Raw genomic sequence first — 72,089 nt, 5'->3', positions numbered from 1 at the left:
AGAAAACTGACATAGTATGCTTACAGGAACCAACAGAACACCACTCTCTTATTGATAACTTTGACTAAGGCCAACTGTGGGTAATGATAAAGCTACTTAATAGAAAGAGAAAAACTCAACAAGGGGCAAGTAGCTATGGGCTGTGCATGCTGCTGCTGCTGCTGCTGCTAAGTCGCTTCAGTCGTGTCCGACTCTGTGCAACCCCATAGACGGCAGCCCACCAGGCTCCTCCATCCCTGGGATTCTCCAGGCAAGAACACTGGAGTGGGTTGCCATTTCCTTCTCCAATGCATGAAAGTGAAAGTGAAGTCGCTCAGTCGTGTCCAGCTCTTTGGGACCCCCATGGACTGCAGCCTACCAGGCTCCTCCGTCCATGGGATTGTCCAGGCAAGATTACTGGAGTGGGGTGCCATTGCCTTCTCCTATGAGCTGTGCATAGACCACTGTAATAAACTGAATAATGTCCCCCCCCGAAAGATGTCCACAACCTCATCCCCAGAGCCTGTGACTATGTTGACAGGAGGGTTGGAGTTAGACAAAGGAGATGCGAGGACAGAAACAGAGGTGCAAGTGATGCTCCTAGACCAGGGAGGGACGATGTTCCCCTGATGCCTTCAGAAGGAACACAGTGCCTTGACTTCAGACTTCCGGCCTCCACACTGTAAGAGAATAAACTGGTGTACTTTTAAGCCACTGCATTTATGGTACTTTGCTATGGGCGTGGTAGGAAACTAGTACAAATCCCATGTGAACAGTGTGGCAATTCCACAGGCAACATGCAAAGGCCATGAGCAACCTGAGGGAAGCTGAGAAGAAAAGCTTCTCCACGTTTTAGTTGTGGGGACAGCCTAGAGAAAGCTCAGGTGAGCTGTTGCCTGATGAAAGCCCTTGGGAGAGAGGGAGAAAGCATTGCACATTTCACAGAAAAGGGCTCCTGACTCTCGATTGCTTCATTCTGTGGAAACCAACAGCTAAGTGGCAATTTGTAGAAAGGGAAGGAATCACGTATTGGTTCCTGGGATATGTGAACTCAACTCAAGTCACTTGACAGGGACAAAACAATGACCTTTTTATTCACTCTAAGTAATCTCACCAGATCAGGAATGCAGTCTCAGCTCTGGGAGTTGGTGACGGACAGGGAAACCTGGTGTGCTGCAGTCCACGGGATCACAAAGAGTCAGACAAGACTGAGCAACTGAAAAACAAGCAAATCTCACCAGAATTTTCTTTTAATTTAAATGTGGTGAAATATGCAATGATATGGAAAACTGACATTCTCGAGCTTATGTCCTTGAATAAAAGCATCTTTGGGGGAAAAGAAAACCCTAGGGGGAAGTCTGGCTCCCTGGCTGTCCATGGTACCAATTTATAGGAACCACTTCTTGAACCTAATAGTCTTCAATCAGTGTTTTTGTCTGATTTAGGTTTTGATTTTTAGCCAGTTTCTCTCAAGAAACTCTTAGACCCTTTGCCACTCAAAGCGTTGTGCATGGACCAGCAGCATCAGCATCATGTGGGACCTTGTTAGAAATGCAGAGTCTCAGGCCCACCCCAGATCTGTTAGCTAAGATCCCATATTTAAACAAGATCTCACGTGATTTGCATGCAACCAGAAGATACAGGCGAAAGTTCAGTCATAATTCTTTTCTATAAGGAGAAAGTGCCATTTAATTCTTACAAATTTAAAGATTTATATTAAATATAATATAAATCTTATAAAGATACAAGATTAAAATTTTCTGAATCGTTTTCTCCTAAAAGTAATAAAAGGTCATTACAGAAAAATGGGGGGAAAGAAAGGAAAAAACCACCTGCTCTCCCAATGCCTTAATGTCACTGCTAGTTTTATTTGTGTACATTTCCACACACCTACACTGAATCTCCACATCACACTCTTCATCCTTGGAAATGGTTTTTTCACTGAACATAGTCTGAAAACCACAATTTTACCATCATCATTTCAATGGCTTTATGAGAGTAGAATGATTTATTTCACATCCCCCAATTTGGGGCAATTTTTCACCAATCTAAGGAATACTGTGATAAACATCTGAATGGATTTTCAAAAGAGGAATTATTGGATCCTTGGTAATAAACACTCAAAAAAGCACATTTTAAGGAATCAGTGGTACATTGTTTGAGAGAGAGAGAGAATGTGTATGTGTGTGTGTAAAATGTGAACTTGTTTGGGGAGCACAGAAATCTAATCTTTTTCATCTAGACTCTGTGATAGAGTGATGATGTCTCACCTCTGTTCTTGAATAACTCAGCCTGGCTTCAACCCACGAAAATGATTCTGTCTCAAGGAGATGCTCTTACTGAGTGAGGCACCACTCGCTCCCAACCTGGGACTCTTGTCTTCTAAGACAGCTTCCTCCGCTGACAGCATTATTATTATTAGCCAACAAACTGCGTTATAAGGTGTGCTCACCCCATTGATCATTTATGCCAACAGGACTGGTTCGTGGAAATAAATGGGCACCATTTTAAACTGTTTTGATGGATACTAGAAAATCACAGTGGTTGAGTAGTCATTTGGTTTTTGTCCCTTCATGTTCTTTCGATCGGAGTATAGCTGACAACCACAATGGTGTGACCACTCACCTAGAGCTGGACATCCTGGAGTGTGAAGTCAGGTGCACCTTAGGAAGCATTACTACAAATGAAGCTAGTGGAGGTGACAGGATTCCAGCTGAGCTATTTCAAATCCTAGAAGGTGTTAAGGTGCTACACTCAATATGTCAGCAGTGGCCACAGGACTGAAAAAGGTCAGTTTTCATTCCAATCCCAAATAAGGTCAATGCCAAGGAATGTTCAAGCTAGTGTACATTTGTGCTCATTTCACATGTTACCAAGGTTTTGCTCAAAATCCTTCAAGTAGTATGTGAACCAAGAACTTCCAGATGTACAAGTTGGGTTTTGAAGAGGCACAAAAACCAGAGGTCAAATTGTTAACATTCATTTGATCATGGAGAATGCAAGGGAATTCCAGAAAAATGTCTACTTCTGCTTCATTGATTACACTAAAGCCTTTGACCGTGTGGATCATAACTGTGGAAAATTCTTAAAGAGATGGGAATACCAGACCTCCTTACCTGCCTCCTGAGAAACCTGTATGTGGGTCAAGAAGCAACAGTTAGAATCAGACATGGAACGGACTGGTTCAAAATTGGGAATGGAGTACATCAAGGCTGTATATTGTCACCCTGCTTATTTAACTTACATGAAGATACATCATGAGAAATGCTGGACTGGATGAAGCACAAGCTGGAATAAAGATTGCTGGGAGAAATAACAACCTCAGATATGCAGATGATACGACTCAAATGGCAGAAAGTGAAGAGGAACTAAAGAAAAGAGCCTCTTGGCAAAGGTGAGAGAGGAGTGTGAAATAGCTGGGTTAAAACTCAGCATTCAAAAAACTAAGATCATGGCATATGACCCCATCACTTCATGGAAAATAGAAGAGGAAAAAGTAGCAGCAGTGACAGATTTTATTTTCTTGGGCTCCAAAATCACTGCGGATGGTGACTGCAGCCATGAAATTAAAAGACACTCACTCCTTGGAAGAAAAGCTATGACAAATCTAGGTAGCAGATGAAAAAGCTTTGCCAGTACATAGTGTACATAGTGAAAGTCCCTCATTCATGTCTGACTGTTTGCGACCCCATGGACTATACAGTCCATGGAATTCTCCAGGCCAGAATACTGGAGTGGGCAGCCTTTCCCTTCTCCAGGGGATCTTCCCAACCCAGGAATCAAACCCAGGTCTCCCACATTGCAGGCGTATTCTTTACCAGCTGAGCCACCAGGGAAGCCCAAGAATACTGGAGTGGGTAGCCTATCCCTTCTCTAGCGGATCTTCCCGACCCAGGAATCAAACTGGGGTCTCCTGCATTTCCAGCAGATTCTTTACCAACTGAGCTATCAGGGAAGCCCTCACTTTGCCAACAAAGGTCCATATATTCAAAGCTATGGTTTTTCCAGTAGCATGGATATGAAAGTTGGACCATAATGAAGGCTGAGCACCGAAGATTTGATGCTTTGAACTGTGGTGTTGGAGAAGACTCTTGAGAGTCCCTTGGACTGCAAGGAGATCCAACCAGTCCATCCTAAAGGATATCAACCCTAAATGTTCATTGGAAGGACTGATGCTGAAGCTCCAATACTTCGGTCACCTGATGCGAAGAGCTGACTCACTGGAAAAGACCCTGATGCTTGGAAAGGCTGAAGGCAAGAGGAGAAGGGAATGACAGAGGATGAGGTGGTTGGTGGGCATTTGGGCTGTTTCCAGTTTTTGGCTATTATGAGCAATGCTGCTATGTCTGTGTAGACATACGTTTGCATTTCTCTTGGGTAGATACCTTGGAGTAGAACAGCTGGGTGGTATGGTAACTCTTTGGTTATATTTTTGAGGAACTGCCAGACTGTTTTCCACAGCAACTGCACAATTTTCCATTCCCACTGGAAGTATGAGAGTCCCATTGTCTCCCCAACTTTACCAGCACTTGTTATTATCTATCTTTTATATTATAGCCATCCTAGCAGGTATGAACTGGTATCTGACTGTGGCTTTGATTTGCATTTCTCTCATGGTTAATGGTGCTAATCATCTTGCATTATTTATTAGCCACTTGTCTATCTCCTTTGAAGAAATGTCTATTCACAGCCTTGGCCCATTTTTTTAGTTGGGCTATTTATCTTTCTATTATTGAGTTATAAGAGTTCTATATAGCCTGGATCCAAGTCTCTTATCAGATAAATTATTTGCAAATATTTCCTCCTATTCTGTGGGTTGTCTTCACCGGTACACCTTTTTTAGTCTACACATAAAAGAAGCTATAGCATTTAGACATCTGCTTTTGGTTTTCTTTCAACCATAAATTTCTGGTGTGTGCATCTGTGTGTGTGAGTGTGTGTCTGTGCGTGTGTGTGTTAAATCCAGACATTAAGCAGCATTTTAAAATGGAGTCCCAGACCATTTGTATGCCTGTCTGGTTTGGAGGTTTGAGTCTTATAGTGAGTGAAATGCAGCCAATATCACAAATGGGAGTTTACTTTCTCTCTCTTGTGCCCCCTTAGCCTTCTGACTTAACCACAGCTCTCAGAGATGGAAGAGTGGCAAAGAGAAGTGATAAACCGTCCACATTTTAGCAGGATCACCTTGCAAACAACAATGTAACACCCAAAACGGGAGGAGGAGTCCATCAATGGAGGCTGCTGAAATCCACTGCAGAATACAGTCTTCATGGGAAAAAGAAAGAAATAAAATGTGGCAGGAAATCAGCTGCACATTGACAGGAAAAGGGAATATTCCACGTGTTGGACAAATAATCCTTTCTGAAAAAAAGTGCGGATTCTTTCACTAATGACACATGTGTGCAGGTTGATTTTAAATGATAGCTGAGCACCTGAAGAAAAGTGCAGATGCTGTCCCCCAGAGGCCCCTGCCACATAACAGAGCAGTGTCAGGAGAAAGATGCCTCTAGAAGGCGTTTGCCCTTCTTCCCTGTCTGCACACATCCCTGCTGCCCAACCCTCAAGGCTGATAAAGTCCCACCACTCTCTGGCATTCTCTCCAGACCCCCATCAGCCCACACACATCGCCTGGCTCTAACTCTCCCCCTAACCCTCCCGCCCGCACAGCATCCTGGCCTTCCACACAACTGCACTTAACTCTTTGCTTCCTCCGATTGTTTCTCTGTTAACACTTGTCTCCCCATCTCCCAGAAGGTTCCTAAGGCCTGAGGCTGTTGTTCCTTATATACAAAGAAGGGCGTTTGTGTTTGTTCGAGGGAGTTACATTATGGCCCGGATGATGGGCAATGCTGCTGGGTCAGCTTACAGCATCTCATATGGTTGCACGTTGCCACATTTGGCAGGGCTGCTGGCGAACAAGGGGAACAGCAGGCCCGGGGGCGCTGCTTCTGTCGCCTCACTACTTGGCTCTTCCTTTCTGCCTCTTCCCTTCCTGCGCCTCTGCTTTCCATTTGTGTCTTTTCTTTTCTTTTTTTTTTAAATCTTCTATCCTTCCCACTTAATGATGAGAAGAAAAGTGACACTCACAGAACTCAGACACTAGCAAATGGGAAAAAGACCCGAATTTTTTGTTTGATTCTTTTTCATCTTTACTTTTGTCTTTTCTTTTTCATTTTGTAAAATTTGGCCAAGTGAGGTCTGGAAATTTTGTATCTACTTAGAACTGTAGATGGTGGATTTTTGTGCATATGAGTGCCTAGTTCATAATGAAGAAATATTATTATCACAATTAGCAGTATCTGCAAATTCCTGGTAGCTCAATGGTAAAGAATCTGTTTGCCAATGCAGGAGATGTAGGTTCGATCCCTGGGTCGGGAAGATCCGCTGGAGAAGGAAATGGCAACCCACTCCAGTATTCTTGCCAGGAGAATCACATGGACAGAGGAGCCTGGCGAGCTCCATGGGGTTGCAGAGAGTCGGACACAACTGAAGCGACTTAGCATGCGCACACGCTATTTAATCTAGGCAGATTCAGTAGTCTAAAATGTTGGAATTAAATTCAGTATCAGACAGAAGGAAACCAATGCACTGCTCTGACAGTTTTCCTAAAACTCATCAGGGCAGTTTCCTAAAACTCTACAGCCTCCTAACCTGCAAAAATGCTGGCTTCATTTCTGGCAGACGATGAAAAACAAAATCAACTCAAAAATAGAATTTGGGAGCCATAATGCCAGTACGATATCAAATTCAGAAATGACCATGGATGTCAAGAGCCTCCTCCACTGGCACTCTTGTGGTTCAGTCCTGGCCCACGGACCTCTGAGTCCTGGCTGGCCAATGTTATTAACAGTCATGTTATCTGTGTTATCTGGCAGGGCAATGGCACAACTCAAAATTAGCAAGAAATGATGCTATAGGAAAAGATTCCATCAAATGTATCTACTTCATGGAATTACACAAAATGTATCTGTGTGAGAGTTCCTTGATTTTAGGTAGGGCAAGTTGGGGAAAGGAACATCATGGCCCTGAGAAATTGCTTTGAGAATCTTCCAGTGAAAACAGAAATAGGGCTTCCTTCCAGCAAAAAGCCTTCTGATTAGCTTCTTCCATTTTCAGAGAGTGGAAAGAGCATTCTCATAGAACTTTTTTTCCTTAGCATAAAAATCTCGGTTATGCGATGTCACAACGATACAGGGTGGGGGAAGGAAATGGACCCAAGACACGGAGATAAAAGGCAGGGCAGAATTTTTCTATTTGATATTTTCTGAAAAGTATCATGATGTGACCAGCTTTTTACTTCTTTTCATCCTAATGATGGCTGAGGCCCTGATTGTGGCAATCAAAGTCGAGTGGAGTACCAGTTGAATCCGCTCCCAAGATAATGCAACTCTGGGAAAATTGTCGGGCTCAGACCTTTCAAACAAATATGCATGAGTCAGGTGGTCCCTGCTGGTTGTCAGGGAGATGATCGGTGTGGGGATGCTGGGGGCCAGCAGCTCAAGGTCTTCTGTGACCTCCTGGATCATCAAGATGCCCCAGTAGAACAACATGGCACCAGGGAGGCATCCATATTATTTCAGTCCTGTCCCTGGTGCTTCATAACTTACAGCTCTAAGCAGGCCTGTGGAAGAAACCTCAGGGCTTGTGTGTCTCTAGAGTAACCATTTCTGATGCTGCTAATCAGGCAATCACGGGATTTCAGTGGTCTATTGAAATATCGAGGAGCTGGAGGGCATGTCTTCTGTACTCACTGAGCACCAGCTGGATGACCATCCCTCTGTGAGATGCAGTGAGGGTTGAGAAATAGGAACTCAGCTGTCTGGGAACTTACAGAGGTTGACTTTTGAAGAAGTACCTCAACTGACTCACCCCATGCAAGGACGATCTTATGTAGAGAGTGCTTTTGTCTCACTAATACTGAGACACCTCAGTCCAAGAGTCATGGCTCCTTAGGCTCCTGGGACTTGTAATAAAAAAAGCAGGAACTGCCTGGTTTGGAGCAGCTGAGGATGCTTACTGGCTCTGCAGCATCTGGGCGTCAGATGGTATTGTACCAGGTCCATACCTGATTCTGAGAGTGAAACTGTATGAAGGTTTGGCAAATCCCAGTAAGGGAATGTCTTCTCTAGGTTTCTTCTGTCCCCTCCCATTAATGAGAACACTTGTATAACACAAGCTGAAGTAGGAAAGGGAACCCAGTGGCTTGTGTCCTTCTTTCACAGTCCCTGATTTACCCCACGATGGCCTGGGTTTAAAGATTCCAGGATGCTTCTATGTGAACCATTGGGATCTGAGTTCTTACCAGACGGGCTGCAAAGCAGCAGAGTCACTCCAAAGCAATTGATTGGATACATAGAAGAAAGAGCAAGAGAGCAAGGGAACGAGAGTGAGAGCGTGGGAGAGAGCAAGAGACTCTGTGCAGATGTCCAGGAAGCCCAGTGTGCTCAGCCTTGAGGTTTAATTAGTCAGATCCGTCATCTCAACCCGAGACACTTCAGAGCAGCGGTTCTCAGCCTGGCTGCACATTAGAATCCCCCAGGGAGCTTTTAAAAATGTACAGATGCCCAAGTCCCACCACAGAGGAATGAAATTTGAATCTTTGAGGCTGGTTTTCACAGACAGCAGTATTTATTAGATTTCCCACTGCTACAGAATCACCAGACAACTGAAAACCACTGACTTCGATTTCTGGTAGAGGATTTCGGCAGACCAGATGGAAAAAGCCCCTGCTCTTCTCTGTGTGTGTGTGCATGCACTCACGCATGCATGTGTGTGTGTGTTAGTTGCTCAGTCGAGTCCGATTCTTCGCAACCCTGGACTGTAGCCTGCCAGGCTCCTCTGTCCATGGAATTCTCCAGGCAAGAATACTGGAGTGGGTAACCATGCCCTTCTCCATGGAATCTTCCTGACCCAGGGATTGAACCCAGGTCTTCTGCATTGCAGGTGGATTCTTTACTGTCTGAGCCACCAGGGAAGACTCCCTGCTCTAAAACCTCGGCATGATCAGTATCAGGCTCAACAACCTCAACTTCTTGCTCTTCTCAACATTTTTGTGTTACCAAGAGAATACCGGTCCTATGTATGGATGAATGCATTTAAGTAGATGGTATATAGTCATGTATCTGTGCAGAGAGATCAGTTTATCACTGTGCTTCTGGAGCCAAAGTACACAATGGCTTTATTTCTCTCTTCATTTCTATTCGCTTCCTTTTGTGACATGGGCCCTTGAAAACTCATCCTTTTCACTATTCAAAGATCTTGTGTTGAGCCTGTCCTGGGTGCTTCAGTAGATCCACAGGAGATAAGTTGGCAGGGAAAGCCCAAGAAGCCTGGCCAGGAAGTGCAGGAGAAGGGCATAGTGGCATCCAATGAGACAGTGTTGTAACGAAGTGTCCTGGGTGCAAATGAACAATTGGGATTAGATGATGGCATCAGAGAAAGTACTAGAAAGGATGACCTTCCTGAGACTTGAGGGCTGAGCAATAGCTTGTCTGGCAGCTGAGGGGGAAGAACGAACAGTGAGATGGAGGTGGGGTAAAGTCAGAGGCAGGAAAGAAAGTGCTCCGTGGGCTCCATCTTGCCCTCATCTCTCATGTATTATTAATACCTTTAAGACCGAGCTCAGACAGGGATGTATAATCCTGTTTCCTCCTCACACGGGGTTTGGGGCACTTATTCACAAGAGTGAATGAGACACAATCCTTGCCCTTCAGGAAATTTCAGTTTCATTGGGAGCTCAGAATGATGACCTGAACTACTATACTTCCATTTTGAATGGATTTCCCCCAAAAGGAGATCATCGAATTTGCTATAATGGAATATAAGACAAATCCACCAAGAGGAATTAAAGCATCTCATTATATATGTTTCCAACGCAGAGTGCCTGAGACTTCAACATGGTAATAACACCCTATGGTTGTATGTCACTTTGCCATTTATTAGCATAAAAGCTTTGTGAGGTAGACAAGATAGGCCATAGTATTCCCACTTGAAAGGGTCAAGTGGTAGATCTGGAGTAAGGAAGTACTTCCGACTCCCTATCTCATCTCTACATATTTCTTTCCTTCTGGCTGAATACCAATTTGTCACAAATATCTCCATGTCATACCATTTAGAAAGAAAAGAAGGCTTGTCCTGGAATAACTCAATTTGAGGAGAATGTGTTAAATTTAATTCCTAGTCCCCGGTTTAGTCTCTTAGCAACCACATATATTTAGTGATGACTACTTCTCTGCCTATAAAGCACACCCCACACGCATTTGGTTTCATATGTACTCCTCAAGCTGGATCATAATTTAACTGCGGCTTTGGTCTAAAAACTAATGATTCTTTCATCCTCAGAATCTGATTTTTCACCCTCTCTGCTATGCATATGATGTGTGAAATTCTGACACTTTCTCATTTTAAAACTTATTTTTCTTTAAGAGGTCGAGACTAATGAAGGATTTTCTTCTTAAAGGTTTTTTTATGGCTTTAGTAAACCTATGGGAATTTATATAGGCATAACCCTTTTGAAGAACAGCTTGAAAATGAGTATCTAAAACACATTCTGTTTGACTTGTTAGTTCTGCCTCTTGAATCTGTCTTAGGGAAAGCAAATCTAAAATGCAGATAAAAATTTCTGCATAAAAATCTTCAATGATGCATTATTTACTGGACTGGTTGAGTTCAATTTTAGATGGCCATAAAATAGAATACTATTCTTCCATTAGAATACATAATTCTTCTAGCGGTTAAAATGCTTCTTATATTAGGTTAAGAGATCAGGTGGAATACCAATGCACGCGCATATTATCAACTAACTACATAAAACCACGAAGTTGAGAGGGAAACATCCCGAAATGTCAATAGGAGTTGTACCTAAGAGGTAGCATTGGTAAATTTTCTCTCCCTTATAGATTTTTCTGTTTTTCTCAACTATTCTGCAGTGAGTGTTTGTAATTCTTATATTACATATAAGAATTGAGCTTTTACAGACTTTGTAAAAGAAATGAGCTTTTACAAACTCTGTTTCTGTGCTGAATGTTAGTTCTTCACCAATAGCTAGTTTGAATATCAGCTCTAAGAATGCTTCTGGGAGTGAAATGAGAAGTAACAGAATCATTCTGGCCCTGGCCTTCCTGCTTCTGCTCTTGATTCTCTACAGCCTGTTCTCCACCCAGCAGGCAGAGGGATGCTCTTAAAATTGAAGAGCAAATTTCACTCCTTGACTCTATACCCTCCAGTGGTTTCCCATCTCCTTAAGGCACCGTCTTTAGCAGAGCTCACAAAGCCCTGTGGCAGCTGCCGCCTCCTCTGCACCACCCACGCTCCCTCTCTCTATCTACTCCAGCCACACTGGCCCCCTCTCACTGAACTTTCAATAGGCCAGGAAAACTCATGCCTCAGGGCCTTTGCACTAGCCGTTCTCTTTGCTTGGAAGGCTCTTCTCTCAGACACCAGTTGCCTCCCCATCTTCACATCTTGCCCTAAATGTTACCTTCTCAGTGAGCCTTCCTAACTACCCAATTCAGAACTGTACACTGTATTCTCATCTCAGATATCTACCCCACACTCCTGATTGCTCTTACTAGATATTAGTTTTTCTTTAAAAAAAAAAAATCAGGGACTTCCCTGGTGGTCCAGTGGCCAAGACTCTGTGCTCCCAATGCAGGGGTCTCAGGTTCAATCCCTGGTCAGGGAGCTAGATCCCATATGGCGCAACTAAGATTCCACATGCCACAACTATGATCCAGCACAGCCAAATAAATAAATGAATACTTTTTTTAAACATAAAAGGACACATCATCTTTTAACACACTACACAGCCCACTGATTCAACGCAGGCCTTAATCTGTAATTGGCAGGTCAGGAGATTGGACTCTCTAGCTCACCTGTACTGCAATAATGTGAAAATTGCCTTTTGTGCTTTATTCTTCTTCCAAAACACTTGGGGATAGGGGAAGAGAAATGATTACATTGTGTATCTGACCTAACATTTGTCTATTTGTATATTTTACAACTGGACATGTATGTTCATCCTACAGATCACTGTATATGACTTCAGTCCCTACTAACTGTTTGTCAATGTCAAATACATTACCAAAATGGCCCTAACACAAAGATATATTGTTTCATTAAAATTTACAGTTATTTTTTTGAATAAAATAGTATATTCATGTGGCTCAATAGTCCAAAGACAGAAAGTGGGATACAGAGAAAAATTTCATTTGTATACCTGTCTCCAAATTATTTACTGCCCTCCCTAGTGATAACTACTGCTAGCAGTTTGTTATGTATTCTTATAAAGATATTTTACACTAGCAAAGTAAATTCATACAAAATATATACTTTCCCCTTTACCCAAATGGTGTCATACTATACACATCACTCCATACCTTGCTATTATTCTCAATATATCTAGGTGATCATTCTGAATCAGTACAGAAAAATTCTCCTATTCGTTTCTGAGTAGCATATTATTCCATTGTGTATGTGCATCAAAATGTACTTAGCCAGTCCCACACTAGTAGACAGATGAATGTGTGCACTGTTTCCACTCTTTTGCCATTGGAAACAACGCTTGTACCTAGCCACTTTTGTGTATGCAATTATATCTGTAGAATACATTCCCAGAAGCACATCAATTTGTCACTCTATGCATGTATAATATTGCCACATACATTATTTTTGGATATGAGGATGCAGGTTATAAAGACATTGCTCTCCATGAATTAATGTAATATTTCAAAATGAGCCCAACCAAAATACCTAGAGAATCAATTTTTGGAACTTGAAGGCAGTTCATGATGCCACTTTGCTCTATCTGCCCCGATGGCCCCCCACCTTGCTCAGAGAAACAGCCCAAATCTTTTCATTTGCCCTCAAGGCCCTCCTTGAGCACTCCCTGTTACTCCTCTGGCCTCATCTCCTCTCATTCTCTCATTCATTTTGTTCCAGGCGTACTGGCCTCCAACTTCAGGGCCTTTGTACATGTTACTCCTACTTATCCCGGACCACCTGGTTTTACACTCTCCCCACTTCCTATCTTACTTGGTCGTTTTGCCTTTCTCCATCTCATTTACCAGCCTTTGACCCTGTTTGTAATGACTAATAGAATTGCTCTCTCACACAGCTAGAATGGAAGTACCATGTGGGCAGAGATTTTCCCTGTTCTACCCACTACTGCATCCCTAGTGCTTAGCCCACAACCTGACACATAGTAAACACTCATTCAACATTCATTAGTTTAAATAAACATGTGAGAGTGGCTAGAACTCTGGTGGGGGGGATGATTAATGAGTAAAAGGTTACGAGCTTTACCAAAGATTATATATTATATAATATTTACATATTATAAAGCAACAATAATTAAAACAGTCTGGTTTCTGGATGAAAAATAGATTGAGCAAAATAGAACAGAGTTCAGAAATACACCTAAATTCATATGAAAATTTAAAATATAATTAAAGTCACATATGCAATCAAAACAAGAAAAAAGAGATAGACTACTCAAAAAAATGGTTTTGAAGTACCTGTCTGGTCACTTGGAGAAAATAAGATGAAATCTGTATGTCTCTTATATTATATGGACCAAAGATATACATGTAAAAAATAAATCACAAAAAATCCAACACTAAAATTTGGGGGAATTAATTTTTAATCATGGGGACAGCCTTTCCATGCAGAACACAAAATTAAGAAGATAGGTAATATAATATATTATATGTAATAGATAGTATAATTAATAATGAAATATATTAATAAGGATCAATATATTTCACTAAAAATAACAAAGTCCCTGCAGGAAAAATTGCCATAAACAGAGTAAAAAGACAATACACGCTAGTGAAAAATTTGCACATTATATGACTTATGAGTAATTTCCTAAGTTACAAAAAGCTCTTATAAATCAATGAGAAAAGATAAAGAAGCTAACAGAAAAATGAGACAGGACATGAATCAGCAGTTCTCAGAGCAAGAAATCCCAATGGCCAATAAATACTGACAAAATGATTACTTTCATTTATAACTTTAAAAATGCAAATTCAAATGTCAAGAAAATGTATTTTTACAATATCAGATGGGCAAAGATTCAACAATTTGTTAATAGTTGCTGCTGGCAAGGAAGAGAAACCAGCGCTCTCACCCACTGTTGGGGAGGGTAATTTCAAGTGAAGTTGTCTTTGTAGAGCATTCTGGCAATTTCTGCGAAAATTAAAGCTGAACATACTCTTGGACTCAGCACTTTCACATATAGGAATTTGTACTATAGAGACAAGAAAAAAAAAGATGACTATTCAAGGATATTCATTGTAGCACTGTTGGCATTAAAAAACAAAAATCTGATTGCCCAATAATAAGAAAACACTGATTAAATATTCTTCAGCCATACAATGGAATAGTCCATAGCCATTTAGAGATGGTTGGATGGCATCACCGACCCAATGGACCTGAGTTTAAGCAAGTACCGGGAGACGGTGAAGGACAAGGAAGCCTGGCGTGCTGTAGTCCATGGGCTCACAGAGTTGGACACGACTGAGTAACTGAACAACAACTAGCCTTTTAAGAAATGGCTTGGGACCTTATATGTGATTATGTGATATGAGATATAATAAAAGCAAACACATGTGTAGTGATATGATAGTATAGTGTATCCATCTGTGATAGAATGGATATCCTTATATATTATTATATATGTATAAAAATCTTTCTGGAAAGATCCATAATGTTGCTTCTGGGTAGTGGGAAAACGTTCTCATTTTCTAGCCCCTTTCTGGTCTTCATTTCTTACAGTGTGCATGTGCTGCGTGGAACAGAATACAGGAGTCGTGTGGGTTTATTTCTAGGTTCTCTATTATGTTAAACTTTAACAAAGGAGGCAAGACTATATAATTGGGAAGAGAATCTCTTCAGCAAGTGGTACAGGGAAAGCTGGACAGCCATAGGTAAATCAATGAAGCTAGAAGACACCCTCTCACCATATACAAAACTAAACTCAAACTGGCTTGCACACTTAAATATAAGACATGACCCCATAAAACTCCTAGAAACGAACATAGGCAAAACATTCTCTGAGATAAATTGTAGTAATGTTTTCTTAGATCAGACTCCTAAGGCAAAAGCAAAAATAAACAAATGGGATATAATCAAACTTATAAGTTTTTACACAGCAAAGAAAACCATAAAGAAAACGAAAAGACAACCTATGGATTGGGAGAAAATATTTGCAAATTATGCAACCAACAAGGGCTTAATTTTCAAAATGTACACACATCCCATACAACTCAATATAAAAAACAATTCTTTGAGAAATGGGTAGAAGACCTAATAGACATTTCTTCAAAGAAGACATATAGGTGGTCGGTCAATAGACACATGTAAAGATGCTTCACATCACTGATTATTAGAAAAATGCAAATCGCAACTATAAAGAGGTATCACCTCACACCAGTCAGAATGGTCATCATCAAAAAATCGACAGATAATCAATGTTGGAGAGGGGGTAGATAAACAGGAACCCTTGCACACTGTTGGTAGGAATATAAGCTGGTATAGCCAATATGGTAAACATTATGGAGGTTCCTTAAAAAACTAAAAATACTGCTACCATAGGATCCAGCAATCCCACTCCTGGGCATATATCCGGAAAAGACAAAAACTCCAGTTTGAAAAGATACATACACCCCAATGTTCATAGCAGCACTATTTACAATAGCCAAGACATGGATGCAACCCAAGTGTCCATCAACAGATTAATGGATAAGGAAGCACATATCCATGCTTATATACATACATAATGGAATATTACTCAGCCATAATAAAAAATGAAATACTGACATTTTCAGCAACATGGATGGACCTAGATATTATTAGACTAAGAGAAGTAATTCAGACCAATAAAGACAAACATATGATACCATTTATATGTGGAATCTAAAAAATAATACAAACGAAATTATTTATAGAACAGAAACAGACTCATAGAAAACTAATTTATGGTTACCAAAGGGGAAAGGGTGGGGAGGGATAAATTAGGAGTGTGGGATTAAGAGATACCACTATATCTAATACAGATAAACAAGAATTTATTGTAAAGCACAGGGAAATAGTTCCCTGTTCTCCATCTCTCTCTCTCTCTCTCTCCACACACACACACACACACATACACACACACACACACACACACGTATGTAGGAATCACTTTGCTGTCCACCTGAAATGAACACAATATTGTTAATCACCTATAGTTCAATTTAAAAAACAGAGTATGTTATTGAGTCGGCCAGCTATCACTGTGGATGACTGGGGTTTAATCCCACCAGAAAGTTCTGTGAAGCGGCACAGAACGAGTACCTCAGTTATCTATGTGATGGGCAAGGGAGCAAGGGTAATCAGCTTCTATCAGTCATTCGCCATGGGCTGCTGCTTCCCTGGCTTTGGAGAAATCCCTTAGGTGAGAAGATAGCAATACGGGCAGTGGGAAGTCAGCCTTGAGCGGTGGTAAACCCTGATGGCTAGAGGCGGAGCAGGCGCAGGGCCTGCTGCAGGGTGAGCAAGGACATGTGGACAGGTCCAGCTTCTCTCCATGCCCCCGCCTCACTCATCACCTCTCCCTGCAGGAGGAGGAGCGGCACATCTATGCGGCGCATTTGGAAGAAGAAGAGGAACACGATTGGCTCAGGGTTTCCTGAGTTATTTCTCTTTCAGATTGGCTTGCCCAGAGAAGGTCTAGAGAGTAGGTCTGTTTTCTACTATGAGAGGAGATCATGGGGTGGGTGCTGCCCCAGAAAGAGTGGAGCCCAGAGTTCAAGTCAGTGGGAATGGACTGGGAAGTCCATTTACCCCTGAATTTAAGGCTTCAATCTCATCAGTTGATATTTCCATCTACGTCGGTTGGACTCTCAAATTTATGTCTCAACTGGTTCTGAACGTGGGTGGAAAGAGGGTTGCAATTGATCAGGCACTTAAATACCACAGCTGATTATTATTTCTGTGAACTGACTTACTTCCTTAGGTTCTTAACACAACCTAACAAATCACTGTGAAAGACTCAAACAATGCCCCAATTTGTGGAATGGGTGTCTTGGGTGTCTTTGTGGCTATGTTTGCTCAGCCATTTGTTTTTCCTTATATGAAACAAGATTAAGTACAGAATATAGAATGGTGTATCAGAAATCTGTTTTTCTAATTAGTACACAAAACTGTTGGCTGGAAAGATGACAGAAAGGTCTATATGCTGGAAAACAGTCATGGTGGATTAATATTCTTCTTTTCATCACTTGGGAAACAATGGCCTTTTGTGACCCAAAGAGACATCTCATATTCAAAACCAGAAATAACAGATGTGCATGTTCACCATCAAAAGAGACTTGCACAGGGAGTGCCATTTACCCCAGGGAAAGCAGAAGGAAGCACAGACGAGAGAACAGTAATGCCTTTTCTGGTTTCTTTTTAGAAACCTGATTTTTATACGCCTTTGCTTTCCACTTCATGCATGGTTATAATGAGATTCTCTGCTACTTGTGCTGTTTCTATTTGGTAACTACTTCTATTTCTACTGTACTTAGAAAAAAAGAAAACAGCTTGAGGCATCTCACGAAATGGTCGTAACAGAAAATAGAAAGAAAAGTAACTATGTGTAAGGAAATAGAAAAGTCAGACAAAGTAAGTTATTAGAACCGTTCTTAAGGTGGGCAGAGGATATGAGCAGATGAGGGGAGGAAGTTACCATAGCTGCTCTCCATCTTGAACAGCCCTGATTCTGACTGTCCAGACATGGGGCTTCTCATTGTATGGCTGTGGGGTGCGTGTATCAGAAAGGATTAGGTCTCTCTCACTGTAGATAGCAAAGACTCTAAATCATAAGAACTCAAGGAGATAGAAATGAACTTTTCTTATGTAAAGTCAGGACAGGATGATCCAGAGCTGGTGTGGCTGTTGTGTTTCTCAAAGTCCTCAAGGAGCCAGACTCTTTTCATCTCACTGCTCCCCAACCCCAGGGTGTAACCTTCCACTTGGGGCTTCCCAGGTGGCAATAGTGGTAAAGAACCCGCCTGCCAATGCAGGAGACATAAGAGATATGAGTTCGACCCCTGGGTCGGGAAGGTCCCCTGGAGGAGGGCATGGCAACTCACTCCAGTATTCTTGCCTGGAGAATCCCATGGACAGAGGAGCCTGGTGGGCTATGGTCCATAGAGTTGCAAAGAGTTGGACATGACTGCAGCAACTTAGCACGCATGGTCTAAGATGAAGTTCAGCACACCAACCATCACATCAGAATTCTGGGCAGCAGGAGAGTGAAGGGATGAAGAAGAAAACTGCACAATGGCATGTGCCAGCTATCTTTTAAAGAAGATACATGTCAGCAACCATGGGACTTTATTAGCTAGGACAGAGTCACATGGCCACACCCAACTACAAGGGATGATGGGAAATGTAGTCCTTCCATGCCTACAGCTAAAAATCAGGGTTTCTATTACTATGGAAGAAAGGACATTGGATATTGGGGCACATCTGGCAGTCTCTGCCATAATGGGCCAGGAATTGATCAATGAAACGTGTCCTCCATGTGTTGCTCCCAAATGCTCGTTCTTAGAACCAGTGCCAACCCACAACAAAGTATTCACTAGGCTCTGTTGAAATGTACACACATTTGTTCAATGTAGTGATTTTTTAATAGTTTTTTTAAAAAAGAAGGATTGTCCATGGGAACTTCTGTGGAACTCCCTGAGACGCTTCTGCCCCCTCAGATATATGGGAACAGCCTGTTCCCCAGGTCTATGCCTGGCTGCCTGAGACCCCTGAGACAGAGACCAGGGGGCTGTATTTTCTCTGGGGTCTTGTTCCTGCCACAGGGTCCTACCCTGGAGGCAAGACACACACCTCCTCCAAGATCCCTGCATGGAATCGGTATTGATTAGAAAGCTTTTGGCTGCATGTCAAGGGGCTAAATTATGGATTGAATCGCCTCACATGAAGAGAAGGCTGGAAGTAGACAGGCTAGATTTCTTGGCTTCCCTCTTCTCATCATCAGACATTTGTTGCGGCACTATCACATTCTCCCATGCCTGCATCCAAAGCAGGAAGGAGTAGTCCTCTGCTTTCTCTTGAGGAGGCAAAACCTCTCTAGACTCTGTTGCTGAATAATTCATTGGGCACAGCCGGGTCACAGGGCACCCCTGAAACCACTGACTGGCAAAGAGAAGGATTACCTTGACTGGTTTAGAACCATCCTGATTCATTCTTTGGACCTCAGCACCTTGCCACCTAATATCTGGACAATATTAAAAGATGGCATCTGCCACAGCTTCTATCCGTCCTTTTCTGGCTCCAAGTTCTTCAGGGGGAGGGAGTGTAAAACCCAGAACAGATCTCTGCACATATAATTGCTCCTCTGACAAGTGCCTCCATCCCAGGAATTATCTAGTGGGGTGGAGTGGCTGAGAGGGTGACAAAGCATTGCTTTAATTGCTTTCACATTCTCCAAGATCAGTGGTAGTTGCACATGTGAGTTCCATTTAGCCCTTCTGAGTGTGAGGCTTTTGGAACTCAAAAGTCCAAAGGTGGCTCATTTTTTCTATTTCTGGTCTTCATCCCTTTCCTGAGCTAATGAATTTCTGGGTAGAGAGGGTGACAGGGGAGAATATATTCTCGTCACACTCATGTATGTCCCCAGGATGGCCTGCAGCTCCTTAGGGGCAGAAGCTGGCTTTGTATCCGCAGTACCCAGCAGTCAGTAAGCACTCAAGCAATACAGGCCAAAAGGATAAAGGACCTTTCTCCTGAGGGCAGCAAAGGGAGCTGTCAAATCCGTCAATACATGGGAATACTAACCTGTGCATTCACCAGTTGAGTGAGATGACATTTTTAGGTCTCCCGAAGTTTCTGGTTTTCCTGAAAGAGAACATTTAGGTCAGGAAGATGAAGTGTGCAGCTTAAGCTAAGATAACCAGAGTATTATTTGAGTCACTACAGGATTAATAAATCATGTCTGTTTCACAGGAAGGGCATGGAAAGAAACTGGTCAAAATGGGAAGGACCGTCTCCAGTGCTATGATGCCCAACAGCAAGATGGCAGAACTGGGTTAGAGAACCCCTTGAGTTTGTGCCAGCAGTTAGACTCTTAACAGTTAGACTCTTAACCATTAGAGTTAAGAGCAGCTTGAGAGGTAAAGCTTACTTACTAAGAACATGCTCTTAACACAGAGGATCAGGAAGCTGTTGAATATATTCGGTGGAAACTTATAAAAACATTGAGATGTTCAAAGACTGGAGTTATAAAGATTTAGTGTAACGTTTCCCTCTCACTGTAAATAAGACCTTCTTTATATTTATAAGCATTTTTATAATAGCTTTATAGAGGTATAATTCACATACTATAGGATTCAGTCATTTAAAATATACCATTTAATGGATTTTAGTATATTCAGAGTTGTGTAACCAGTGCCCACAATTTTTGAACTTTTCATCACCCCTCCAAAAAAACCCAAACTCCTAACATTCCCTTTCCCCACAATCTCCTCCATCCCTGGCAAACACCAGCCTACTTTTTGTCTCCATGGACTTGCCTATTCTGGACATTGCATACAGCTGGATTATATAACAGTCAGATACTGTATGTGGTCATCAGTTTCTTCATCCTCTTAAGTAGTTACGCAGACTAGAGAGAGCCACATGTGTCACTAAACGGGCAAGATCACATAATCAGGACATGACCCAGGCATATATGAAAGCAGTGAGGACAGCCATTAATTCCTTTAGTAGAATATTTGAAAATTAATAGTAACACAAGAAGATCATATTTTTAACTTTTTATTTACTTATTTGGCCATGCCATGCAGCTTCTGGGATCTTAGTTCCTCAACCAGGGATTGAACCCAGGCCCTTGGCAGTGGAAGCACAAAGTCTTAACCACTGGACCACCAAGGACGTCCCAAGATCGTATTTTTTACTTGTAGTATTATTAGTGTTGCTTTTTAAAAGTTGCTGTTCTTGGTATTTATTTTATCCTTTGGCCTTCCTGTCCATTTGTATATGCAAGCCCTGCCATTCTACCTGTTCTTATTGCCAAGGAAAGGCTTGAAATGCAGAAAGAAGAGTCATGAAGACCCTCCAGAGTGCCCTGTTCACTGTCCTGTTTAGTGGCACTGCTGAGGTCTGGCATGCCCTGGCATGGGCCTGCACCCACCAGGAAGGAGGGACGCTTTGGTTTTATTAGCACAAAAATGCCATATGGGCTGGCAGCAGTCTTTCGCTTAGCTGAGAATGGAAAGGGTTTAGGTTTAGGCAGTAGACAGGAGAATGCTTGGGTCAGAATCTGGTCTCACTAAAAGACCCCACACATCAACGGCCTCACAGAGGTGAAATCATATCTTCCCCCCTTTGAAAACATGTTTGCTTCTCCATGCATATGTTACAAATCTACACTCATTTCCTCCAACAACTGCCAACCAATACTGTTCAACAGAACCTCGTGTGATGCTGGAAGGGTTCCATTCTGTGCTGTCCGTGTGGCCGTGGAGCACCTGAGCTAGGGCTCATGTCACCGAGGAGCTGCATTTTCAAGTTTAAGTAATTTAAATTAGATGCCATACATGGCTTATGGCTGTTGGACTGGACACGGCCAACACTTGAATGGACACACACCATTCAAGAGAGTTCTATTAGATAGCATCATTCCTTCGGAAACCAGCACTGAAACAGGGTTCGGCATTGATTTGGAAGAGTAGGGAAGTAGGAAGTTACAGAGGAAAAGAAGGCAGCCAGCAAAGAGCATGTCCACGCTCTGGGAGTCAGCATAGTAAAAGTGTGAAAGTGTTAGTTGCTCAGTGGTCTCTGACTCTTTGCAACCCCATGTGTAGCCCACCAGGCTGCTCTGTCCAGGGGATTCTCCAGGCAAGAATACTGGAATGGGTTGCCATTCCCTTCTCCAGTGGATCTTCCCGACCCAAAAACTGAACCCAGGTCTCCTGCATTGCAGGTGGATTCTTTACCATCTGAGACGCCAGGAAAGCCAGTGTGGAGCACACACCAATTTTCTCACAATCACCCTGCTCAAGAGGTAAAGTGCGTGGGTGCTTAGTCACTCAGTCGTGTCCAACTCTTTGTGACTCCATGGGCTATAGTCCACCAGGCTCATCTGTGCAAGGAAAGTTCCAGGCAAGAATACTGGAGTGGGTAGCCATTCCCTTCTCCAGGGGATCAAACCTGCAGCTCCTGCGTTGGCAGCTGGGTTCTTTACCACTGTGGCACCTGCAAAGCCCCAAGAGGTAAAGCAGTTGATGTATTTCTCCACCAGTTCCCACCAGTCACTGACTGAGGGGTGTTCATCCCTGAGCACTTCCAGCCGTCCGGAGTGTGGACTCAGAGGGCTCTGTAGCCAGAGGGAGCCTTCCGGCCAAATCACAGAGACCAGTGGTTGGAGTTGGCGAGGCCTGAGTACTTTGGGGCACGAACACTGCCTGCCCCTCCCACTCCTGACCCCTATCTGCTTTCCTGATACAACTCTAATATTTCATACATATCATTAAGGACTTTTTTTGCATCTATAAATAGAAATACACAGAATGTATGTAAATATTTTGTCTTATTTATACAAATGGGACCATTCTATACATACTCTTCTGCACTTTGCTTTTTGCACTTAATAGCACAATACGTCTTGGAGATATTTCACTGTAGTCATTTCCTTAGTTTCCTCCGCTTGGCTCTCTTCATCACGCACAAGTTCAGCCTTACAGAGAAAAAGAGCTGTAATGGCTTGGCTGAAACCATGCAAAGAGATTTGTGTTTAGCTTATGGATTTAGAAGGCAAGCTGTTTGTTGAGACTGCAGAGTTTGGTTCAAGGCATTTCAGGATGGCATGATTTTCCTGTTAAAAACAAGTGGGAATTTGCCTGGTGATAAACTCAGGCAGTGTGTGGGCTGATGAGACAATAGAGGATGCAATCAATGGATTAACCTCCTGGGATGACTGCAGACAGCAGCAGCCAGCTGTCTCCAGCTCAGGCATCCACAGCCTGCCCTGCACAGAGGCACCAGGGTCCAGGCTCAAGCTCTGCCGTGTCATTGCTGAAGCCTCTGGACCTCTCAGAGTCTCTGTTTTCATATCTATTAGGTGAACTTGCCACTGCATGGCAAATAGATGGGGGAAAAGTGGAAAGTAACAGACTTTATTTTCTTGGGCTCCAAAATCACTGCAGATGGTGACCGCAGCCACAAAATTAAAAGATGCTTGCTCCTTGGAAGAAAAGCTATGACAAACCTAGACAGCATATTAAAAAGCAGAGACATCTCTTTTCTGACAAAGGTCCATGTAGTCAAAGCTACGGTTTTTCCAGTAGTCATGTATGGATATGAGAGCTGGCTGAGTACCAAAGAATTGATGCTTTTGAACCGTGGTGCTGGAGAACACCCTTTCTTTAGAGTCCCTTGGATAGCAAGATCAAACCAGTCAATCCTCGGGGAAATCAATCCTGAATATTCACTGGAAGGACTGATGCTGAAGCTCCAATACTTTGGCCACCTGATGTGAAGAGCTGACTCATTGGAAAAGACCCTGATGTGGGGAAAGATTGAAGGCAGGAGGAGGAGGCAGTGACAGATGAGATGGTTGGATAGCATCATCAACACAATGGACATGCGTTTGAGCAAAATCCAGGCAACAGTGAAGGACAGGGAAGCCTGGTGTGCTGCAGTTCACGGGGTCACAAAGAGTTGGACACTACTTAACAACTGAACAACAACAAGGTGAACCTGGTCATGCCTACTCTACCCTCTCTCAACGGGTTTGATGCCTAGACCACCAGGGATCTAGTGCCTTCAGGGGCTAGGTAGGCATGTACCCAGGTCAAGCGAGTTTGCTGTTTATGAATAAGTAGGGAGCAGGGGACTATGGTTAAGAAGGAAATAAATCACACTCACACCCCATCTTCCAGGTTGAAACCCTTAAACTAATACTATCATGGCCAAACAAGGCATATTGGTGGGCTACTTGCAGCTCTTCACCAAGAGTGTGCATCCTGTAAATTTGACTTGCAATTTCTGGGTAGAGGAGACGGCGCTGCTCTGTTTACTGGGCCTTATTCTGTTGAACTTTTTGAAAGCTTCATCTCCTCCTCTTCAGTGGTCCCTTCCCACACCAGTCAGGAGAAGTTAGGTTGGGCTTGGGCTGTGGAAATGACTCAAAGGTGACATGGCTTTAAAGAGCAAAGGTTTATTTATTGCTCACACTGCATGTCCCTTGTGGGACTGCACTACCAAGTGGACAGCAGGAAGCTGACCACCACATCCCCAGTCCCGCGGACTGATGGGGCTCACCGTCCAGGGGCTCACCGTCCAAGTCCTCACATCATCCACGCATTGGCATTGCTGGCGCCCAGGAAAAAGGAACCGCTGTGCGCAGGTGCTGAAAAGCTTCTGTTGGCATTTCATTGGCCAAAGCAAGTCACGTGGCTTGGGGACCTTGCCATCTTGCTGCTGGCTGGAAGGGGGGTTGGAAATATCTGGACACAGCTCTGAAGAGGCACACGTTCCTTCAGACGTTCAAACAACTGTGGCCACTCCTTTCTTCCATGTGTGCAGTTCGATGGGTATGGACATCACACAGCCGGCAAAGCTCTTTATCTCAGCTTGGTAAGCATGAAGACTGATATTCACTGAGCTTCCAGGCTGTTTCTCCTTCCTTGTTGCCAGGGTACTCACTGCCTGAGCTCATGATAGCTGGAGCAGTATCACAGTGGTGGAATTGTCCCTTTTGCAGGTTCTGCTGGAACCAGGGCTCCTTAGTTTGGTGCGCATTCTCTGGCAGTTTTACAAAAGACTTAGCCTTTTTAGGGGCTTCCTTTGTGGCTGAGCTGGTAAAGAATCCACCTGCAATGTGAGAGACCAGGGTTTGATCCCTGGGTTGGGAAGATCCTCTGGAGAAGGGAAAGGCTACTCACTCCCATATTCTGGCCTGGAGAATTCCATGAACTGTATAGTCCATGGGGTCGCAAAGAGTTGGACATGACTCAGCGACTTTCACTTTCCTTGCACTTAGCTTTTTTAGAGCAGTTTTAGGTCTCCAATAAAAGTGAGAGGAAGGTACAGAGATTTCCCACATAGCCCCGGCCAGCACACATGCACAGCCTCCCCTATTATCAACAGCCCACAGTAGAATGGCACCTTGTTACAAAGGATAAATCTGTATTGACATATACCATCATCCAAAGTCCACAGTTTACATCAGGGTTCATTCTTGGTGTTGTGCATTCTGTGAGTTTGGACAAATGTATAATAACAGCTATCCGTCACTGAAATATCACAGAGTATTTTCACTGCACTAAAACCCCTCTGTGCTCTATCAAGCCCTCGTCCCCACCACTTTCAGCAGCAAACACTGATCTTTCTACTGTCTCCATAGTTTTGCCTTTTCCAAAATGTCATATTGTTGGAATTACACAGCACGTACCTTTTCAGATTGCCTTCTTTCACTTAGTAATATGCATTTGAATTTCCTCCTTTTCATGGCTTGGCAGTTGATTTCCTTTTTAGCGCTGAATGATATTCTACTTTCTGGATGTACCAAGTTTATTTACCCATTCACCTACTGAAGGACATCTTGGTTGCTTCCAATTTGGGGCAATTATTACTAAAGCTGCTACAAACAACTACATGCAGTTTTTTTGTGTGTGGACATAAGTTTTCAACTCCTTTGGGTAAATATCAGTGTATTGCTGAAGTGTATGGTAAGAGTATATTGAATTTTGTTAGAAACTACCAAACTGGTTTTCAGAGTGGCTGGATGATTTTGCATCCCCAGTAGCAATGAATGAGGGTGCCTGTTGCTCTGCATCCTCATTAGCAGGTGGTCTTGTCAGTGGCCATTCTCTAACAGATGTGGAGTGGTATCTCATTACTGTTCTAATTTGCATTTCTCTGATGTGCATATTTCTCTGATGACATATAACGTGGAGCATCTTTTCATATGCTTATTCACCATCTGTATATCTTCTCTGTTGAGGATTTGGCATCTATGTTCATGAGAGACATTGGTCTGTATCTGTCTTTTCTTGTAGGGTCTTTCTTTGGTTTGGGCCTTAGGATAACGCTGACCTAATCACAGGATGAAAGTGAAAGTCACTCAGTCGTGTCCGACTCTTTAGTCTGTATAGTCCATGGAATTCTCCAGGCCAGAATACTGCAGTGGGTAGCTTTGCCCTTCTCCAGGGGATCTTCCCAACCCAGCGATCGAACCTAGGTCTCCTGCAGGTCTCCTGCATTGCGGGTGGATTCTTTACCAGCAGAACCACAAGGGAAGCCCAAGAACACTGGAGTGGATAGCCTATCCCTTCTCCAGCGGATCTTCCCAACCCAGGAACTGAATCAGGGTCTCCTGCATTGCAGGCGGATTCTTTACCAGCTCAGCTATGAGGGAAGCCAGTATTCCCTGTGCTTCTATCCTCTGAAAGAGATTGAAAGACTTGGTGTAATTTCTCCCTTAAATGTTTGATAGTTTACCAGTGAACCCATCTGGGTGTGGTGCTTTCTGTTTTGGAAGGTTATTAACTATTGATTCAATTTTCAAAGAGACATAGGCCAATGCAGATCACCTATTTTTTCTTGTAAGAGTTTTGGAAGATTGTGTCTTTCAAGGAATTGGTCCATTTTATCTAGATTATCATATTTGTGGGCAGAGTGTTGTGCCTTCTTCCATTACTGAAACGAGTAATTTGTGCTTCTCTCTTTTGCTTGAAGTTGTTTTTCCTATTTTTACCTTCTACTCTCTTTTTCTTACTTTTGTGATTTTAATGAAGCATTTTCTACAATTCTAATTTGTTTGCTATGTCATATCAGCTATACTGCTTTTCGTGTTTTACTTTTTTTAGTGGTTTCCCTAGAGTTTACAATATTTTACAACTACTCCAAATCCACTTTAAAATAACACTATACCACTTTACAGGTAGTGTAAGGACCTTATAATAACAAAATAATCCTAATTCTTCTCTTTCATCCCTTGTATCATTGCTCTCACTCATTTCACTGATAAATGAGCATATGTAAGCATATACAAATGCACACACATAGTTCAGTTCAGTCGCTCAGTCGTGTCCAACTCTGTGACCCCATGAACCGCAGCATGCCAGGCCTCCCTGTCCATCACCAACTCCCAGAGTTCACTCAGACTCACATCCATCGAGTCAGTGATGCCATCCAGCCATCTCATCCTCTGTCGTCCCCTTCTCCTCCTGCCCTCAATCTTTCCCAGCATCAGGGTCTTTTCAAATGAGTCAGCTCTTCACATCAGGTGGCCAAAGTATTGGAGTTTCAGCTTCAACATCAGTCCTTCCAATGAACACCCAGGACTGATCTCCTTTAGGATGGACTGATTGGATCTCCTTGCAGTCCAAGGAACTCTCAAGAGACTTCTCCAATACCACAGTTCAAAAGCATCAATTCTTCGGTCCTCAGCTTTCTTTATAGTCCAACTCTCACATCCATACATGACCACTGGAAAAACCATAGCCTTGACTAGACGGACCTTTGTTGGCAAAATAATGTCTGTTTTTTTAATATGTTGTCTAGGTTGGTCTGAGTAGATGACACCACGCTTATGGCAGAAAGTGAAGAGGAACTAAAAAGCCTCTTGATGAAAGTGAAAGTGGAGAGTGAAAAAGTTGGCTTAAAGCTCAACATTCAGAAGACGAAGATCATGGCATCTGGTCCCATCACTTCATAGGAAATAGATGAGGAAACAGTGGAAACAGTGTCAGACTTTATTTTTTGGGGCTCCAAACTCACTGCAGATGGTGACTGCAGCCATGAAATTGAAAGACGCTTACTCCTTGGAAGAAAAGTTATGACCAACCTGATAGCATATTCAAAAGCAGAGACATTACTTTGCCAACAAAGGTCCATCTAGTCAAGGCTATGGTTTTTCCAGTGGTCATGTATGGATGTGACAGTTGGACTGTGAAGAAAGCTGAGGACCGAAGAATTGATGCTTTTGAACTGTGGTGTTGGAGAAGACTCTTGAGAGTCCCTTGGACTGCAAGGAGATCCAGCCAGTCCATTCTGAAGGAGATCAGTCCTGGGATTTCTTTGGAAGGAATGATGCTGAAGCTGAAACTCCAGTACTTTGTCCACCTCATGCGAAGAGTTGACTCATTGGAGAAGACTCTGATGCTGGGAGGGATTGGGGGCAGGAGGAAAAGGGGACGACAGAGGATGAGATGGCTGGATGGCATCACTGACTCGATGGATGTGAGTCTGAGTGAACTCTGGGAGTTGGTGATGGACAGGGAGGCCTGGTGTGCTGCAATTCATGGGGTCGCAAAGAGTCGGACACGACTGAGAGACTGAACTGAACTGAACTGAGGTTGGTCATAACTTTCCTTCCAAGGAGTAAGCGTCTTTTAATTTCATGGCTGCTGTCACCATCTGCAGTGATTTGGGAGTCCAAAAAAATTAAGTCAGCCACTGTTTCCACTGTTTCCCCCTGTATTTGCCATGAAGTGATGGGATCAGATGCCATGATCTTAGCTTTCTGAATGTTGAGCTTTAAGGCACCTTTTTCACTCTCGTCTTTCACTTTCATCAAGAGACTCTTTAGTTCTTCTTCACTTTCTGCCATAAGGGTGGTGTCATCTGCATATCTGAGGTTATTGATATTTCTACCAGCAATGTTGGTACACACACAAGATATATATATACCCATATGCAATCAAATACATAGGTGCTATTATTTTCAACTGTTATCTGTTAGATAATTAAGAATAAGAAAAATAAAAACTAAAAGTAAAAAATAAGCTAAAAGGTAAAATCTTACACGATACACAGAAATCAACTGAAAATGTATTAAAGACTTGTATGTAAAGTCTGAAACCATAAAACTTGTAGAAGAAAACATAGGGGGCAAGCTTCCTGACAGAGGTCTTGGCAATGATTTTGTTTTGGATTTGATGACAAAATACAACAAAAGTAAAAATCAACAAGTGGGACTACATCCAACTAGAAAGCTTCTGTATAGCAAAGGAAACTAATGAAAATAGCAATAGCAATGAAATATGCAAAATGAAATAGCAATCTACTGAAAGGGAGAAAATACTTGCAAATCACATAAAAGGGGCTAATATCCAAAATATATTAGGAACTCACACAACTCAGAAAACAATCTGATTTAAAAATGGGCAGAGGATCTGAATAGACATTTCTCCAGAGAAGACCTACAAATGGCGAACAGGAACATGAAAAGGTGCTCCACATGACTAACCGTCAGGGAAATGCAGATCAAAACCACAATGAGGCATCACCGCAGACTTGTCAGGATGGCTGTTATCAAAAAGACAAGAAATAACAAGTGTTGACGAGGAGATGGAGAAAAGGAACCCTTTTGCACGTTAGTCAGGAGATTAATTCACACAACCACTGTGGAAAACAGTGGCAGTTCCACTCCAAATTAAAGACAGAGCTGCCATATAATCTAACAATCTTACTTTGGGGGCAGATCCAAAGGAAATGAAATCACTATCTTGTAGACATCTGTACACTAACGTTCACTGCAGCATTATTTATGATAGCTGAAACGTGGAAACCAACTATGTGGTGACAGATGAATGGATAAGAAAGTGTATAAATATGAAATGGGATATTATTCAGCCATAAAAAGAAGGAAATTCTGCCACTTTCGACAACATGGGTGGACCTTGAGGGTATTAAGTGAAATAAGTCAGATAGAGAAAGACAAATATCATATATCTCACTTACATGTGGAATCTAAAAAACCTCATGAACAAATAGTTACGTACTGATTGGTGATTGCTAGAAGTAGGGAATGGAGGCTGGGCAAAGTGGGTGAAGGGGGTCAAAAGGAGCAAACTTTTCAGTTGTAAGATAAGTCCTGGGGATGTAATGTACAGCATGGTAACTATAGTTAACAGCTGATTAATTCTAATATTGATAATATTGTATTGTATATTTGAAATTTGCTAAGACAGTAAGTCTTAAATTTTCATCAGGAGATAAAAATGTAACTGTGAGGTGATGGACATTAACTACTTATTCTGGTCATCATTTTGCAATATATACATACATCAAATTATTATGTTGGATGCCAAAAACAAATGTTATACATCAACTGTATCACAATTAAAAATTTTTAGAAATTTTAAGTAAAATGAAAAGTAAAAAGAAACTTTTAAGTTAGATCCATGTCGGAATTCAGCTTCCAAAAGAGGCACCTGTATAGCTTAACAAGTGTGAAATTGTTCGTTGCTCAGTTGTGTCCGACTCTTTAATAGCCCGCCAGGCTCCCCTGTCCATGGCATTCTTCAGGCAAGGAATGCCATTTCCTTCTCCAGGGGAAGCTTCCCCACCCAGGGATGAAATCCACGTCACCTGCATTGCAGGCAAATTCTTTACCATCTGAGCCCCCAGGGAAGCCCGGCTTAACAAGACATTGTTAAATAATGACTTTTGTTTCCTCCTCTATAATTAGCTCAAGTTTTCCAGTGATCACATTTCAGAATTATTTTTTAGCCCATGATCAGGCTCATCCTCTATGCTCTACACGTTTCACACATTACTTGTTCACACACCAACTGTATTGCTAATCACCATCCATTTTGGGGGGACATACAGCACCGTTTCCCAAAGACACTTCCCTGTGACCATTCAAAATGAATGTACTCAGACATTCCAAAGTTTTGCTTGAAGCAGAACAGGTTTCTAAGTCCCCTGTGAACTTAAATATACAGATATCTTAAAGCAAGAGTGGGAATGGGAAGCACAACCTGATTCTCTTCCTGATAGACATTCTATTTGATTTATAATGTATTTTGGTACTCGTTGGGGCTTCCCTGGTGGCTCAGACGGTAAAGAATCTGCCTGCGGTGCAGGAAATGTGGGTTCGATCCCTGGGTTGAAAAGATCCCCTGGAGAAGGAAATGGCACCCCTCTCCAGTACTCTTGCCTGGGAAATCCCATGGACAGAGAACCTGGTGGGCTACAGTCCATGGTGTCGCATAAAGTAGGACACAACTGAGCGACTAACACACACACACTTGGTACTAGTTACAGTCCTGCTTTTTGGCCACATATTTGCAGGTCTGACTAGGCAGGAGCTGGGGTGGCTCAGAGTCTAATGAAGAGAATTAGAAGTAGGTTGTAAAGCTTGCTGACTCTTCATTTTTCCCTGATCACCTCCATCAAGCTGCACTACCACCAGCTGGGAGAAAAGCGATTTTCAGTACAGGTGGGATAAATGCTCTGAAAGGCTATCCCCAGAAGAATATGCAAATAGGCAAATGTTTCCAAACGACTTGAAGGCTTAAAAAATGTTCCAGAAAAAAAATCTTATCAAGATATATATATATTATTTTTTTTTAACCAGCCAAAGAGTCATGTTTGAATTTGACAAAATCACACAAGACAGAGGCTGTTACATAGAGGCTCTTAGTTTTCTTCAGGATGAAAATGAACCAATTAGTATAACCATAGTTCCTTAAACAACGAAATTGCATCAGAATAACCCAACTATCAAATGGAAAAATAAAAAAGTTTTTGTCTTACCATCTCTTTTTCCTTCTTTGATGTTCTTCCTTTCTTCATGTAGATCTGAGTTTCTGACCTGTATTTCCTTCTCTCCAAAAAATTTCTAACATTTCTTGCAAGGCAGATCTCTCGGCAATGAGGGTTTTTCACCCAATTTTTGTTTGCCTGAGAATGTATTTCTCTGGGTAGGGAACTGTAAGTTTGTTTCTCTCAAACCTTTAAATATTTCACTTCACTCTCTTCTTGTTTGCATGGTGTCTGCAGAGAATTTGGAGAATTTGGATGTAATTCTTTGTTTCTCTATAGAAAAGCTGTTTCTATCTTCTAGCTTCTTTCAGGATTTTATCTTTGATTTTCTGTAATTTGAAGATGATATACCAAGTTTTAGTTTTCCCAATTTCATGTATGTTACACCTATGGATAGAGAAGCCTGGTGGGCTACAGTCCAGGGATCACGAAGAGCCAGACATGATTGAGCATGCATGTACACCTTTTTCAGTTGTCCCACAGGCCTTGCATATTATGTTCTTGCTTCTTTTCAGTCTTCTCTTTGCTTTTTGGTGTTTGAGGACTCTATTGATCTCTCCTCCTGCTCAGAGTTGTTTTCCTCAGCTGTGTCCAGTCTACTAATAAGCCCATCAAAGCATTCTTCATTTCTGTTCCAGTGTTTTTTGATCTCTAGCATTTCTTTTTAGCATTACCATCTCTCTGCTTCCATTGCTCAGCTGTTCTTAAATGTTTTCTATTTTATCCATTAGAGCTCTTAGCATATGCATCAGAGTTGTTTTAAATTCCTGGGCTGGTAATTCCAATGTTCCTGTTATGTCTGGTTCTGATGGTTGCTTTGTCTCTTCAAACTGTGCTTTTTGCCTTTTGATGTGCCTTGTAATTTTTCCCTGATCGTTGGACACGATGTACCTGGACCTTCAGTCCTGTGGTTAGGAGTCGGGGGAGGGGAAGAATTCTCCGGTAATTATGTCTCGACCTTTTCATGACCCTAGGTCAATGGATGGTGAACTTCACAAATGCTTCTCAGTTTTTTTCCCTCCCTTAGGTGGACAGGATGGCTGGAATTGGATATTTCCCATTCCCAGATCAGTTACGCCCTGATAAAAATATCCCCATAGGTTAGGTTCTGGTTAACTAATTTTCCCCAGGGCAGGCCTCATAAAGAAAAAAAAGGACCCTGGCTTATTTCAAAATGGTTCCTTTTAGCTGCTGAATAGCACAGGGAGCTCAGCTCAGTGGGCTGTGGTGACCTAGAGGGATGGGATGGAGCGGGTGGTAGGTTCTAGACTGAAGGGATGTATGTATACATACAGCTGATTCACTTCGTTGTACAGCAGAAACTAACACAACATTGTAAGGCAATTATCTTCCCCCAAAAAAGATTCCTTTTTTTTACCCCCCTGCTGGAAACCCAAGGGGATCTTTCTCCGGTATTTACTGCGGGAGTCTGGTCAAATTCCTGGAGAGAAATACCACCGTGTAGTGTGGGGGCCCTCTAATCATTGGACCCACTGGAGTTCTTAACCCTCAGACTTTTCCACACTGAGCTTCAGACAATTTGTTAGTTACAGTTCGTGTTTTCCTACCCGACACTTGTTCCTATGAGGTTTCTATTCTGAGCCTCTGCCATGGTAGCTGTGAGTCATTTATTCGCTCTTGTCTCCATTCCTGCGGGCAGAAGTTGCTCTGTGTCCTTCCCTCTTAAAGACCCAAGAAGAGTTGTTGATTTTTCAGTCTGCTCAGTTTTTACTTGTTCCTGAGATGGAGCCCTGACTCCCAGCCTCCTTACATGTGGAATCAGACTCTCTGGCAATTTTTAACCTCAACACACAAACAAAATGTATATATGCACAGAGTTTTAAAGTCAAAGAACTCTTTAAGACAGACTCAGGAAAGTCAGAGATCTAGCCCCTGTCATGCCACACCTGATTCCACTCCCTGGAGGCCACAATTTTCAGGTGGTGGTAAGTGCTTGGGGGTGGGGAAAAAAAGCATGGAGGGCTTACGAAGTGCCTCCTGGTGGAGTTGGTTGCAACTTTAAATAGGACATTGAGAGGGTGTCATATGAATGGGAGGGAAGGACTCTTGTGATACTTACTGATCCTTACAGGGTAAGCCATCTGGGTAGAGGACTGACAAAAGCAGAATCCTGTGGACAGCAGTGTGTCAGGCTGTATTGGATCCTGCCTCCCATGGTGATGTGTAGAATACCCCTGGGCTCTTGTTATAATGCAGATTTTGATTCAGTAGGCCTGGACAGGACCTGAGACTCTGCATTTCTAATAAGTTCCCACATGATGCTGACGCTGCTGGTCCAGAAACCTCAGTTTGAGTTGCAAGGTCCTAGAAAGGGTTAGGAGATGAGAGGGTGGGCAAGGAAACCGAACCCAAGTCAGAAAGATGAAGTGAAGTGAAAGTCACTCAGTTGTGTCTGACTCTTTGCAACCCCATGGTCTATACAGTCCATGGAATTCTCGAGGCCAGAATACTGCAGTGGGTAGCCTTTCCCTTCTCCGGGGATCTTCCCAACCCAGGGATCGAACCCAGGTCTCATGCATTGCAGGCGGCTTCTTTACCAGCTGAGCCACAAGGGAAGCCCAAGAATATTGGAGTGGGTAGCTTATCTGTTCTCCAGCAGATCTTCCTGACCCTGGAATCGAACTGGGGTCTCCTACATTGCAGGTGGATTCTTTACCAACTGAGCTACCAGGGAAGCCCTCAGAAAGATGAGCGGGGACCAGATCTTGCCATGCCTTTGAGTACACTGGGAGGACTTGCTTTGTTATTGTAAATGAGATGGGAGCGGGGAAGTGCTGTGATCCAGCTTACATTTTAGAGGCATCTCTGTAGGAAGTGTGTTAAGCACAGATTGTAGGAGGGGAAGGGTGATTAGGAAGCCACTGAGTGAACCCAGGTGAGAGATGGTGGTGGTGGGACCCGGAACCCAGGGACAATGTGACAAGTAGGCAGTGCCAACAGAATTGCTACTGGATTGGTTGGAGAAGCCAAAGAGAAAGTCACTTGAGCACTTGGAAGGATGGAGTTGCCATTTATGCCCGTCTCTCGCATCCATCTTCTGTCTCCAGTACCACTGCCACTTCTCTAGGCAAGCCCCATTCATTCCCATTACTGTAATTGCCTTCAAACGGATACTGCAAACATCTTCTTGAGAAATGGCTTTGTTCAGTCCAGGCCTTTGTAAAGAACTTGCAGTTGTTTACAGAGTCCGTAGTCTAGCATGGAAGACCCTTCTTCCCTGGGTCATTCATTACTCACCTTCATGAACCCCTGACTCTCGCCCAGGGATTCATGACCTCACCATCATGATGGACACGCTATGAAGGATGAAAAGCTGTGGGATACTTGTGATCCCTGGCGTGGCTGCCCTTAAGCCACCACACTGTCCCCCTTCCACTTGAATCTACTTTTGTTATATATCCTTGAAGAAAGCAAACTGTTTGCAGACTTTGCCTTTATTGTGTATCGACGTGCTTACATCACTGCCACTCAGCACCAGCGTCACTTGGGGACTTAGTACCAATGCAAGTTCATGGGCCCCACCCTAGACTGCTAAATCACAATCGGATGGCAGGACCCAGAGATCGGTTGTAACAAACTCACCAGGTGATTCCTACACATGCTAAGCTTGGATACAGAGTGGATAAGACCGCACCACAAGCTGAATATCAGTAGGTTCTGACATCATATTTGGGAACAGCTGATCTAGGCTAGAGGGCTCAACCCTGGCTGTACATCAGGACCACCGAGAGAGCTTTCAATCCAACAGCAGTGCCTGGGCCTCACTGCTGGTGATGCTGATTCAACTGGCTGGAATGGATCCAAGCGATCCCTGTATACCACCAGGTCTGAGAACCTTAGGACTCTGATGGATTGATCTCCATTCTGTATCCCATACACAGCCAAAATTTCTGCTTCTTGCCACTGTAGGTTACTCTACCTGAAGTGTGTGCCATGCCATTTACATACTGTCTGATATACCCATTCCAGGAATAGACTGAGCCCCCAAACAGCTTCTCTTCAAACAGGTCTTGGGTCTTCTTCTATTTCCTGAAGCCACGTGGGTGGCTTCTATGGCACTCATAGCCAAATAAGACCCCAACATTGTTCTCCTTGTTCAAATGAGGCCTCATTCAATGAAAAGGTGTTTCTCACACTGTGTTTGTTCTATGGACTAGTAGTGTTCAGTCATATACTAATACTTATTTGTGGGACTGTTCTTTGGCAATAAATGAAAATTGAGAGCTACTACATACCACGTGATTTCTGCACATCGCTCTCCAGGTGTTTTCACCATCCCCAGACCACAGCTTCTCAACCTTTTTAGTAAGTATTGCACCTTTTTTCACAGAGCTGAAATTCACATAAAAGTAACCATTTTCAAGTGAACAATGCAGTGGCATTTAGTACATTTGCAGTGTTGCTTCATCACCATCTCTTCCAAGTTCCAAAACAGTTCCCTCACCTCAAAAGGAAACCCTGCTCCCACTTGCAGTCACCCCTCACCATTTCCATTCAACCTCCCAGCCATTAGGCATGTTTCTTCTTCTTAGTTTGAATCAATTTGCTCTTTAGATAACTGGGGATGCTGCTTTTTTCAGGTTGTTAGGAGAAACAGGCAGGTAATGTGTATAAACTGCCCAGCACTACACACATCAGGTACCTAATAAAAAAAGGTCGGGTCCTTCAACTCTGCCCTCGGCCTTGTCATTCTGGTGTCCTAGTGCCAGATTCTACAGCACTCTGAAGGAAGGAAAGAGGCTTTGTAAATTCTTTCTTTAGAAAAACCTGTACTTAATTCCTATTTTTATTTTAAACCCCTTTTTATTTCAGATTTATTTTAGATTTATAGAAAAGTTGTAAAGATAATATGGTTCCTGTAAACTTTCACCCAGTTTCTTCCATAGTTAGGGTTAACCATGGGCCATTTGTCAAATGAACACTGGTGCATACTTGATGTGGATTTCACCATCTTCCCCACATAATGCCTTTTTTCTGCTCCAAGAGCCAACCAGAATCCCATGATGCAATTGTTTGGTCTCTTCTGACAGTTTTCATCTTTCTTTGCTTTTCACGACCTTGAGGGTTTTGAAGAGGACTAGTTGGGTATTTTCTAGCATGTCCCCCAATTTCAGTTTCTCTGATGTTTTCTCATGGTGAGACTGGGGTTGCAGGTTCTGAGACATCAGGTAGTAGCACATGGTAACATGGTACCCGAAGAACTTACCACTGGCGATGCTGACCTTGCGCATGTGCATAATGTGGTGTCGGTGAAGCTTTTCCAGTGAAAGTTGTTATTTCCCCTTTTCTCTTCCCTGTTCTTTGGGGAGGGAGAAGGTCAGGAAGGGGAGGGGAGGAAGAGTAAGGTCAGACCTCTAGAAGGGGCAGAATCTACAGCCATTATTTAGAATTCTTCTGGAAGATTTGTCTCTTCTCCTTCTTTATTATGCCATCACTTATCAGTATGAAGTCATGTATATCTCTTTTATACTTTGGGTTATAATCCAATTCTCTGTTATAGATTTTGTTGCTTAAGTTGTTCCATTTGGCCACTGGGAGATCTTTCAGACTGGCTCCCATGTCCCTTAGACATGCTGCAGTCTTCCCCCAACCCCAAGATCTTAGCTTTTGATATAAACTGGTATTCTTCCCCACCTTTCCATTGAAATTGCTTTAAGGCCCTTTAGGTTACAGTGGTTTCTAGATTGTTAAGCCAAACTCTACTTGTCTATTCTTTTTTTTAATATAAATTTATTTATTTTAATTGGAGGTTAATTACTTTACAGTGTTGTATTGGTTTTGCCATACATCAACATGAATCTGCCACAGGTATACACGTGTTCCCCATCCTGAACCCGCCTCCCTCCTCCCTCCCCGTACCATCCCTCTGGGTCTATTCTTAATTTACCAGAACTTTCTGTGACAATACTGTCAATCTCTTTCCTTCAAATTCGATTTCATTTTCTAAAAATTTATTATGGAATTTTCAAACAGAAAGCTACAGAAAAAGAGCATTATGAATTTCCATGTGTCCATCACCCTACTTCAACAATTGTCAGCATTTTGCCCGCTGTGTTCTCTCTCACATGCTCTGCCACTGGCACACATTCTTTAAAGGAAACCCCACACATCATATGAGTTCAGCTGTGGAGTTGTCTTCAACAGATCAGAACCTTAAAAATATTTTATTGACAGTTCCTTGTGCACCATGACCCCTTCTCCAACACACACTTTATAAAAGTCCATTTGCTGAATAAACTGGGTTTTCTGTCTTATTAAATTTCCCAATTCTGGATTTGGTTCATTGTCTTCCCAGAGTCTTATGTTAGTCTAGTCTTCAAACTTCCTATAAATTGGAAATTGGATGTAGAGTCTTTATGAGATTGTTTCCATATTTGCTAAATATTTCCAATATGTTTGATACATAACTCAATTTATCTATCTATATTTATCTTAATTATACATATACACATATATTTAAAAAAATACTTCATTGGTGGGGAAGTCAACTTCCTAAAGCATCACAATAGAAGCCGTATTGTCCAGCTCTTCCAGTTGTAATTTCCTCTTTAGAGACACCTCTAGCACCTGATTTTCTCCCTTTTTGTCTTTGCCATTTCTCTCAGTTCCCTTCAGACTCTTCTGTATCTGTGGGTTAGTCATTATCTTCAGGGGCCCACTGTCAGTGGTCCATTCCTGAGTCTATATGTGGTCTCCCTTTCCATATTCCTAAGGCTGAGGACTCAGAAGTCTGTATTTTTTTGAATAGTAATGTTTTGTTCAAATTAATTTTAATATTTATATTTGGGGGTTACACTTGTTGCAGTGCACAGCTTCTTCCGTTGCTGCACACGGGCTCTCTCTAGTTGTGGATAGTGGGGGCTACTCTTCATTGTGGTGTGAGGACCTCTCATTGCCATGGCATCTCTTGTTGCGGAGCATGGGTACTAGGTGTGTGGGCTCAGTAGTTATGGTACACAGGCTTAGTTGCTCTGTGGCATGTGGGATCTTACTTCCTGGACCGGGGATTGAACCCATGTCCCCTGCATTGCAAGGCAGATGCTTAACCACTGGACCCACCAGGGAAGTCCCAGAAGTTCATATTTTTGATGCCGACTCTCTCCACTGAGTTTGAAGCTCAAATATCTGGTGACCGCCACCATGTCCCTGGATGTCCTGTGAGCTCTTCAAACTCACTGTGGCCCCAAGTGGAGTTAATTATCTTTCTTCCTAAACCTGTTTCTCAGTGTTTTCTTTAAGCTCAGTGATGAGAACGACCATCCAAGGCAGAAACCTGAACCATCCTAGAATTTTCCTCACCTGCCCCAAATTGCCAAGCCACAGAACATCTGTTTCCTTAATAGCTCAACAGTGTCTCCTCTTCTCAAGGCTACAGGCTCAATTCTAAAATTCGGATAAAGAACAAGTGCGTTGTCCAGAGTCACACATTCTCCAGCAGGACTAGAGTCTAACCCCGTGCTCCAGCATGGAACAGACTGAAATCTTGCTGAGCATTGTAATCAGCTCCTGATTCTTCACCATGCTCTGGATACACTGTGCTTTGCACAGGTTGTAAATACGGCTGTCGAGGCTGAGTTCAGCAGGGCGAAAATACCTAAAAGTAGGGAGCTCAGGAGTCAAGAATACTTAGGTTTGACCCTCTCTTCCCCAACTGAGAATGAACTTAAGCTGGTTAATTTTTCTGTGCTTCGGTTTCCTCATGTGCAAAATGGAAATAATATTTCACCACTTTACTGAAATCTCCAAAGCTCTGGAAACTGGAAGTCATGTTTTGTCATTTTCAAATAATTTGTTTGGCAGCCAAACCTGACTTGACTGTAAGGATATGAGGACAAAACCTGACGTGAATGGAACTGGGAATATTTATGGTGTTATTCCGCTTAGAATATTCTTCCATTTTACTGCAACAACTGACTTTGATGACAGGCTGCTGCCCCAGCCCAATGAGACCAGTTCCATAATATGCTGTTTGACTTTTCAAAAGTACCACAGTGTCTGAATTCTGAAACACATCTGATTGAAGAGTTTTAGAAAACAGGTTGTGTGCCTGTAATAGCTACTTCACAGGTTTGTCATAGGTTGCTTCTTCAAGAAATTCGTTATTTGTAGAGCAATTAGAAGAGTACGTGGCCCCTGGTAAGCCCTATATAAAGTAACATTGCTCAGTCGTGTCCGACTCTTTGCGACCCCATGGACTGTAGCCTACCAGGTTCCTCTGTCCATGGGATTTTCCAGGCAATAGTACTGGAGTGGATTGCCATTTACTTCTCCAGGGAATCTTCCCGACCCAGGGATTGAACCTGGGTCTCCCACATTGTAGACAGACGCTTAACCATCTGAGCCACCAATTACTTAAAGCCCTATATGAGTTTTATAAAAACTTCATGTAATAGTTAATCCTAGAAATGAACTGAAAGAGAAATGACTTTGTCAGAAGTTTGCTCAATTTTGGGGGCTTCCATCGAAGCTGGGTTCTACCATAACTTTTGTTAAAAAGAAATGAAACATCAGAGAGACAGAGAAACCCCCCTGGTTGGGGACTCCAATCCTCTCGCTGCCCAGAACCAAACTCTTATTCTGAAGCTGGTGTGTGTGAATATTTCCCAAGAGTTTATCAGTTTTAGTTCATAAATAGGCATCCATGGTATGGATTCTTTTAGAAGAATGATCTAGTTCCAAGTGTTGACAGTGCTTAGGTTAATTAAGAAGCCCGGCCCTTACCTCCCCTCCCCTGAGCTCTTGCAGCACTGCCCCCTGCCCTTGCTGACCACCACCATGTCCCCAAGGGAAGAGACCATGGTCCAGCTGATTGGGATGGAAAGGACTAAACATCTGCTGTGTGGAATGAATGAACGAGTGATCACACAAAGGACATCAGGGTAGAAGGACAGGTGAGGCTGAGGTGTCAGGAGCCAGTCCATCTGTTCCAACTGCCGACAGGGAGATAGGTCCCCTTATCTGGAACAAGTTCCAAAGCCAGGACTTCTGCTGGCATTCTTTGGCAATTTTTAAAGATAGGGAATAGATGAGCATCAGCATTGATTGCGTATATACCACATGGCCAGCGCTGTGTATTTTCCAGGCACTGACCCCAGGTGGTCCTCAAGGACCCCATGCCAGGGGTATCATGAAGTCCTACATCAGGAGCGAGGAACGCCAAGCCCTGGGGGTTTCTCTAGGGGAAGGCAGGAGCGTCTTTTGGGAGGATAAACACTGCCGTCATTAGAGGCTTGTATTTCTGCCTCAGTCACATTTATTTTCTATTTAGGCATATAGGTTTCAAAGAAAAAAAGAGAGAACTGCTAAAGATTTGAAATTTTGGTCATGTGTCACCACAGGGGAAGTTAATTCTGATTTTTGTCTACAATACCCAAGCACAAACTGTAACTTGAGTAATAAAACGTGAGCTTGGAAAAATAAGCACCTGGGGCTGAGGAAAAGTAATATATTTGTCTCAGGGCAGGGGCTGAAATGCGCAGCTAAGTGTTTCAAGGGAGAAACATGTCAATACTCTATCTTTTCACCAGCCTTTGATGGATGTGCTCATCTTCGCAGGTCAGCGCAGTTCACCCTGGCAATGCACCAAAATAACTTATTTAAAAGGCAGCTGGCTTTTATAAGTGGACTGAGACATCCATTTTTAGGTGTTTGTTCCCTGAAATATATTCTCTTATCAAAACAGTATTCACTATATGTAGTAAGAGTTCAATGACACCTTTGCTACCACCGAGGAGACTGCAGAGGTGAGCAAGTTTGGGAATCACTGTCCCCGGCTCTCAATTCTGGATGACTTTCAAGCTCTGTCAAGACAAGCAGGTAACCAGGACATCAGACACGGATTTTCATTCCTTTAGAGCAGGAGCTGGCAAGCTACCACCCACAAGCCAAACCTGGCCTGTTTTCATTAATAAAGTTTTATTGGCATGCGGCCATGCCCAGGCCTTTACTCACCATCTCTGGCTGTCTTTCTTCCTCCTGCAAGGGCAGAACTGAGGAGTTGGGACATGGACCATGCGGCCTGAAAGCCTGAACTAGGAACTCCGGTCCTTGACAGCACATGCACTCTGCTGAGCTCTGTACTGCTGGGCCAGTAGGTTTGCGTCCTTTGCAGCGTGGCTAGAGGACTTGGGGTGGGAGAGACATCTGAGCCCCTGAAAGCCTTCGCCTAGCTCAGCTGGGTTAAAGAAAGAAGAAAAGAGAAACGTAACGACTAGGCAGGATCTGCAAGTAAGAACTTTAATGAACTGGTCACTCTTATTAACATTCAAAACCAACGGGATGGATATGAAATTATCATTTTATGTCAAAAGAAAACCTCTCTCACAACAGGACGTGTTCTGCCCACTTCCAGGTGGCTGGCCTTATCACTGCCCCCAAGGGACTTGGGTGTATGTGCTCAGTTGTCGGCATTGAGCCTCCTTTCCCTGACAAAAGCCATGGGAGAGGGCAACCATGAAAGGCAACCAGAGGCCGAGGCAGGCAGGGGGCCCCCCGGGCGGGGCTCAGAACTTGAGCGGTATGACGGGCCAGTACTTGGGCTGTTTGCGGTCGCAATGCTTGTCAAAGCTGAGCTGCATGGCCGTCTCCATAGCCTGGATCTTGGCGGCGCTGGCCCCGTACAGGCGCTGCATCTCAGCCTGGCGCCGCTCTCCAGGCCGCTCGGTTGGGGGCAGCGCGGAGCGGCCGCGCTTGTTGCAGTACAGGCCGTGGTCAGCATTCACATAGTCTTTCAGGCGCGCTGCGTCCAGCTGATGCTGCCGCCCTGGGAAGCAAGCAACATGCTCCATGAGCTGGGTCGTCTCAGCTGGCCCTCGCTTCCCTCTGCCTTCTCCTTCTAACTGTCAGGGCACCTGGCCCTAACCCGCTGACTGGGAGCTTCTCAGACTCTAAGGCGTAACCCATGTGCAGTGATCACTATCTCCTTTAGGAAGTGCATCTCTCACTCACTCAGCACCCCAAACTATCCACGTTTAGCAATGGGCCTGAAAAACAAGAGGAGAAAAATGCAGCCCCTCGGGTCTCTCTGGATCCACACGGCTGCCCACAAGCTGCCCCGTGAGGTGTAGCCAGTGGTATTCCCATGGGTTCAAACACTGGACCTGGCCAGCTGGGAAAGGAAACACTTCCTGCCAACTCCAGGGCTGCAAGTAGTAGTAATTCCCACCACAAATGAGCTGGTGGGGGAAAAACAATCACCTCTGTGGAAGAGGTATGGGTTTGAGGTCATCTGGAAAAGGTAAGTGCTAGCAGCTAGAGAACTCGAGGATGAGAAACGATCCCCACACACTTCCTCAACACAAATCACACCACATGAGGAAAGGTGAATGGGTTTCAAGGCTGGCCAAAGGTAGGAAAGGGCTGAGAAAGCATGCTTCTGCAGATGGCAGGAAGGCCTCTGTGCTGCCTGCAGCAGCCCACCGGCCGCCTTCCTTCTGGATGGATGGGGCTTTCCGTTCACTCCAGGCCAGCTTAGGCTCAACTGCATGATGGTGGGTTATATGCTCTCATCTCATCTAAATGGATTCTTGTAAAGCAACACATATTTACTCAGGTTATCCTCCCCTCTCTGTTTTTACCGTAACAAGTCCTAGTAGTATAACTTTTATTCTTATGTAAACTAGAAACAACATAAAAATGTCAACAAAACCTAAGGTCAAATTTTAGTCAACTTACAGATTTTTGTTTTAAGTGACTGTCAAGAACAGAGAATGCACACCTTTGTAGCCACTGCTGCTACCAAGAGAAATGCTACTTAGTCTAGTCACGGCTATGGTTTTTCCAGTAGTCATGTATGGATGTGAGAGTTGGACTGTGAAGAAAGCTGAGCACCGAAGAACTGATGCTTTTGAACTGTGGTGTTGGAGAAGACTCTTGAGAGTCCCTTGGACTGCAAGGAGATCCAACCAGTCCATTCTGAAGGAGATCAGCCCTGGGATTTCTTTGGAAGGAATGATGCTAAAGCTGAAACTCCAGTACTTTGTCCACCTCATGCGAAGAGTTGACTCATTGGAAAAGACTCTGATGCTGGGAGGGATTGGGGGCAGGAGGAGAAGGGGACGACCGAGGATGAGATGTCTGGATGGCATCACTGACTCGATGGACATGAGTCTGAGTGAACTCTGGGAGTTGGTGATGGACAGGGAGGCCTGGCGTGCTGCAATTCATGGGGTCGCAAAGAGTCGGACACCACTGAGTGACTGAACTGAACTGACAGACTGAAGATGGTTGCAGGGAATAAAACAATGATATAAATCATTTTTTCCTTTGTTAAAAAAAATGAAAGTAGAATGAAAGCTCAGTATGGAAGGGAACGTAAGAGTGAGCACATCAAGTGAATGGCAAGGTATTTATGTGCCTATGCTATTGATGCGGCTAGGTACAGACACTCACAAATCTCATTCATTTATAAATCACATCATGGAGCTGGAGAGTTTTATAAGCTTGGAAACATTAAAAATGCATGTGGCCATTTCTGTCTCAGCATACCTGCAGCTTCTTTTTATATAAGGAGGTAGTATGTGGATAATCTAAATGACTGTCAAGCAAAAGAAATACAACATAACTGTTACCTTATCCACACAAAAGATAGAAATGACCTAGTGTAAAAGGCAGAACTAAACCAAAATATTGGCCTGATGTGCAAATGAACGGGAGGTTTCTCATTTCTGGTCTTTCTGGCAAATCTGAAACTTCAGGATTTAAGATGTTCAATTCTCATACAGGTATACGGGTGTTTCAATTCTAACCCCCTCCACCCCCCACAGCGGCCAGGGACTTCTCTTCTGAAGGCTTGGCATCTCCACCCAAGCCAGGGATAGCAGAGCCCCCATGCTGCCTGTGACAGCCTAGGACATGTTAATAGTCCTCAGGCCCTGAGGAAACAGTTTCACATGGTCCCTCAGAGCTTGTGCACATGGATGGCAGCGGTTCCCAGACCATGGGCCTTTCACTCTCAAGCCTGTCCTAAGACTACCATCATTCTCACCAACAGGTTTAGTGACACAATAGATGTTGTTGAACTTCCTGTTGAAATCAGTTTCTGAGTTTACAAATTTAAAAGAAAACTGGGACCTTCGCTGTCTTTAGTGTTGTTCTCTGCCATCAGAATATGTGAATTTAACCTTTTTACTTTTGCATCTTTATTTGTTTTCCTTGTAACTTACCATGCCTATTATCATGATGCTTCTTTCTGCTGCCCTTCTGACAAAAACTATCTCATGGACATTGTGCATGCTAAGTTGCTGCATTCGTGTCTGATTCTTTGTGATCCTAGGGACTGTAACCCACCAGGCTCCTCTGTCCATGGGATTCTCCAGGCAAAAATACTGGAGTGGGTTGCCATTTCCTTCTCTGGGTGATCTTCTCGACCCAGGGATCAAACCCACATCTCTGATGTCTCCAGCACTGGGAGGCAGATTCTTTACCACCAGTGTCACCTAGGAAGCCTGCAGAGCGGGGAGTTGCCCTCCAACATAGATCAGAGAGACAGGAAGCAGGGCCCCCGGCACCAGCGGCCTACCTGTGGGAGTCCACCCTGGGGAGGGCACTATGGCCTTTACTCACCCCATCTCCCCAGCCCTGGGGGAGGCTGCAATGCCTGACCCAAAGCAGGTGGTCAGAAGTGGTTGTCAACAGAAAGCTCGGGCAAAGGCCATACATTATTCTTTGTAAACAACTGTCCCTTCCAGATGCTGCTGGAGAAAGATGACAACCCAGTGATAGAGAAACAGATGCTCACCTCTCAAAAGGCACTGGGCAGAGCCTCTCTCAGAGGGCCTCTGAATTTCCCTGGAGAGGCATTACTGAGTTGTAGTCTGATTTTGTTCCCTTACATTTGAGTTGCTTTACCTTTACTTATATACACGCCCCCAAGTTGTAACATTAGACTATTAATACAGACGTGAAACCTGGTCAGCTTAAAACCAAGCACGTTCAGACTGGCTGGACTGGAGGCTACAGGTGGCACATGAAAGTACTTTCGCGCACACTGACCCAGGGATCCAAGCCAACCTCAGGATTCAACACTCATTTGAGGGCATCGACTTATTTGGGTTCTATTTATTGCTTTCTCCGTCCCAGTGCAGGAAAGGATTGTCAATCACTGGCCATTTTTCTTTCTGTCAAAACAAGGTGAGGGCTCAGCCAACCAGAGGGCTGGCAAGCAGAGGAGCTGAACTTCAGACATAGCTGCCCTTGTCACACAGACGCCAGTCATTTCTCCCGAAAACAGCTGTGGGACTCAGTGTTACTAAGCACCTTTTTCGTGCAGGATATTTGCCCAAGGCAACTTGCTTTAAAACAAATTGGAGTATCTTTGTTGATTCCACCTTTAACACAGGGTTGTAGCAGGGTAAACCGCCCACAAATTTCCAGCTACCCCAAACCTCAGAAGCTCAGGGACTTTGGGGATGTAACTACGGATTGAGATGATTCTGGATTAGGGTGGATCCCAGATCCAATGAGAGTAACCTTCTGTGAGACAGAACAGGGCACATACAGACACGGGGGAAACCATGGGAAAATGGCAGCAGAGACGGCACCCTTGTTGCCACAAGCCACTGAAAGCCAGGAGCTGCCAGGAGCTGGAGGAGGCAGGCTGTAGCACCTCTGGAGGTGTGGCGCTGGCGACACCTTGACTTTGTCCTTCTGGCCTCCAGAACTGTGAGAGAAGAAACTTCTGCAGTTTTAAATCACAGTTTGTGTAGTTTGTTACAACAGCACTAGGAAACTAACTCCAGGGTTAACATGCACATAGAGCTAAAGCAGGAAACAGAGCATTAGACTATCAGGGAGAAACTCTACTGGACTCCATCTGGGTTCAGGCTATACAACCTTGATATTTTCACCCCAATCTACACATTCACATGATGCTACCAATGTAGACTGCAAGTCTATAAAGGAAAAAAAAGCTATCATGGGAAGTGACTTGGACTTCAGAGACCCTGACATAGCAGGAAAACATTCAGTATTCCACAGATAATTAGCCCAAAGGCAGAACATTTTGGAGGACAAAGCATTAAGACAAATGAGTGTTAAAGAATGTGATTTCCCCCCATTTTTCTAGGATTAGCATGTCTGGTTATATTCTCTACTGTGTTGCCAGGATTAATGACCTCAGCACAACTGAGCGAAAGCGCAGACTTGATTTATATCACTAACGCCTTGTTTCTGGCTCGTCAGCAACACACCCAGAACACAGGTGCTTGCCAAGAGCTGGAGCTGTTTGTGATGGGTCTTCTCCCCTCCTCAGCCCGCACCCCTGACTCCATGACAAATGTCGCCCCCAGGTCCATGGGCAATCGCCATGTTTACTTTTAGAGTAAGAGCCTCATGCTCTACCAACTGAGCTAGCCGGGCAGCTTCCTTTTAGAATGAAAGTGCATTTCCAGCCCTCCCTTCCATTTTTCTACGGCCATTCACACGTGTCCTCTCACAGACTGGCTGATGCCCATCTCAACATCTGGACTAGACGAGACACACACACGGTGGAACTGGGCTCCACCAGCATGCTCCTACACTTGACGAAACCAGGATGGCTCACTAGACACCAGGCTGTACGCTTCGCTACATCCTCCAGGTTTTCCAGAGAGGGTGGGCTGGGGTTCCAGCAGACTGACTGAAGGCTCACTAGGAAGCCTAGAGTCTACACCTTCCTGCTCGGGGAAGGCAGTGGGGAGTGGGTGTGGGTACCAAAGAGTGGAGCAGACGCGCCCATCACACGTACACGAACCACATCTGGGCCCTTCGGTAAGAACAGTGCTTTGAGTGCTGCACTGGCGTGCACTGACCCCTTTCTCTCATTGCACACGGATCCAGTACCTCAAAGCCGGGCGGACACTCCATTTCTCCACAATCACCTGGTGGAACTCTTCTGACAGCTGAGTCCACTGGCTCTTCCCCTCACTTGCAAAGCTACCCATGACCCGCACCCCAGACAGCTCTTCTAGTATCCTTTTAAGCTTGATTTTTGTCTTCTCTTCCCACACCAGTTTATGCTCCTTGAGACAATGTCCCTTTTTGTGCCTGACATCTACCCCCAAAATATCAGACTGGTTCTCGGTGAGACAACAGTGGTGTTTGTTTCGGGGGGCCTCCTTCTCTAAGTATTAGGATGAGGACCTCACAGTGTCAGTTCATTTGTTATTTATGATTAAAAATGATGCCTTTATTAACCTAACAGTTATTTTTCCTAAGAAATACCTGACAACACAGTCAACCTTTTAAAACTTCACAACCATCTAATTTCCCTTAATATTACCAGTGAAGTTTTAAATAACAGAAATACCCATTAAGGAAACGTGATTTAGAACCATCAAAAGCATGCCTGTTACCCCTGCACAAGAGGAGTTCTTTATTTATCCTAGTTAATTTTAAAAGAAATTTTATCATGGAAATATGTGAAATTAGAGATTCTCTAAAAGAACAGTAATCACAAACAAGAACACGCTGTCCATGGTAAAGGATTTTATCCCAAGGAAACATTAAATAAGACTCAGAAGACACTACACTGTAAAATGTACAAGTTCTTGTAGAGGTGAGTAATCCGGAAAAAGCTAAATCTTTCAAGTTTATCTACGTTTTCCCTTGCTAGTAATATTTGATACAATCTATGTTCTCTAAATGATTCATGTGCAGGGCTGGGTTTGCCCTGATTGAATAAATAGCGTCTAGTGGCTCGAAGAGCAAAACAACTTCAACCAAGTATTCACACGACGCAGATCCCTCGTTTCTTTATTCAAGCATCTCCCAGCTGTGTGTGTAACTGAACCTCCGTGAGCATTTCTAGCAGAGGTAATGGATTGGAAAGCACTGTGGGCATTCCAATTACTTACATCTGAGTGCTATCATTCATGACTGCTCCGAGGAACACATATTGATCCTGTACACCACTGAAAGAGCTGGTGGAAATACCTGGCGCTGGTGAAGCCATGCCTGTTATTTCTGGAGGGGCAGCATCAGGCCCCGGCAGTTCCTTCTCAGAAGATCATGTCTTTCGTGAGAAGATTCGATTCTGACACCAAAGCCTGTTCTCACCCTCGCCAGACAACTCTCATGTCTCCCGGGGACCTGACAATGCTTCCGTCGCAGATGCCCTTGTCTCCTACGCTCACTCAGAAACTTCTAACTCCTCACTTGGGTATAGATGATATTTCAGGTTTATTTAAAATTAGCAGGTCATTCAAAATGGCCTTTTAGATGGCTGGGGTTTGCTCCCATCCTTAATTACAACTTCTGTCACAAAAGTAGCGCTGTTTCTGGCAGGAAAAACATCATCTTCTGCCTTGGGTAAGGACAAGAGAAATAAGCACTGGCTTCCTCATATTTTCTTTTCCAAAAGCATGTAACAGCATTCCAAACACAAGTAGACATGCTCCAATGACGACCCTCCCTCATCCGTTTATATGCTTTTAAATTAGACCCATGGTTATTTCCAGTGTATTTTGAAAAAAGGTAAAATTTATTTCTGAAGATCATGGAAAGACATGTATTCTGTGTCTAATAGAAAGTAGTTTTAAAAAGATTTGTTTGGATGTACTTTCTGATATGCAAAAAAGAAGCCAACAGTTTAATCAAAAGAAGGGAAGTAAAACAACTGAATGAGTAGTTTAGTGAGAACCACAGGCAGATACTAAAGGCCACGAGGCTCTACACACACTGCTCAGTTCCTTGCACTCAGGGGGCATGAAGAAATGCTCACCCATCATTAGGAACATACAGATCAATCAAGATGTAAATGAAAATCACACATCCCCAGGTTTCTATGCCTCTGTTTACTACAAAATTCTAAGTAAAATATATATGATTAGAATGCAATAAAAACAATATTGAGACTGCCTACTGGTTGTAATGGGCTTCCCTGGTGGTTCAGATGGTAAAGTATCAGCATACAATGCAGGAGACCTGGGTTCGATCCCTAGGTGGGGAAGAACCCCTAGTGGGCATGGCAACCCATTCCAGTATTCTTGCCTGGAGAATCCCCACGGACAGAGGTGCCTGGGAGGCTACAGTCCATGGGGTCACAGAGAGTCTGACACAAGTGAGTGACAAAGCACACACACTGGTTGTAATAGGGAGAAAAGTATTTGCACGTCTGTTAGAGACACAATGTAAATGGGCTGGTGACTCTTAATAGTAAGGAAAGTACAAAGAACAACTTTAGTTTTTTGTGGCAAGTTACTAAGCAATTAAGAAAGTTCCTACTTTCTGACTGAAGGTATAAGACCATTATCACAATTCTCTAACCCTAGGGACAGACAGCCACAGTGAAGGATCAAACAAGAGAGGGTAAGTACCAGGCATTTTGTCGCCCTGTTTAGGTTCTCACTGGTCTCCATTTTGAAGGGAGCTTGAGATTTAAGACTTGGTGGCTTTGCAGCACCAGGGCAGTCTCTCAGTTGTGTACCAGTGAACTGGCAACAGTACTTTAGGAACCGAATGGTCTCAGGGACAAAATCTATTTCCTAAGCTTGTGCCAGATGAATAAGCACAGAGACTGGACAGACCTTGGTTTGAATCCTAATAGCAAATTACTAGTTGGTCTCATAGAACAAGTCCAGAAACCTCCTGAGGTTTCACATGTGAGAAAAGTCCAGTTTCCTCATGTGTGAAATGGGCTTAAAGCCCTGTAGGACTGTTGTGTAGGTTAGGGAATGCACACATACACACACACATGCAAATACTCCATCCAGTGTACTGCCTAAAATTCAGCGATAGAGGTACTGTTAGGATCAGTTTTGTTCTGGAATTTAAAAAGGGCTTCCCCATTGGCTCAGTGGTAAAGAATCTCCCTGCTGACCCAGAAGATACCCGAGATGCAGGTTTGATCCCTGGGTGGGGAAGATCCCCTGGAGAAGGGCATGGCAACCCACTCCAGTGTTCTTGCCTGCAGAATCCCATGGACAGAGGAGTCTGGTGGGCTACAGTCCATAGGGTTGTAGAGTCGGACACGACTGAGCCAGCCAGTAAACAACCACCACCACTACATAAGAACTAAAAAAAAAAAAAAGTCCTATACTGAAACAACTGTGGAAAACTAATGTAAGTGAGGTACCACATCACAAGAGCTTGTTCCAGGCTTAGGACTGGGTTTGATTATTACCTGGACCCAAGCAAGGGGTTAGAAGTTTGTACATGAGGGCAGGAAGACAGGCCCGAGATTGGGTGGGCTGTACTTACGGAGCTCCTCCTGGTGCCGCTCGGTCTCCGCGAAGTACTGGCGCAGCTCATCCGTGATCACCATGTTGCTCAGGTCGCACACTATGCCGCAGTCGTCGGACTCGCTCTCGTTGTCCTCTGCGAACTTGGCTGGCTTTTCTGTGCTGTGTCGTCGTGGTCCTGGCTTGCCAGGGCGTGAACGCCTGCGGCAGGCATCCCTGGAAGCCAAGGGAGACGTGGAGCAGAACTGAGGACTTGTGGCACCCTTGGCGGCAGCGCTCTGGGTGAGGTCAGTGGCTGGGTAGTACCACGGGGAAGTGAGGACTGATTCCACCGCCTTCCGATAGGCACTCTGGTGGCTGCGCATCCATGCCATGGCTTGATGGTAATGCTGCCAGTACCTTGCATAAACTGGATGAGAGGACCAAGACTCGGGAGCTTGTGTGGATTCCGGCTACAAAACACAGAGACTGCAGGCTAGACATCACACGGGTTCAGCCTCAAAAGAAACCTTCAAACAGTCAATCAACTAACCTTTTTACTGTGTATCTACTAAATACCTCCTCCTCATTAGGATGCCTGGGGGCCAAAGAGGATATAAGACAGGTCCACGCCCATGAGTGCACACTTGTTTTGAAGTACTCGCACATGAGGTAGGCACTGAACAATGAGATGGCAGCCCATGATAAACTAGCTGCTGCTGCTAAGTCACTTCAGTCGTGTCCGACTCTGTGCGACCCCATAGATGGCAGCCCACCCGGCTCCTCTGTCCCTGGGATTCTCCAGGCAAGAACACTGGAGTGGGTTGCCATTTCCTTCTCCCTGATAAAACTAGGGACAGAGGCTAATAATAATCATTTTTAGATGACACGCAGGGAGCAATGAGGAGCCACTGCCTATCATCCTGGACCTTTCAACCTGCTGCAATGAAGTGACCGATTCCAAGTTAGAAATGCCTGCCGAGAAGTGTGGGGATTACTGAGGATGATGTCTTCTGGTCCCTCCCTCTCTGGCCCCTAAACACCTGCGGGCCCTCAGTGCCTGCGACAGAAGCTGACTAGCTGCACACCCCATGGTGCTTTACTTATAGCTTTCTGATGTATCCCTTTGCTCTACTCCATCATGCAATGAGACACTAAGACTTTTAAAGTGAAAATGTACCTTTTTTTTCCTCTCATGAGTTAAAAAGAAAAATCTTACCTTTGCCTCCATCTCTGACTGTGAAAGTCCAAACTGAGCCCTGAAACTAGAAAAGAACAAGTCCAGGGCAGACATCGGGTCAGTCCAGTGATGTGAGGTTTGTGGCCATTTCCCCAATACCTATCTCTTGCGATTTACTGATATGGCAGGAAACACCTCAAGGTAAAGTTTAATTTGCAGCTGCACCTTTTACAACTTATTTAAAACAGACTTAAATTTTACCCCTCCTGTTCAAGGGTTCAGAGATGCTCAAAGCGCCAGCATATACCAGAATGTACCTAAGAAAAAAGTTAAACAAAAGCAATAGCCTAAAACACAAGAGAATTTAAGCATCTATGAGATGAAACCCCTAACACAACATGATGCTGAGCAAACAGGTACTTGGGTTTTGAAACTCTGGAAATCAGATACTGAAGGAGTCTTATTTCTCCTACTTCACTTAATTATAGGGTAGAATTTGAAAATCTCCAAGCCTTAAGAAATATCGACTTATTCTGTAACCTCCATCAGATGTTTTACTATGGTTAATGTGGAAAACTGATAAGTTAAATCGACCACATCTTTTAAGATTTAGCCAGAGAGATGTTATGGGGAGGGAGGTGGGAGGGGGGTTCATGTTTGGGAACGGATGTACACCCGTGGTGGATTCATGTCAATGTATGGCAAAACCAATACAGTATTGTAAAGTAAAATAAAGTAAAAATAAAAAAAAAGATAAATAATAAAAATAAATAAATAAATAAAAATAACCTCAAGTCAGATCCAAAAAAAAAAAAAGATTTAGCCTAAAGAGAATGATTCACATTCTTTTTAAATATAATAAGCTTTCAAATAGAGTATTTCCAAGAGGACTGACATGGTCTTCTGTAAAGTTATCTTAAACACAGCCCACACTGCTTGTTACCTGTTCTAAATTCACACACACACAGTAAATGTAAACTGGGGGAAAGTGAACAAATGCAGTGAAAATACAAGTGTAAACTAATGTTCACATTAGTTTGAAACTAAAATGGCTTGAAACATAAGCAAGTATCTGAAAGTGTGGCTAACTGCTATGTGCTTTATAGGCTACTGAAGAAATATATATAAAAACAGTCAATACAATTAAGGAGCTAACCACCTATAGAGGTAAAACGAACACAAGAGCAATTATAGTAGGAATCAGTGTATATTAATACTTGAGTGCTAAAGGGTACGGTGCAGCCTTTAAGTGGCTGATTCCCTCCTGTCAGGTTTTCTATCTCCACCACTGAAATCTGAACAGTTTTCTAAGTGCCTGAAGCACATAATGACATTAAAGTGAACTTCATGTGATTCTTAATCAAATTTGTTTCAGAGAATAACAATTAGCATAGGAATTAAATTAGAAAAGCCTAGGAGACATCTGTGCATCTTGGGGAAATTAATAAGAGTTTGAATCCCGACTTCTACACCTTAGAAAATACATACTGCAGCCTACCAGGCTCCTCCGTCCATGGGATTTGCCAGGCAAGAGTACTGGAGTGGGATGCCATCGCTTTCTCTGTACTTAAAACCAGATCAATGTAAATATTAATGATCTCAAACTGGGAGATCTGACAGCTTCCAATATGTAATAAACATTACTGTGATTGAACACTACTGCAGATCCCGGCAACCCTGTTTTTATTTATAATTGGGAAAGTCCAGTCTAGCTTTAGAAACAGTAGCACCAATATTCTGCAAATACACAAAATGGCTTATGAGAGGCTCCCCTCTGCAGAGCGAGAAGTCAGGCAAATGCGTGACACAGTAGACAACTGTTTACGAGGTTCGAGTGTAATTCATCACGTTTGCCAGGCAGTTCAAATGTCAATGGCTGTGATTAAAAAGGGATGGGAGTGCTATTTTGAGGAGTGGTTACTTACGTATGCATTTGATTCAACAAATAATTTGACAGAAGGACTGCCATGTTCCACTGCCTCAGAAATCATGAAAGGCACTCTGAGCACTTTGGCAAGAAAGCAGCCAGGACAAGGCATTGGGATGAAGAAAGCCAGTTCCTGCACTTGGATCAGAAGTCACTCAGATTCAGCCCTGGGTGCTGACTATCTATAAAGCATTATTAATTCATCTGCCGAGAGGTTGGCCTCTTTTAAGACCCAGGCCATGAAGGAAAGATGAATTTACATCCATCATGGAATACAGGCAACTTTGTCGATTTTACTAATTATGCTTTCCTCATTGTCTGGCCACTGGGACACTTACAGTCAAATCTGCTGCCATCTTCCAGCAGGTTTAGAGTCCTCAGGCTCTACGTTCAATATGCTGCTCATTCTGTCCTTGGCTCTATTATTTTCCCTCCTCATATCCCAAAACCTATGTGTCATATGCTTTTACATTTTAAGTATCTTTAAGGTTCTTAAAATCCTATAGATACTCAATTTAAAAAGAGTATCGATTATATGTGGAATCTAAAAAAAAAAAATACAACTTATATACAAAACAGAAAGAGACCCACACAAGCTTATGGTTATCAAAGGGGAAATGAGGGGAGGGATAAATTACAAGTTTGGGATTAACATATACACATTACTATATATAAAACAGATAACCAACATGGACTTATGGTATAGCACAGGGAACTCTACTCAATATTTTGTAATAACCTATAAAGGAAATGAATCTGAAAAAGAATATATGACTGAATCACTTTGCTGTATAGCTGAAAGTAACACAACACTGTAAATCAACTATACTTCAATAAAAATAATAAATAAAAAAGTTTTCTTTAGGTTGAAAATATAGTTCCTGAGAATGAATGACAAATTAATCAATTATCTCTCTCAAATCAAATATGATAAAGTATAGAAAAACATTTCTAAAGAAAGAGTAGCTTGCAGAGACCTTTATAATTATTGTTAGCTGGCTATTTCCAGTATTACTCTTGGTATTTTATACCAGCAAATTTTTTTCTCTAAAGGGCCACATACTCTGGGCCTGTGGGCCACATATCCTGCTACATAGCCTTCCTCTTTTTTTTAAATTGAAAAGACCACCCAGTAAAAATGTAAACAGCATTCTTAGTCATGGACCATCACTTGCCCACTTCTCCCTAATGTTAATCCATTATGATGCTGTAGAGACCCCGCCCTCAGTATGCTGAGCACCCTACCTGTTTCTTGCTTTGCACTTAGAAATCAGTAGAAGAACTGAGATTCTCACACAGCTCAGAAGTTATCAGGCTCAGAATAAGACCAGTGCAAACAAGAAAACTGATTATGACCAATAGCAATCATGGTGACCAGTTCCTAATACTGGGGACAAAAGAATCCTGTCTGTGACTAAATAAGCAAATCAGACTATTTCTTAAAGAGCTACATAGACCTTAAAGACTTAATTAAGAACAAAACAAAACAAAATTCTAACTCCTGGAAAACAGGATCAACAGGGCTCAGAAAGCATATGCTGATTTCTGCTGGAGATCCTACAAGCTGCCTGGGCCTAGCAGGAACCCAACAAGGGACAGGAAGCAGGAGAGAGTTTTGAGTGTCTATTTCCTGGAAGAAGGAACCCATATCCTTCCCAGCTGACTGCATTTGTCGGCACCCAAAGGAAGGTGAGAACCTCCTTGAGGAATGGGCCCTGTTAACTTTTTAAAACTGGTATTCTTTCCACACAGAGAGCTTTAGGACCTAATAAAACTGCGGGGGCTTTTGAAAAGCCAACATTAAACGAATTCTTGACACTACCGCAGTACTTTCACACATTACTACCATCACAAAGAAAAGAAAGCTTATGAGAACAGCAGATGGGAGATGCCCTTTCAGTGATCTTTAATTCGATCTTTCCTTCCCCACCTTCCCAGGAGCGTCTTGTACTCTTTTATGGCGCCTGGCTTCGTGGACTGCGTGGTAACTCTTCTCCTAGTGGGAAGTGGAGCTGATAGGAGAGGGTTGATGTCAGGGGAGGCTGGGACCCACAGCCCTACCAACTGGGCAGCCCTCCCCAGGGAGGACAATGGCACAATAGTCACTGCCCAGCTGAGCCCAGGCGAGCACAGAGACCCAATTCATTGTCTGTCCTCAGCCAACAGAGGAGGAAGGAAAAAAACAGCACTGAGGTCATTCACGAAACACTGCAGAGGCCCACAGGCAAAAGACAGTGCCTCTGAGTCTTGAATGATACATTTTCCCATATAGCCCTTCTTAAAAAATGCACTCATTCTTCAATGACTCGGCTTATCCTGAGAGATACATTTAAAAATGCCTAACTATACACGAACAACAACAGACAAGAGCTTTGTGATTTTCAATGAATAAAACGTGACTATTTCCATTGAGTCCTTGAAAATTTCCACCAAGTGGTTGCAAATTTCCAACTATAAGCAATGTGGCTTTGTTGAGAGGTAGTCACACTGTATACAATCTTTTAACTGCCTATTTAGATTCTTATAAATATAGGGTCTAGGACACATCATAGCAACCAGATAGATGAAACACAAATTCCCTTTGAAACGATAATGGATATTCTGTAACTGGATTTTCCTCTCTATCCTGCTTTCCCACTAGAATTCTGAAAATTGAATACATGAAGACTCCTCTACTTTGTGAGTTTTGCAAAGAAACAAATTCAGTTTTGGGCATTAAATTAGTTATGCAAGTTTCCTATAAGGCTCTCACTAATTTGGTTCTTGAGGCAACCATAGAATTTGGGGGATCTAATTAGGCCTTCAGTATACATTGTTTCACGGTTGAAAACACCAGGTCTGCTGGAGACTGCTCAAAATGAATGACTGCATGGTAGAGAAATCTGAATTACAGACAGAGTCACATGCAGTTCTATGGAATCTCTGGATATGGGTAATAACCCTATCAAAGATGTCTCCCAATAACACACTTGCTGGTACAACTTCCTCAACTAATATAAATGAGAAAAGGAGGGTTTTTGGGAGCAGAGCTTCTCGTTGTCACCCCTAGCTACAATCTGAGGCTGGCAAATTCATCTGGCTTGCTGCCCTCAGAGGCTCCCTCCTGCGGCTTGGCATGGTCCCTGCTCAGTGATTTGGACATCAGAGATGGCTCAAGTCTGAAAGGCCTTTTCCCACCCTCAGCAGGCCAAGCTCCATTTCTGCCAGGAAGAGGCCTCCTACAAGCCCCCGAGCTGGGGTTCAGAAGGCCTGCCCCTCTTTGCCTCTAACAGTTCAAACTGATGGGTGAAGGAGCCCCAAACCTGAGTTTGATTTCCTTTTCATTCCCTCCATTCCAAACCCCAGCTTACTCTTCTGGTTGTTGCAAAAAGAAGCAATATCACAAAGAAGGCACAGGTGAGGAAGCAGGAAGGCTGAAAGGATAGTTAACAATTCTTCTGTTTCATACAAATCCTATTGCACCCACTGAATGGCACTGTTTCATTTGTCAGCAAGGGTGAGGGATTTGTGAATGTATTTATTCCCAAGTTCACCAATCCCCATGTCACTAACTCACCAAATTCCCTGTGTGAAATAGGAGGACACCCCCAAGCAAAATTAACCCCTGACTCAAGAACACAACAGGTAATGGGAAATTAACCAAAAAGGCTCTAACCATGACTAGTTATTTGGAACCAGTCACTTGGAAATAGTTACTTGGAATGAAGTTCCAAGAGTTCAGCATCTATTTTGTGAATTCTCCAACCTCTACTCTATGCTTGTTTGTTCAATTTTTCTTCCTATCCTTATCTCACCCTATCCTTAAATGTTGCACCCTAAAACAAAATACTCCTTTGCCATCTATAAAACACTTTTAGAATGAAAACTCTCTGGAGCTTTAGTTTATATACTTGCCTAGCACAGCAACGAATAATCAGAGATCTGTACGCCTGTGAACTTGCCTTCAGTTCTGCCAACCCAGAGTTACTAGCTAACGGTCTTTGAAAATACATGATTTTTGTTCACAATGCCACCCCAAAGGGACTGTTACTCCTATAAACTATATTAATATAAACTGTACTTGTAAAGGTTACACCCACTCCACAATTCATGGGAACTCTCAAAGTAATGCCAGAAATGTGATTTGTGTTACTATTAATCTTCAGTCTAGACTTTCAAGTAATGTTCTGACTTAAAGTGAAAAACAGCTGAATACAGAACCTAGCCTGTGAAACAACTTTAAAAATCATTCCTGAAAAAAAAATTGTTCAGAATCATCTGGTCTACACTAAGGAACTCTCAAGATTTCAGAGCTAAAAGGTACTTCGTTGGCCACTGGTTTGACTTCACTTAATTACTGAGGAAGAAAAGAGGGAAAAGACCTTTTCACCTCCACAGGTAAGGAGCAGGGAAGACTGTAGGTGACAAATATTCTCCAGATAACTTCCATCAAAACCTCAGATCTCCCATAGAGGTCAACATGCGAGGGAAAAGAGAAAATCCCAATTTTGGGGTAGACGGGCCAATATCATAGACATCCTTCTAAGAATGAGGCTGACCTGGGCTATCTTCTGTTCCGATACTGCGCTGAGTGGGCAAAGCGAGTTCACCGTTCAGACCTAGCTTAAAGTGTTACCTGGAACACCGGAATCGCACGGGGGCGCTTTCATAAAAATAATCGATACCTGGGCCCCACTTCGAGAGATTTGAACTTATCTGGTCTGGGATGGAGGCTAGGGCATTTTAAAGCAAGCCAGCGATTCTGATGCACGGCAGAGCTGAGAGGCTCTGGAACCCGTCCCCTCTCACAATTCACCACCAATGATTTAGGGGGTCTCATGGGCCTCTGGCCCACCTATTCCCGCGGGACGGTGATAAATACGACAAGGTGACTGACAAGCTCTAAGCTCTCCTGGCCTCTGAGGAAGTCAGGCTCAGGGAACTCCAGGCTCTTCCTTCACTCCCCAAATGAAACCCAACCGTCCTCACAGGGGACGCGTCACCTCGAAGGCTCGTAGCTTGCGAATCCTGGGCGGTGGGCGAGCTGGGACCTATTTCCGATTGGAAACTGGCTGAAACTAGCGGGAGGCGGTTGCGGGGGTGACTAGAAGAAGGTTTCCGGCGCGGATCACGTGGCTGCGACGCGCCGGAACTCCCGCCCTCCCCGCGGTGACGTCACATGAGCGCCACGTTCCGCACCACGCAAGGGGCGTGGCGCGGAATGGGGCTCCGCCAGCGGGGGGACGGCCGTTATAGTGACCGGATCGCGGCACTCGGGTGAGATCCGGCAGTGGGCGGGGTGTGCTCATTTCTGCGCGGGTGCCGTATTCACAACAGTTTCTTGGCATTTAACTCTTTGCTCTTCTCTCAACGTTCTCACCTTCGTTCCCTTGTATTTAGTTAGCCTTTTCCTTTTTTTTTTTTTTTTAAACGGAGCGTGGTTGCGGCCCAGAGGAAACACCCCGACTTTGAAATAGTCATACAGAGATGCGTTTGAGTCCGATTCTAGCCTCCTTAAGCCTCGGGTTCTCGTCCCGAAAAAGTGACTAATACCAGTGCACAGTGCCTGGTATATGATAGCAGACAAACATTAGTGCCTATTAATTAGCATTTTTTATCATCACAATAATTAGCAATATCTCTGCTGTTAGGGTCTCAAAGGATCAATAATAAGCATAAATCACTGGAAATCTAAGTGACATACCTTCCCAGGGTAGTTTGGCAAAATGCAGCAAGAGCAGAGAGGGGGGATATATTTATACTAGAATGTTCACTTCTGAGAATTTATCCTAAAGAAAAACACACATAAACCGGATGCTCATTGCAGAATTATTTCAAAAACCAGAGATTGGAAACAAATACCTAATAAGAGTAGAGAGCTAGTTCAATTAGGCTTTATCAATGGTGTGAACGTTATTACCATGTTGTTATTATACTCTAGAAGAATCAAATACTGTGGAAGAAAAGTAAATCTGTATGGATGCCCACTATGATCAGGTATTATTCCATATCTGCAGTCCACCACAGCCATTTGCCCTGTGTGGCTGTTGAGAGCTTGAGATGTAGTCTGTATTGAGGTGGGCTTTAAGGGTAAATTACACAGTAGCTATTGCAGAATTCGTTTGAGAAAAAGAATGGAAGATATCTCACTTTGAAATAGTGACAACATGTTAGGGAAGGACCGTTTAGGTTAAATAAGACAATTTAATTTCACCTTTATCTTTTTACTTTATTAATGTGGCTACTAGAACATTCAGCATTCTATATGGGGCGTGCAAGACATATTGCATGCATATTGCATATTACATATGTCTATGGGACAGTGTTAATCCATTTACTGGATATATGATGGTAAACAAGACAGTTTTTTACCTCAAATTTTGAACACTCTGTTGAGTAGAGCACAGACAATAAATAACATCATTGTACACAGTGGTAAGTTCTGTGCAGAAAACATAGCTGGGTAAGGGCCAGAAAGTGTGTTTATATTGAGGGTGGTTATTTTAGACAAGATTTGTTCTCCAGAAGTTGGATGTGGGAGGAATTAAGATATCTAAGGATAGAAGGGTGGGGAGAGAATAGGGATGTGGTGTCTTCTGGGAAAAGCCAGGTATGGATTGAGTCTGATAAATCAATTGGGTCCTGGTGGAATCTCTACTGGAGGGAAGAAACCACATCAGGGGAGGAGGGAAAGAGAGAAGGGAAGGTACCAGGGAGAAAGAGCTCAGGGGGCCCACATCGGAAAAGCACAACAAAGCAGACCTGGAGTGGGTATGTTTCAGGTCGTGTAGTTTACTGGAGTTCTATGACTTATATACAATAGTACTGTCAGTATGTGTATATACACACTCATATATATTCTCTCTGTCTGGATGTAAGGTGTTCAGAATTGTAAGGGAGATGCACCAGGCTAGGGACTCAAATTCCACCTGCCTTGTAGATTCAGACTCTCTGGCTTGCTACCTTGGCACACATGGTCCAAGATGCTACACCATTGCACCTTTCTTCTAGCCAGTGGGAAGGGAGAAAGGTGAAGCCACTTCCATCTGAGGCAGGGGTCCCAACCTCCTCGATCTAATGACTGATGATCTGAGGTGGAGCTGATGCAATAATAGAAATAAAGTGCACCATAAATGTTACATGCTTGAATCATCCCCAAACCATCCCCACTCTGCCCAGGTGCATGGCAAAAATGTCTTCCACAAAACCAGTCCCTGGTACTAAAAATGTTGGGGACCACTGGTAAGGTATGGTTTCCCACCTCAACATAATTCACATTGGAGGCTGGATAATTCTGTATTCCGAGAGTTCGCTTGTGTGTTGTACTTTGTTTAACAGCATTACTGGTTTCTACCTATTAGATGCCAGTACATACCTCCTCCCACCCCACCAAGAATCACTGCTTTAACTACAACTCTTTTTCCTACACTTCTGCTCCAATTCCACTAATGGCCAGAAGGCCATCACTCAGCCATCCTAGGGGTAAAGCAGTTTTGGTACTGTCTGCTGGTCAGGTAGCCAGCTAAAAGTGAGATCAAGGTGAGAAGATAGCTTGATTCTCTCACACACTGGTTGCTACAGGGAGTGGAAATTCCATAACTGACTGAGGAGGTGGCCCTGTTTTTATCATCTTCCAGGCAGAGTTTTCATTATTATTCATTGTCATTCACATGCATGAAAATATCCATGGTGAGGACAACTAAGCACTTAAAAAGTAACAATCCCTTTTGGAAAGATGGTCATTGTTACTCCAGACATCTAACCTTGCAGAGAAACTGGCTTCTGAAGGTTGGATTTTAAAAAACTTGTCTTTTGGCACCATCTGGTGGAAAGAAATCCTAGCATTCCTCACGCTCGCGCCTGATATTTTTACTTGTCTTTTGGCGCCATCTAGTGGGAAAAAATCCTATCATTCCTCACCCGCGTGCCTGATATTTTTAACCTGTCTTTTGGCGCCATCTGGTGGGAAAAAATCCGACCATTCCTCACCCTCTTGCCTGATATTTTCTTTCATTAGCCTCAGGCCTAAAACTCAAATTATAAATAAGCCTTAACTGGATTTTAGCAAAGCTTTAACGGGTCCTTTAAGAGGAGGGCCTCATCAAAGCAGGGTTTCTGACCCTTGGCGTGATTGACCTCCGAGGTTCCTGGGCACTGCAGGATTTTTAGCAGCATTCTTGGCCTCTATTCACTGCATGTCAGTAGCACCATGTGTCACAACCAAAGGTTGCCAAATTCCCCACGCCCTTGCCGGGGAGGGTCAAATTTGCCCCCAGTTGAGAACCATCCCTTGAAAGAGTGCCACTGCCTTCCACGGTCCTTAAAGCCATATGTCACAGCAGTCTCCTGTCAGTGCATCCTGGGAGGGGTGGAAGTAGTTCAGAACAATCCTGAACTGTGACACTCAGCTCCCGAGTCCCCCTCAGGGATGTGCAAGTATAGAGCATCCCGCCAGGTATGGGAAGTCGAAGCTAATCTTGTGGGCCTCTTTGGATCCCTCAGGCGCCCTCTGTTGCGAGAGTGTTGTGCAGAAGCTGGTTGGGAGCCAGCTCCCTTGCCTGGAAACATTCTCGAGTCTGTACCTCAAAGCCCCACCCCTCTTCCCCTTAGCTGTGATGACCAAAAATAGCTGCAGACACTGCCGAATATCCCAGGGAGGGGGTGAAAAACCACCTCCAGTTAAGAACCACTGGGGTAGAGAAAAGAGCTGGGCTTGCATGTGGCCTAGTAACAGTTTTCATGGACCCTGCAGACATCTCAGGATCAAGAAGGGCCCTTCTGAATGGTCGGAAGTAGGGTCAGGATGGCCGGGCCTATGTTTCCCACACGGAGCAGTCAGTAGACTTGAGCCCCTGGCAAGGTCCATGGCACTGGATGAGGTGGCTCTCGGCTACCGGGACAAGTCCTTTATCAAAGGAAGATCTGGGCCATACGGTATTCGTGACACAGGGGATTCTACAGTCGTACATTTACTTCTCAGCATCTTTCATTCAATGGTACAACGCCTGAGAGCTGGGGCCTGGCCTCATTTGGTTCTGTGTCATCACAGCCCATCATACTAAACGGGAATGAATACTGGTCACATACAAGGGTAAATGAAATGGGACAGGGTTGGGGAGGGATGGATTGGGCATTTGGGATTAAGAGATGCAAACTATTATATTAATATATAGAATGGATAAACAATAAGTCTTACTGTATAGGACAAGGAACTATACCCAATATCTTGTGATAAAAGATAATGGAAAAGAATATATATATGTAAAACTGATTCACTTTGCTGTACAGCAGACGTTTAACACAACAGTGTAAATCAACTATACTTCAGTACAATTTTAAAAAAGAAATGAAATGGGACAATAATTGTGATTATTTGCATATCTGCAAACTTAAATAGGATAATGAAGGGATTCTTATGAAATTTCTTGAGATGTGGAAAACAGGCAAAAGATTAATCCCTGTTTATATTATTATATTAAGCGATCAGTACTTTTTTGAAAAGTAACGAGGGTCCTGGTCAACTGACCATATAAACATTCTGAGCTTATTTTTTTGGGGGGGGACTTTAGTTTTTTTTTGAGCTTATCTTTAATGGTTTTGAATCTTTAGTAGATGAAATTCTTTATCAGTAGTTTAAAAAGATGATTAAGGGATTGGTGTGGGATAGAACCAACTAATTTATGAAAGGTTATCCAGGTTTCCAAGTAATAAAAAATTTTGTTTAAATAGCTATAATTATAAAGCACTGTTATGCCTATGGATTAAATCCATAAAACAGTACCCACCTTCATCCACCAGATGGCACATGGTACATAGTTATTGATGGAGAAATGTCAAGTAAAGGGAAATGCCTTGTTCTTACGGCCCTAGCACTACAGTGACATATGTCATCACATTTAAATGAGTGTGGACTGTACACCAAAAGTTCCATAATATATTTTTTGCCAAGTGAGTTTCCAATTCTCTTCCTTCACATTGTTTTTTAGAGTTATTTTATCTTCAACAACCTCAGGATTACGTAAAAGTTCATCTCTAAATGATGCTTTCAAACTGTGGTGCTGGAGACTCTTGAGAGTCCCTTGGACTGCAAGGAGATCAAACCAGTCAATCCTAAAGGAAATCAGCCCTGAACATTCAATGGAAGGACTGATGCTGAAGCTCCAATACTTTGGCCACCTGATGTGAAGAGTCAACGGATTGCAAAAGACCCTGATGCTGGCGAAGAAGGAGAGGGGGGCGACAGAGGAAGAGATGGTTGAATGACATTACTAACTTAACAGAACAAACTCTGGCAAACTGTGGACAGGAAGCCTTACATGCTGTTGTCCATAGGGTTGCAAATAGCCTGATAAGACTTAGCGACTGAACAACAGCAATCTCTAAATAATATTGTTAACTTCACCCGGCTAAAATCACTGGCACCCAACAATGTGTCAGGGTTTCTGAGAGCTTCATTTCACACATGGCATGTTTTCTGTTCTCACGAGATATCTTACAGGTCATGACACAGAAGTAAAGCACACCTACCTACAGATACTGTGCAGTATCCCTCTTATGGATTAAGAGAAAATCAGGTTCATAATGTTTCCCCCACTGCTTTCAGATTTTGCTTGGCATGGATAATTGTATTCACACACAACAGCTCATGAAATGGACAAAGACTTATTCTAGGGGATGGAAGATCTGACTTTGTCCCTTACCTGTGTGACCTTGATCTAGTCACTACTTCTTTGAGCCTGTCTTCATCTGTTAATAGAGGAACAGTGATGCCCACCGGGTCCTCTTCATGGCTGTGCTTAATGTGCAACAGCCATAGCTCCTTAGATGCGTGGATCTGAATTCAGCAGCACTGTCATGAAATGTCCACCAGATGGCAGCCAGAACCTGCAGTTTTCTATCTGTGAAGCGGTTGATTGAATGAGTCTCGGTTCTGGGGCAATTTAGGGCGGTGGGAGGAAGCAGGCTCCAGGTGAGAGGTTCAGATCGCTACTAATCTGGGAAGAGGGCTTTGATAGTGCTATGACTTTTCTTTTTTACCGCCACCTTGTAAAGTAGGTCACTCTTCAGATAATGTTTCTTTTTTCCTTTCTTTTGATTTCTCTATTTGGCTGCCCCAGGTCTTAGTTGTGGCCCTCGAGATCTTTGATCTTCAAGAGGCATGCAGAATCTTTAGTTGTGACATGTGGGGGTCTAGTTCCCTGACCAGGGATCCAATCAGGGCCCCCTCAGAGTCTCAGCCAATGGACCACCAGGAAAGTTTCTCATTTTAGAGCTATTTCTAATGCCAGTTTGAGGAATTTTCTCTTTTGATAGTAATTCAAAACTATAAAAGGACATAATAGCTATATATGTGTAGATGTTTATTACAGTATTGTTTATGGATAATTGGTGAAATGGAAGCAATTTAGGAACATGGGATATTAGGCAGGCATCAGAATGAACATTATGAATATTACATAAGTGCATGATCTGATGGATGATAATGATGACTTTATTTAAAAGCAGAATGAGTTATGTGTCATAGTTGAAATAGACAGCATAGTGGCTGTGAAAAGGCATGGTACCAACCTCTGCCATGGCAGAGAGTTAGCAGTCTCTTTCTTTCTGTATCTGTCTATGCGTGTGTTTCTCTCCTTCCTAAATCACATTATTGCTGTCATAGTGATATTTGCAGAACCTGACACTTTAAAAGAGATTTTCATGCTTTGTTCAAAATACAATAACGCCTAATGAATCCAGTATGCTAGGGAAGAAGTGGCATATGTAAATGACTTGTGGATCCGATTTTTTTCTGTTTACTGATTCTTATTTCTCTTAACACAAAAACAATAACAAAAGCGTTTTGGCTAGAAATCTTTCTAAAAGATATTGTGTACTCTCCTGCTGTCTCCTACAATTTCCTGAAGATATTTGTTTCTTTCTATCTCATGCTTACTGTAATAAATGTCAGTTTCTTTCCCATGCTAGAATACAATGATGTTTTCGTGTGTAGTTGAAGTATCAGGTTATTTGCCTCTACATGGAATGATCAACTCTCTGCTGAGTTTTGATTTACTTGATGTATTTTGACAGGTTTTCTGTTTTGCTCTGCAGTCTTTTTCTCTCTTGCTGCCTGTCAGGTGTCATTTTTGTGGTTGCCAGCATCTCAGTCTTTGGCAGCCTTTCTGTCCTAATCTCCCACCAAATTTGCTGCTTCTAGTATGCCCTGTTAGAAAATCATACAATCAGGTTTGCTAGAATTATGTACAGAGAGCTCCAAAGAGCTTTTGGCTTTGTATGTTTGGACAGTGGAGACACAGTCACGTCTATTTTAGTTGCTCAGAAGTATTTTGACTTGCTTCTCAGCTCTCGGCTGTTTCCTGGATACACGGAGGTCTCAGGGAAATGACCTACGCACAAGGGAGATACTGCTCCAGGGCAAATAAAATATAGACTCTCAGAAACAAAGCACAGTCCTACTGCAGAGCACAGGGAACTATATCCAATCTCCTGGGATAAACCATAATGGGAAAGAATATTAAAAAATGTTTCCATTTCTAAAATGTGATTTGTCATTTTCATTAATATGGCTTTCAAACTATGGAAAAAAGAACATGGTAGATATGTGTATAAGCAAGTCATCCTGTTGTAGAGCAGAAATTAACACAACATTGTATATTGACTATACTTCACTAACAAATTTTTTTTAAAAAAGAAACAAAGCACAGTAGTAGTAAATCCAGTCAGTGCCAGCAGATCAATGGAAACTGAAAGCAGAGTCATTCAATCAATAGTCATGAAAAGCCCATGCTTGCATCTGCTCCATTCTTTCCCTGTGCCACGTCATCCTTGCCATTCATAGGCTTCATCCTGGTACAAGTTTACCTCCAGTTTACAAAGGAACAACAGGACACTGCACGAAGAATGCATCCAAAGCAGACACTGCATGAAACAAATCAGAGAATAGTAAATGATGTGGTTCAAGGATCTTTCCCCTCAGCCAACTACTACATAGCATAGATTTTGAACATATAAGGCATATTTTAACATACAAAGCAGTTTGCTAGATGCTATGGAGACTCAAAAGAACTACGCATTTATACTTCCTCCCTCCAATTTTATTTTTTTTTTGTAAAATAAAGAACTGTGGGAGTAGAGTGGACCATTTGTTCAATTAAAATGGAATTAAATGTAATCAACTAAATTAAATAACACTTAATTCTCAGTGAATATATGTGTTACATAAATTTGGTTATTTCTGCTACCCAGGGCCAGTGCTATTTTTTTTTTTTTTTTTAGTTCTGGTGTCTAAAGTAAGACTTCAACTCAATGGTGGCCATATTGGGCATATAGACACCCTTCTGAAGAGAGTTTCTATCATTTTTTGAATTCCACCCGACTCTTGAAGGTATTTATGGACTTTCAGGATCTGGGAAAACTGATTACACTTCCAAACTTTCTCTTTATTAAAAAAAAATACACACAAAAATTGTCAGTAGCCACACACACACACACACACACACAGACACACACAAAGCAAACCCACCCCCTATTCTTCAGAGTAGTGGTTGAAAGATAAATTTTTGTTCACCATGGTTAGAAATGATCCTTAGTACTGGAGAAATGATGGGAAGGTCTATCCTGCTTTATTGCTTACTCTGGGCAGGTCTAGACTGTCCAGGGAATGAAAGGCCATATATTTGGAGTGAATAGCAGTGTTGTGTCTAGATTAGAAAATACTGTCTGATAGAAAGTTAGTTGAGTACATGGTTCTTTTTTCCATAGTTTGAAAGCTATTATGAATATTAATAGCTTTAATTAATTTCATATTAATGAAAATGACAATGTCCTTTTGTTATCTGAATAAATCACATTTTGGAAACTGAAGCATCTATTGAATTCTGGATTGTTCATGATGGTAGGGACAAGGTTAAATTTTTAAAAAATATTTTCACCAAACATATTGGAATAATCCAAAAGAAACTATTTAGGGCCCTTAAATAATTCCAAACTACATTTTACCCAATAATTTAAAAATTCTTCCATCACATGTTTATAATGTTGTGAAAAATTATGAAATAATCAATATCCTTTCCATCTTTTTGGCTCATTTTCTACTGGAAATGTGACAGGAGACAAGAAAAGGTTAGGAACTAGAGAATACTTTCCTTTCTGGTTATAGGATGCTATGAACATCTACAAATTTGATGATCAATCAGTAGCTTGATAATTGTTGAGAATAATGTATGTACTCAATTTATTAGGTAACCATTTGGTTTTCTTTTAAGCTAAACAAATGCAATCAATTTAACATGCATAATTGGTAAGACCCATAGGAATAAAGTACTAGCTGAATCATTTATTATAGCAGTGGTTCTTAGCTTTGGAGTCACAGTAGCAGTGTGGAGAGCTTTTAAAAACCACCAACCCTTGCTACTGAGGTCCAGCCCCGGTTGGATCCAGGGTATCCAAAGTGTGGATGGCAAGGCGAGAGAGATATATAGATATATAGAGAGATAAGGAAAGAATTTGCAGTTAAGAGAATAGAGGAGAGAAAGAGGCTGATATTCCTTGGTTTACACAGAAAGCCAATAAAGCCTCAGACAAGGGACTCTCTCTGTTCACATGGGCTGCAGGCGCCCTCTCGGTCTCCCGAAGGAGTGAAGACGCAGAGCGCCTTCCCAGTCAGGTCTTAGAAGCCCAGGCAAAAAAGGGAATGCAGAGAGCCTCTGTTCTAAGGGATCAGCTTGAAAAGGAGAGTAAGAGAGAGAGAGAGAGAAAGAATTAAAAGAAAGAACGACATGGAGGAACCAGGCTTTCGTGGAAATGGTCCTGGTCCGTCTCTTCATTTTTCAGGGAAGCTTTTATACTTAAGGTTGTACATAGAGATAAATGTAAGAAGCAGAGTCATGCAGGGTCTGCTGCTCTGACCCTTATCTAAAGACAGAGTGTTCTTTGCATACCTTTGTTCTTACAAGGGTCTTACGTTTGTTTACAATATCTTCTGGTCTGAAGACCGATTAACATTTTATGGCCCCGTCTTTCTTTCTATTGATAAAGGTTAGTCAATCAGAAAGCTTGTTTTCCCTTAAGATCTGCTTAGTCTTAAGATAGTGGTAAAGTTACATTCTTACATAGCAAGGATACAACGATTTATAACAAAGAAAGAGGAATACAGTGATTTATAACAAAGAAAAATTCATTAACTCAAAAGTCTAGTATTGCTAACATCAAAACTACAATATTTCTTTTTCTACATTCCAATTACATTGATTAACATACTCCCAGGTGCCTAAGGGTATGGAGGCCTGGCGGCAATCATTAACTTAGCAATGAAACCCTTCACCAACATGATTTTTATCTTTAGAAAAACCCTATGCTAACTAAGCCTTTCAAAATACTCCAAACTCTCTGTGCTGTTTATGGTTGAGAGGTTGTAAACAATCATGTGCGTAGTAGCAAGAGTGTGGATAAACATGTCACACAAGCTAGACTGCCAGGAGAGAGGTTTGAGCTGAGACACTCCTTTTATATGCAGGAGACTATTAACTGGAGCTCTAAGTTAATTTTCCAGAGAAAAGTGGTCGGGGATAGCCCCTGTTAATGTCAGAAGAGTGTAGTATAACAGACAGATTTTGGTTTTGGGGGTAGATGCTCAAGTAGATCCAGGGGACCCCTTGAGTCCTGATCTGCCTTGCCCGTCAGGCCTCTTCTGCATGACCTCGTCATGGGTGGGGTCAGGGAGTCCCTCGAGTCCTGATCCACCTTTGCCCGTCAGGCCTCTTCCTCATGACCTTTACCATAGGTGGGATCTCCCGTGCTGGCTCCTGGCATCTGGCCACACTCCAGAATGTTTAAATAACAATTTCTAGGGGCTGGGACTCAGGTATCCGTGTTTTTAAAGCTCTCAAGGTGATTTTAATACAAAGCGGAGTTTAGGAAACACTGCTTACTCTTAGTTAAGCTTAAGTAGGTTAGGGGCTCCTTCTTGCACAATTCTTAACAGTCTGTTTCTTTAGTAGTCTTTAGGGACCACTCTGTTTGTTTTGCTTTAAATAAAAGCAAATCGTTCCCAAAGAATGCTCTTATTTTCTTTTGTTCTTCCTGTCTTTTTCTCTGCTCTTGGTTTTTCTGCCATACTGATCAATGTAGCATAACAGCATATGCCATTAGGTCATCCCAAATTTGAATACAGGTTGGGCTGTTTACTAGTTATCACAGATTGGCACTTTATTTAATCTTTAAGCTAGATTTCTTTGTTTTCTCCCCAGCTATAGCAGTGGTTCTCAACTGGAGGTAATTTTACCCCCAGGAGACATTTGACGACATTGGAGTTTTGACATCTAGTGGGTAGAGGCCAGCAATGTTGCTACCTAAACACCCTACAACACATAGGACATCCTTCGCGGCACAGTATTATCTGGCACCAAATGTCACTAGTGCTGAGGGGAAGGGACTCTGATCTACAGAGTGAGGCAGTGGAGTTTGTACCTGAATTCTCATTCTCTCACTTCCTAGCTGTGTAATCTTGAGTAACTTACTATGCCAGCTTGGATCCATCTGAATATAAGAATGTTATTAGCACCTGCTTTGCAGTTGATGGGAGGTTTAAATGGTCTAATGCATGTGGAACAGGAACACACAGCAGGGAGCAAATTATCGCCAAAATATGTCTCCTTCTATTTTGAGGCATTTGTGGCTTCTTGTCAGTATCTGTGAGATGATTTGTTTGATCCTATCCTTGACAATCTCAATTATTTTTTTCAAATTTTTTACTTTATATTGGAGTACAGCCGATTAACAGTGTTGTGAGTTTCAGGTGGACAGCAAAGGGACTCAATCACACATATACATGTATCCATTCTTCCCCAAATCCCCCTCCCATCCAGGCTGCCACATAACGTTGAGCGGAGTTCCCTGTGCTATACAGCAGGTCCTTGTTGGTTATCCATTTTAAATACAGCAGTGTGTACATGTCCATCCCCAACTCCCTAACTATCTCTTCCCCCATCCTAGCCCCCTGGTAACCATAAGTTTGTTCTCTAAGTCTGTGAGTCGATTTCTTTTTTGTAAATAAGTTCATTTGAATCATGTCTTCTAAATTTTGCATATAAGGGATGCCATACGATATTTCTCCTTCTCTGTCTGACTTACTTCACTCAGTATGACACTCTCTAGGTCCATCCATGTTGAGACAAATGGGATTATTTCATTCTTTTTAAAGGCTGAGTAATATTGCATTGTATATATATGTACCACATTTTTATCCATTCATCTGTCCATGAACATTTACATTGCTTATTTCCATGTCTTGGCCATTGTCAACAGTACCGCAATGAACAATGGGGTGCATGCATCCTTTCAGACCATGCTGTTCTCCAGATATATGCCCAGGAGTAGGATTGCATGGTCATATGGTAACTCTATTTTTCATTTTCTAAGGAACCTCCATACTGTTTCCATCGTGGCTGTACCAGTTTACATTCCCACCAACAGTATAGGCGGGTTCTCTTCTCTCCACACCCTCTCCAGCATTTGTTTTTGGACAACCTCAATGTTACTGTTTCGTGACTTGGTGGCAGGAGCGAGAAAGGGGTTGCAGGGCAGAGTTGTCTTCGAAATGTATCTGTTTTGGATTCCAAATGGAAGACTGCTTTAAATTCCTTCCCCCACCTTTCACACTCCCCTCACATCTTACCACTAGCATGGCTCTTGTGTTGAGGGGGAGTGTTCAAATAAAGACAAGTTTGCCTTTGGTCAAAAAAATGTCAAAGATATTCTTAGTAGTGCTGATTCTAAAAGAAGAGGGTTAATAGCAATGAACGCAGTTTATTAATAAGCTTTATTATTTACAAGAGGCAGATAGCTACAGGAGTCTGAAAGTCAGGAAAGAGCTTCATGCTGGAAACAGCCTTGGGATTATGACTTCAGAAGAAGTCAAAGTTACAGGAGAGAATGAAACTGCCAGGGAGAAGAGAGAAGGGGCTCAGGTGTAACACGAGAAATCTCTGCTTGGCTAGTATGAATGCAGACCTACCGTGTGCTTGCCAATCACCTTCCTAATCTGTCTTCTACATTTGACTTTTAGGGAATGTTGTATCCTACTTCTCCAGTCCTCATCTCCAGATGTTCTAAGTCTGGCTTGAAAATGATAAAATGAATCTTTACTGAAGACCATATGGAATGCTCACAAAATTAACTTGGAAATTCCTGTGCTAATTGCTCTCCATTAATTGGGTTCATTAAAAACCTCTGTCATTATAATTATATAATCACATTACAAAGCATTTTAAAATTTGAATTCTTTTTCTCTATGCATGTACTTTTCTTTAGTCATAGTGTGCGATAT

At 42.9% G+C, this 72,089-nt stretch overlaps 1 protein-coding gene and 1 non-coding gene across 2 annotated transcripts; one reads left to right on the top strand and one right to left on the bottom strand.

The window, feature by feature from the left end:
- Window positions 1-11,589: 11,589 nt before the first annotated feature.
- On the top strand, window positions 11,590-11,662 carry TRNAG-CCC (transfer RNA glycine (anticodon CCC)). The gene has a single exon. It is a non-coding gene; the product is annotated as a tRNA-Gly (tRNA).
- A 30,143-nt stretch (window positions 11,663-41,805) lies between these two features.
- On the bottom strand, window positions 41,806-58,841 carry GEMIN8 (gem nuclear organelle associated protein 8). Its single transcript, XM_068962845.1, has 4 exons — window positions 58,765-58,841; window positions 51,895-51,940; window positions 50,716-51,148; window positions 41,806-42,301 (listed from the first exon to the last, which is right to left on the bottom strand). The coding sequence occupies exons 2-4, from the start codon at window positions 51,904-51,906 to the stop codon at window positions 42,042-42,044; spliced, it is 705 nt and encodes a 234-aa protein (XP_068818946.1). The 5' UTR covers window positions 51,907-51,940; window positions 58,765-58,841; the 3' UTR covers window positions 41,806-42,041.
- Between the last annotated feature and the right edge of the window lie 13,248 nt (window positions 58,842-72,089).

This window comes from Capricornis sumatraensis, chromosome X (genome assembly GCF_032405125.1).
Source record: "Capricornis sumatraensis isolate serow.1 chromosome X, serow.2, whole genome shotgun sequence".
Lineage (NCBI taxonomy): Eukaryota > Metazoa > Chordata > Mammalia > Artiodactyla > Bovidae > Capricornis > Capricornis sumatraensis.
Note: the sequence above shows the minus strand (reverse complement) of the source record. Positions and strands in the feature narration are given on the sequence as shown.

Bases quoted from the DNA above. Each gene is read 5' to 3' on its own strand.
- GEMIN8 (XM_068962845.1), bottom strand. The intron at 42,302-50,715 runs GTAAGTACAGCC...CTTGCTTCCCAG, and splicing joins GCGGCACCAGGAGGAGCTCC to GGCGGCAGCATCAGCTGGAC.